The sequence below is a fragment of the Pseudochaenichthys georgianus genome, chromosome 14 (genome assembly GCF_902827115.2).
Source record: "Pseudochaenichthys georgianus chromosome 14, fPseGeo1.2, whole genome shotgun sequence".
Classification (NCBI taxonomy): Eukaryota; Metazoa; Chordata; class Actinopteri; order Perciformes; family Channichthyidae; genus Pseudochaenichthys; species Pseudochaenichthys georgianus.
Genome location: NC_047516.1, coordinates 24514207 through 24584977, shown reverse-complemented (window position 1 = coordinate 24584977; position 70771 = coordinate 24514207). Strand labels below are relative to the sequence as shown.

The following is a 70771-nucleotide window of genomic DNA, read 5'->3' as shown; positions in this document are numbered from 1 at the left end:
GCATGCATTCTCTCTCTTTATATACAGAGTCATATTAAAGAAGTAGAAATACACAAAACGTACCGTAGGCAGATGGCGAGTCGCAGATGTGCTGAAACAGTACACCATCCAGGCGGATCTCTTGGACAAGAACGTGGTATTCCCCCCGTTGCAGACGTTTTCTGAGTATCGGATGTACCCAACAGCGACGCATTATACGTGGCCTCCTGCGAGACATTGAATAAACCAACGCTACCGTTGCTACAAAACCGGCATCCATTTTGGCAATAGTAAAGAAGAGCCGGGCTTTTTTTTGCTTTGTATGCCGGGGGCGGGCGGGAGATTCCTGATTGGTTGTTGCTCGCCTTGGGCGCGAGAAAGCGCCAAGCCTCAGACACGCCCAGCTTCAAGCTTTTCTGACGCCTGTAGTGTGTACGGGCCGTAATGATTGCACCTGTTAATCCCTCTATATATGCTCTCCCCTGTTCTATCAGCTGTCTTCCAGGTGTCAACGCGCAACCAGCAGCAGAGCTTCGTCCCAGCTCCAGGCATTATTCATCAGCTCCGCAGTCTGGCGGATTAAGCTACAGGCGGCGTTCCCCAGTCGGCTAGCGATTCCAGCCGGCCGCCCCGCAAACCCGGACGCGGGAGGAAAAGACAAGGAAATCGGGCTCCACGGAAGTTCCTCCGGCTTAATGGAAACGGGCTACTTCACCCAAACAATTGACGTATGCCTTCAGTCTCTCAAGAGGGTATCACTGGCTTCAGGGCCGCTCAAATGCGGCGCTTCCGGCTTCACGCGAAACGGGTCCTCATCGCATACGAAGCTTTACCCATTCTGGCTTCAAACCACAACCCCTCCTGCAGGCAGGCAGGGCTCAAGCTACATCCCATTGAAGCTACTTCCTCCTGCGCCTCACTCTAAAATAGGCATCAGAGTAGCGCTGGCAAGAGGGGTAAGGTGAGTTCCAGGCAGTGTTGGGTGTAACGCGTTACAGTATGGAGTTTCAGTAACGTATTACTTGCATTACTAATGCAGTCGGGTAATTACTACCCATTACAATGCTCAGTAACTAACGCAGTTTCAAGCTTCAACACAGCGTTACCTGAAATGAATGGCGCCAACTCATTTCTAATATGCAAAAGACAAACAAATGCGTCTATGATGTATTTTCGATCAGACGAGATCTCTCTCCCCGGTCTGCGTGAGAGGGGGCGGGGCAGTTTACACACACGCAGCTGCTACATACAGCGGAGCACTCTGCGGAGGTGGCGGAGAGAACGCGCTCCGAGGTGTGGTTAAACTTTACCCGTCTCGACGTGGAGAATGCTCGTTGCCAAAAGTGCAATAAGAGTTTAGCTTTTGTCTAAACATTTATCAAAGTGCAGCACATTCAGACAGAGGAATGCACCGTTTTCGACTGTCTAGCAGTTCTGTAGCCCCTTCCACGAGTAACATTTCCACGTCAGGTGTCATGTATGCTGGCAGCAACACACAGAGTTCACTAAATTATACAAACATGGGTTAACGATAGAGGTAACTGAGTGTTTTATTTTGTTGGGCCAGAGTCTTTCCCATGCTGTTTTCCGGGAATAATAGTCAAAGCCGTCAGGTGCAGCATAGGCAAGACGAGAAGATTTGTATAACTTTAACGAAAACGTCTGCTACCACCCATATCGTACATTCCTCCACATCTGCAGTCCTGCAAGGACGCTCATCCGAGGTCTGTATGCCCCAGGCGCAACCGCAGTTTGCCAGTACCTCGCGCCAGGAACCACATGGAAAATAATCTTTCAAACCCCCCCCACCCGCATTAACGCCACACATTAGCAGCGGCCGTATCTACTCACTCAGACACTCAATGACGGAGCGTCCACACTACAGCTCCAAAAATAGCTTGGAGCTGGGCGTGTCTGGAGCTTGGGGATTTTATTCAAGCAACACGACCAACAACCAATCACATGAATCTCCCGCCCCCGACATACAAAGCAAAAAACCCCGGGGATTGTATGGGAGCAATATATATATAAACTCCCCAAACAGGCGAAAACCTACCAGTTTCCCCCACTGTCTCTGCCACCTCCCTCCATGCCTGGTTCCTCCGGTTTGTATCCCGGTAGGTGAAGAGGGTCTGGTCATACAAAACCGGGTGATTTGCTACGGCGATAGTTAGTTTCTCCTCCGACTTTTTTTTAAATATAGAAATGAACGGCGGGATATCTCTCCCAGCTTAGACGCGGTTTGATTGGCTACGGCTTCAGCTGTCAGATTTTGGGAAACGGGATTTGATTGGCTGGCGCTGGCTACTCCGGCGTCTCAGGCGACAGAAGTTGAACATTGTTCAACTTCTGTCGCCTGAGACGCCTCGCTCTGCTACCCACAATTCAGTTCGGCGAAAAAGCGCGGCTACGTGACGTCACCCCATTGAAAGTGAATGGGCAGAGTGGAGCAGATTGGAGCTTTCGACGCTGTCGACGCTGTAGTGTAGACGGGCCGTGAGTCTTCGTTTTTATTCACGGATGCTGCCCATCCGTGGGGTTTTTGGGGAGTTTCTTCAGGGAGAAAGAGAAGTTCACGTAAGATGATAGAAGACAGTCTAATCACCCAATCAAGTGCATCTATGTCTCACCGTGGCGTAATTAAACTGCTAATTAAGCTAGTCCCATATCATGGGTCATGTTTCAGTATTTACCTAAGCATACATCATTTTATGCTGCGCATATTGTCTCATTTATATTGGTTCATGCTCACATGGCTTACGATAAGCCAGGGTATAACATTCATGTATCATTGTACTCAAGCTAACAGCTGCATTACATTGTCTACATCTCCCTCTTGCCCCGGACATCGACTCGTGCCGGCAATCCTAGATCTCTCAGTTTACCTTGGTAAACATGCATATAACTGGTGGTGGTGTCTTAATAGCATTTCAGGGCTTCGTCCAGGATAGGTGCAGCAACCCTGCCGCAATCAAGGTAATTATTCCTCATCCCTACAACAACCAGACGGCCATCCAAGATCTCTCTTTCCTGGTATCTATACATTTAGTGGTAGTGTTCATCTGTGCATGTTTAACCCTGCATCGCAGGTCATCGACCATCGTGTCGGCAAGGTTTAGTGGTAGTGTTCACGTAAGCCCGGCGCTGATTCCGGCCGTCGACTTCCGAGTCAGCATCCTATGATGTACAGTAAGCCCGGCAGCGATTCCGGCCGTTGTTTAGTGGTAGTACGTAAGCCCGGCCTGATTCCGGCCGGTGGCTCTCGGGTCAAGCATCTTATGATGTACAGTAAGCCCAGCAGAGAACAGTAAGCCCGGCAGCGATTCCGGCCGTTGTTTAGTGGTAGTGTTCTCGTAAGTCCGGCGCTGATTCCGGCCGTCGACCTTCGGGTCAGCATCTTATGATGTACAGTAAAGCCCGGCAGTGATTCCGGCCGATTGTTTAATCCACATGTTAATCTCTCATTTCATCCATAGATCACCGCAGTCAGCCCACAAGACGTTCCGGAACCTCTGCCCAGGAGCCAGCGCTCAACCCGTCAGGATTCCTCCCCTGCATCTCCTCTCTCTCTCTTAAATAGAAGCCCCCTAGAAAGGCACCTCGAATCAGCAGGTTTATGAGGAAGGGCTTAGCGCGTCCACCCTCAAAACTTATGATTCGCTTGGAGAACGTTTGCGACGTTTTGCTTTTCCGTAGGCATCACACTTAAACCTGTTCTCATCTCCACCGTGTGTGCCTTCATGTGCTACTGCGCCACTGATCGCCACCTCAAACCCCAATACATCCGGGGCCTCTTAGCAGGAGTTCAGTTTAACGTTCGCGTTCCGATCCCGGCTTTCCCAGCCTGTTCGCAAACCAGTCAGTCAAACTCATCCTCAAAGGTCTCATTAAAACTTTCCCCCCGTCTTAGACCGGAGACGCCCTATTACACTCTCCACTTTACGCCTCATGCTCTCCAAACTTAGAAGTGGGTTATTCTCCCCTTATATCGATGCACTACTCGATGCTCTATTTCTCCTAGCTTTTTATGCCTTTCTCAGACCAGGCGAATTTACCACAGCTTCCCTTACTTTCGATTCCAATCGAAACGTCAGCTTTCTGACATATCCTTTCACGCTAGCCACTTTAGTTTATATCTTTAACACTCCAAATGCGGCGGCGCCTGCTCCGTCATCGCCGCCCGCATCAACTCCCAGTTCTGCCCTTATAAGGCCATGATCAAGTTCCTACGGCTTAGACCTACCTCTAATCCTCTCTCACCATTATTCCTTATCTCAGGGAATTTTCCTTTAACGCAACGACAGTTCAATGTCTATTTAAAACAAGTCCTCATTAAATCCGGGTTATCACCTCTTCTATACACGGGGCACTCCTTTAGAATAGGCGCAGCTACTTCCGCTGCTAATCAAGGTGTCTCATCCTCATCCCTGCAACAACTCGGACGGTGGTCCTCCTCCGCTTTCTCATCCTACATTCGCCCCGACCTCAATGCCGTGCTGGCTATCCAAAGGTCTCTCCAAACCTTAACAAATTGGTACGTATGCATATAACTGGTGGTGGTTCTTAGCATGTCAGCACGTATGTCGCCCCGCGGCTCATGTTTATTTCTGCATATCTAAACCTGTATGTCCAGGCTGTAAAACCTTCGGGTCTGTATAACGTGTCCCTGCTAAAGCAGGTTGCCCCGCAAGAGAAAAGGTTCGGGAAGCCTCGCACGTTCCGGGCGCCCCGGGGTGCTGGTCGGGTCGCTCGGTGCGTCCGGGTAGTCCCCGCTCACCCGGGATGCCCCGTATGTCCGGGACGCCCTGTACGTCCAGGATGCCCCGTACGTCCGGGTCGTGAAACCTCCGGTCCGTATAATGTTTCCCTGCTAAAGTCAGGTTACCCCGCACATTCGGGAAGCCTCGCACGTTACGGGTGCCCCGGGGCACTGGTCGGGTCGCTCGGTGCGTCCGGGTAGTCCCCGCTCACCCGGGATGCCCCGTACGTCCGGGACGCCCTGTACGGCCAGGATGCCCCCTCCGGGATGCCCCGTACGTCCGGGACGCCCTGTACGTCCAGGATGCCCCATCCGGGATGCCCCATCCGGGATGCCCCATCCGGGATGCCCCGTACGTCCGGGATGCCCCGTACGTCCGGGAAGCCCTGTACGTCCAGGAAGGATGCCCGGGAGGCATCAGTCGCTTAAATCCTCACATGTATTAACCTCTCCTTTCCATCCATAGATTTCCGCTGCATCCCACAAGGTAAGATTATTCACATTCAGTACTTCATACTTCATTCTTTTGGGGGTTCATCGGAAACGGTTCTTCCCTTCCCGATTGATATCCTACAAAAACCTGGGCCTAATCACCAAAACAACATTTCATTCATTTGTGATGAACTGTCATCATTATGTTTCATTGATATAATGTGACCGATAATAAATATGTATTCCATACATCATGTCTCTCCTGATTGAAATGAAGCTTAGCGCAAGTTCAGACAGGAAGACCTAACACTCCGTATTGCTCGTCATGGCAATACTTGCTCCCTGCATCTAAATGACAGGGAGCGCCACTCCTCAGCTAACCTATCACGCCCCCCCATTTACAAGCCTAATGATCGCACCTGTTAGTCCCTCTATATATGCTCTCCCCTGTTCTATCAGCTGTCTTCCAGGTGTCAACGCGCAACCCTCCTCCACCCCTTCGCCTCCTGCTTTCAACTCCATGCATGCACACACATGCATTTCCAAACATTCGGACTACCTATGTTGCAAATGTATTATCTTTTCAATTTACACACGGCATCTATTGCACGTCTGTCCGTCCCGGGAGAGGGATCCCTCCTCTGTTGCTCTCCCTGAGGTTTCTCCCATTTTTCCCTTTAAACTGGGTTTTCTTCGGAAGTTTTTCCTTGTACGATGTGAGGGTCTAAGGACAGAGGGTGTCGTGTTGTCATACTGATATTCTGTACACACTGTGAAGACCACTGAGACAAATGTAACATTCGTGATATTGGGCTATATGACTAAACATTGATTGATCGATTGATTGAACTCAGGACCAAGCTTAACCTTCTCCCTTCCAACCGGACCTAACCACTTATCACCACCACCAGTGTCTAGACCCAGGGGGGTTCATCGGACACGGTTCTTCCCTTCCCGATTGATATCCTACAAAAACCTGGGCCTAATCGCCAAAACAACATTTCATTCATTTGTGATGAACTGTCATCATTATGTTTCATTGATATAATGTGACCGATAATAAATATGTATTCCATACATCATGTCTCTCCTGATTGAACTGCTCTAGTAGCATCCTTCTTGTTAAAAAAATAAACATAAACAACAAAGAGCTTTGACTGGTTGGTTAACTGACACAGGTGATGTTGTCAAGGCAAAGCTTTCTTATAAAAGGACGTGATGCTAAGTACGATGATTCATTCCAGTTGTTCACAGAACCTTCATTGTTAAATGAAGGTAGATCACAGCAATAACATGTAAGTACTGTGTCTCATGCTTACAAATGATCTATTCATCATGCTGCATAGATTAAATGTGTCTGATGTATTTATTGTCATATGTCAATTGTTTTATTGCTTTGTGGCTTTGTTGCAGGCTTTAAAATTATTATTCAAGTTATTATTTTTCAGGACTTGTTCATACTGTTTATTAAGGATGAGTAAGATTGTGTGCCATGCTTTTACAGACGCTACATGAAGCTGCGGTCATGAATGACACCACAGAAGTCACCCAGCAGATGCAGTTTAATGTGCCTGTTAAAGCTGTGCTCTCAATGCTGCCATGTCTTTTCTTTCTCTACGTAAACGCTGTCATGTTGTTCGCCTTGTTGAGAAAGCCTCTCCTCCGGGAGACCCCCCGTTATATCCTGTTTGGTCATTTACTTTTGTCTGAATCTCTGCAGCTTCTAATGACCATGTTCCTGTACATCTTTGCTGTGACCATGGTCAGAATGATGAGCTACATTTGTATTATTCTCACAATATTTGCAACCTTCACTTTTAAAATATCCCCCCTAAACCTGGCTGTGATGTCTTTGGAGAGATATGTTGCCATTTGTTTTCCACTGAGGCATGCAGATATTGTAACCACCAGGACAACAAGAGTGGCCATCGCTGGGATGTGGACCGTGGCCTCTCTAGACTTGTTCACGCAGCTTTTTCTGTTTGTCAGTGTAGAGAATACAAACTATACTGTGCCGAGGTTTTGCCACAGACACCTCTACCGTCAACAACTTTATACAACTATAAACAATGCCTTCATCATTGTGGTATTTATATTTGTAATTATGGTTATTATCTACACTTTCTTTGCTATCATGATCACTGTGAGGTCAGCCTCTGCCTCTTGTTCTTCTTCGTCTTCTACTGAGAGTAAAGGCAGTAAAGCCTATAAAACAGTGCTGTTGCATCTGCTGCAGGTGTTCCTGTGTCTCACCTCCACTGTGTTTATTACGATAAACTCAGACAGCCTATGGGGACGTAATTTCGCCATCGCCACAAAAGTCCAGTATACTCTCTTTTTATGCCTTATCATTTTCCCTAAGTGTTTGAGCCCACTCATATATGGCCTGAGAGATCAAACCTTCAGACATGTCTTCATATATTATTTCACCTTTGGCTTTAAAACCACTACTAAGACATTTCCTACAGTATGAGTTCTGGTGTTGCTTTTTTTGCTTGCACAATCATGATAAATATAAATGCTGACTTGTATTTGCAGGACTTAAGTTTGTGTCCTTGTGTGATTTACTTTAGAGCATGACAAAATGTATGATAAATTGTATTTAGTCAGATTCATGTCAGAATAGAAAATGTGTTTTTTATCATTATTGTTTTCTTCTTTCTTTTTAAAAAAAACTGTAAACTGCAAAAGTTCTGATAATAACAAGGAAAAGTGTGGAAAATGTTAAATAATTTTTTATATAAAAACATTGTAAATCAATATAAAATAGAATAATGATACTGTGTCAACCCACAGTGTCAATTAGTCTTCAAAATATCAGTTTTAGAGACAATACAGTATATAACTATACCGGACATTTAATGATCCATGTACGGTATGATTGTGAACTTTGTGATTTATTTGATAGCACTATGAAACACAAAACATTAATTTAAAGGTTCAAAATGTTTATTTGGTTGGGCTTTATCAATTTTTCATCTACAATATTTTCCTCAGTTCACAGTGAACATTGTTTTTTTAACACTGTCATCGCAGTTTTAAGATGCACACATCACTATTCGCTTCTCCTTCTTTATAAATAAAATACACATCTATAGGTTCAACAACTGTCTTAATTTTGGAAGCAAAAGAGGCAATAGTTCTTGCTTTGCTCTTAAATATCTGACATTTCTTTGCTTGCATTATATATTTTATTAAAACCTTGAGCATCTTAACTTTTTGTATTCTCAACGTGAATATACAATTAAACCCTAAAATAAATCATTTACTTATGCATACATTATATACTGTATGAAGGGAACTTTATTAAGGAACCTTAAAGAGCCTGTGACACGGTTTTCCCCCATCATCCAAACCCATCAATTTGAGTAAATATTGTCCCCTTGAAAACCGTTACTGAACTGATTTTGGATATTTGTACTTTGATAACCATTAATCTGCCTTCAATGTTGACAATTTTCTGGATCTTCTCGCGGATTCTTCAAGTCCCGCCAAATGATGGGTGACGTCATTGCGGGCACAGCGCTCCAGCTGCACCGTCCAGGATCCCAGCATCTGCATGTAAACCTTTATATATATACAGTCAGATGTAAACGCACGACGGCGCACACAGCAGCAAGCTCAGACAGCTCAGACAGGTTAATGTTGAACGTGTCTGAGAGCTCATATGAGGCTGAAGGATCGGTTTATGTTGTATCTGTTAGAAGTTTAGGAATGAGGTGCGTCAATATGGGCGATCATATGGTCATGTAGCCAGTGGTGGAATGGGACTAAAAATCATCCCGGGACTCTCGACCGGCCCACTTCGGTACCGCTAGTAAATTGTCAACGGGGGGAGCGGGGGATGTCTGTGTCTTTGACATTAGCGCTGCTAGCCACCTGTGCCCTGTACTACGAAGCCAGTTCAACAGACCCTGGATATGTTTGAGTAACAAACAAACTAACAACAACAAACTAACAAACGAGATCTCGCTAAGCGGTCCTACGACGCTGGTTATCAACTCGGTAAATCAAGCCAGGGTTTCTCTCTCCAGCTGAGAGCGCGTTCACGTCTAAGACACGAGTGGATCTGACTTTAATTACATTTGTCTCGAGTGTTTCGTCAACATCATGTGTTAAATAATACTTCTGCATACAGTCTGTGACACTGTGAGTGTTGCACGGCCAGATGAGGCTGGCTCAGCTGACTCAGATAAGGAAATATATGATATATTATGATATTATATGATCGATGATCTGAGTGATGATGTAATATGAATGATAAGTGCGACACTCGGCGTCTTCTCTGCATACGGCGGTTTAAACTGTATGTTCTTTATCCTGTAATATGACTTGAGAGATTTAAACTCCGCACACTGAGTTGATCTCTTTTCTATAGACGCCGGAGGCGTCAGGTAAAATAAGTTATTTAGCCTTCTCAAACCTGAGCCTCACGCGCCGCCTATGGGGGATGTGCTAGTTACTTATCCGACCGGCCCACTTCGGTACCGGCCCATCGGGATTCGTCCCGATGGCCAGTCCACCACTCAGGCCCGGTTCTACGGGGGGTGCATAAGGGTGCATTGCACCCTCAGTTGAGTCGTTATGCACCCTCATTTGAAAAATGTAAAGTAAAAATAAATAAAATTAAAAGTGAAAAAAATTAAAAGTGAAAAATATTACATTTGGCCTACTATTACTAACAATAGTAGTAATAATAATAATAATAATAATAAGAATAAGAAGAAGAAGAATATAGTTGAAATAATATAAATTGTAATTGTGGTTGAATAGCATTGTCTGCTGCATTTATTTGATCAATTTAAACGGTAAGTAACGTTATTATGTCAGGTGCGCGTGACCTGTGCCGCTGCACATTCATCATCTGCAAGGTGCTTACACAGCAGTCAATGATGGATCAGAAAATGGTTAAAACAACCAGCCCTTATCGCCAGCATACACTGCATCTACTGCAGGTAATAACAGTTCAGATCATGGGGACATTACGTTACTGTCGTGGACACTAACGTCCTCCTGCCCGAATTGCCGGCTTTGCCCGCCTCGCCCACAGAGGCGGAGCAGCCACAGCCGTCTTCGTTACCCCAAACACCGCCACCCCTCGGCGACCCGCAAGTGCCAGAGGACCTCTGCAAAACAGAGCCTGCCCAGGTATATTTAAAAAAGTACCCAACTCGCCTGTACAGTGGGGTGAGGCGCTCATTTTGCAGCTCATGGTTTCAAAACAGAGATTGGCTGGAATATTCATGTAAAAAAGATGCCATCTTCTGCTATGCATGTAGACATTTCGGTTCAAGTAAATCAGATGCCTTCACCACAACTGGCTGTAACAACTGGCGCCATGCTCTTATAGGCTACGTGATAAGGGACTGGGAAGGCATAATCAAGCAAAGAGCACATAGATCCATAGATCTCTTAATGTTGCTCTCAAAGTGCACCAGATTGATGGTTTTAACTTCAATATTTAAAAAAAAATCTTCCCGGGGGAGCATGCCCCCGGACCCCCCCCAGAGGAGGTGAGGACCCCCATAGAGGGTGTTAGGTACACTGCCCACTTATAAAAATAGCACTTTACCACTGCACCCTCTCTAATCTCAGATGCACCCTTAGTCATTTTGTTCTGGAACCGGGCCTGCCACCACTGCACCCAGCCCACGTAAATTGTCAACGGGGGGAGCCTCGCTGCGGGGAAACGGTGGACCTAGTGTCCCGATCGGAGTGGGAATAATAATAATAATCCGTGCATTTTATCCATTAATTTCCCCAACATTGTGGTAAAAAAAACACACGTTTAATCCATGTTGTTGGTGTACTACAACTACAAAAAGCATCGGTTTGTTTTCTCATCAGGAAATGCAGACCGGCTCAAACAAACGATTTTTAATCATCATCCTCACTCATCATTTAATGTATCATATGTTCGCCGAATTGACATGAAAGCACTAATAAATGTAGTTTCATCCACTTGAGTTTACAACCACAAAAATAATCGATTTGTTTTTATATCACATCCTACGGGAGGAAATTCAGCAGCTCTCACTCCCGATTTGTAATCCTAATGTAATCATCATCTTCACCACGATCATTTATGTTTATGTCGCCGAATTGACATGAAAGCACTGACAAATATGAATATACTGTAGTCAACTTCATTAAAACGTTATTAACGTGCCTAATCTCAGTAATTCACAATTTCTACGCATGACAACACACTTTGTCCGTGTTTGGCTCTCGAAGCGTTCCCGCATTGACGTCACTTCCGGCTTCCCCCAAAACTTCAAAATGAGTCGAAGGAATTTCCCCGCGATGTTCGAAATTATTGATATTTAACGAAACGGTATCGCTTTTTCTTTTTTAAACTGACGGTTCGAGATTACTAGTAGCCCAATATTTCATTGAACAACAGTTGTTGGGATGGTGTCACAGGCTCTTTAAAGAATGCTGTTCTCCATTGTAAAACTGATTTACACCAAATAAGAGCATTCGAATATAACATTGCAAGTTTCACATCAAATACAAATCAATAGTATTTCATTTAGTAAGGGTGATGAAAAGACCTTACCAAATCATGGATCAAATGTGGTAAGAGAAATCTCCAAAGGTTCACTTGTCCTAAGAAATGTGTTCCATTTAAACTTGAGAATAACCCAGAAGAATCCGCTTAGCATTAGCTGTACTTTGCTTTGGGTTTAGAGTTTAACACTAACATAGCTGCTAAATGTTAAAAGAAAACATTATGTAAACAATGTGAAAATGCAACCTGTGTTTTAACATGTTTACACTTTAGATATATTTTTCAGAGAATTCATGATTTGAGATGTTCTGCATGTCGTGTTCGGAAAACTGTAAAATCTATACAACAAAAGTAATTCATAACAAATGTAAAAGTAATCGTCTTGCATACAAGTTGGGTTTCATATACATATCATTTTCAATTATCTAGATTGGCATCACTTTATGTGTTTTTTGGTGTTGTCTCAGTTTTACAAACACTTTGAAAGTAAGCCTGCAAACATTTGTATTGGAAATGAACATGAACTGTGTTGTTGAAGTTGATATACTGCAGTATTCATGCAATATAATTGTATGAAGGAACTTTAAGTGTACATTTTAGCTCCACAGGTGGTCACTGGGCACACATGTCCATTAAATAATATCCTCATTGAATTTCAATGGATCTTGGCAAACTGTGCCCTCAAAAAATAAATAAAGCAGATACAACATTATTATGTGTCATTAAATAAAGAAAACATTTAAATGTTTGCGCCAGTCGCAGCCACCTTTTCAAACTGTCCTGCAAAGAAAAACAGATAAACAACGCAGAGCTTTGACTGGCTGTTAGACTGACACAGGTGATGCTGTCAAGACAAAGCTTAAAAGGGGGTGTTGAGAAGAAGGGTGAATCATTCCTCAAAGTTGTAGAGGGAACCTTCATTGTTAAATGAAGTCAGATCACAGCGGTGAGATGTAAGTAATGTGTCTCATGCTAACAATTGATCTATTCATCATGCCTTTAACTGCCAATATTATTTGTTTCTGATATATTTATTGTGATGTTTGATTTGTGGCTTTGTTGCAGGCTTTAACATGATTATTTAAGTTATTATTTTTCAGGACTTGTTCATAGTGTTTATTAAGGATGAGTGAGATTGTGTGCCATGCTTTTACAGACGCTACATGAAGCTGCGGTCATGAATGACACCACAGAAGTCACCCAGCAGATGCAGTTTAATGTGCCTGTTAAAGCTGTGCTCTCAATGCTGCCATGTCTTTTCTTTCTCTACGTAAACGCTGTCATGTTGTTCGCCTTGTTGAGCAAGCCTCTCCTCCGGCAGACCCCCCGTTATATCCTGTTTGGTCATTTACTTTTGTCTGAATCTCTGCAGCTTTTAATGACCATGTTGCTGTACATCTTTGCTGTGACCATGGTCAGAATGATGAGCTACATTTGTATTATTCTCACAATATTTGCAACTTTCACTTTTAAAATATCCCCCCTAAACCTGGCTGTGATGTCTTTGGAGAGATATGTTGCCATTTGTTTTCCACTGAGGCATGCAGATATTGTAACCACCAAGATGACAGGAGTGGCCATCGCTGTGATGTGGACCGTGGCCTCTTTAGACTCCTTCACACAGCTTTTTCTGTTTGTCAGTGTAGAGAATACAAACTACACTGTGCCGAGGTTTTGCCACAGACACCTCTACCGTCAACAACTTTATTCGAATACAAACAATGCCTTCATCATTGTGTTATTTACATGTGTAATTATTATCATCATCTGCACTTTTTTTGCTATCATGATCACTGTGAGGTCTGCCTCTGCCTCTTCTTCGTCTTCTACTGAGAGACAAGGCAGTAAAGCCTATAAAACAGTGCTGTTGCATCTGCTGCAGGTGTTCCTGTGTCTCACCTCCACTGTGTTTAATACGATAAACTCAGACAGCCTATGGGGAGGTAATCTCACCCTCGCCACAAATGTCCAGTATGCTCTCTTTTTATGCCTTATCATTTTCCCTAAGTTTTTGAGCCCACTCATATATGGCCTGAGAGATCAAACCTTCAGACATGTCTTTAAATACTATTTCACCTTTGGCTTCAAAATCACCGCTAAGACATTTTCTACGGTATGAGATCAAACACAGTAATCGTGGGTCTGTTTTTGCTTACAATAATGTTGAGTATAAATGCTGACTTGTCTTTGAAGGAAATACTTTTTTTTCTTTGTGTGATTTACTAGTACATGAGAAAATGTAGGATAAATTGTATCTCAGATTTAGGTCAGAATTTAAAATGCTATCAAATGCATGTGATCATAATAAAAAGCTGACAGAAATGACAATAATCCATTGTAAGAAATGATGAGTATCTAGACTGTTTCGCTATACTAAATACACAAATAAACACAACATATAACGCTCTCAATGACATGTATGTGATATAATAACATCTAAATATTGTAACGTTTTTTGTTCTTCTGATATTTCACCTAATAATGATGATTAAATTGTAAATGTAAGATGTCCTCAAGAATTAACTAAGATGCTGATTAACAACATATGAAAAGCATATAAATACAACATTTTGAATTTCACATGAAATAAAATTAATCAACGTTTAGTATTTACTTTAGTAAGGCTGATGAAAAGACCTTATCATGGAGATAATATGGTAATTATTTATGAGCTGCCTAACATATTGTAAAACACAATATTAACCATGCTTAATAATGATCAAACTGAAAGTCAATAATTACAAATAGATACTGTTAAGTTATAAGCTGTTGTTTCAAAGAGGGACACATTTGAAAAGCATGATGCCACATGTAAGTCTGAACGTGGATGTAAAGACTTCATTCTTTCAGCCAGCAGATGTCACTTTTGGTCTGTCAATAATTTACACTCTGGCTGTAACTGCAGACTTTTTTATTTCAGTCTTTAAATCACCTGAGGAAACTTGTGTGAGACTTTGAAAATCAAGGATGTTCAGTAACTTTGACATTAAGATGAAATTCCTGTCTCCTCCTCTTTCTCACAGTCACAATGGAGGTATGTGTGGGAGAAAGAATAGAGACAGAAAACAGAGAGAGACCAATTTATGTGGGTAAACAGGGAGGGAGGTCCTGACCCGCAGAATAAAAGAAGCGTCTGAGCAGGAGGTGGACTAATTTAACCGATCTTTACTCCGGCACAATCCTGAAGCCCTCTCAATACCTCTCTGGCCTTCATGAAAGAGCACTTGAAGGGGTGAAAAACATTCCTGAGAGAGAAGTACCTGGTGACGGAGAGCAGCTTTAGTTTAGAGAGAGCAGAAGCGAACAGAAAAGAAGGGTTGTTATCATGATCACAAAATACTTCACATCATCCACATAGAACATGGATTCTGTGGCTTTGTGTGAACGTCTACTTTCATTAACTCAGTTTTACTTTTTGGTCACACGCAGGTTAAGTCTTTCCTCTGAGTTGTGCATGGTGTTTCCATAGGCTACTGTGCTCACATGGAGTGCATTCAGAAAGACAATTATTTATGAGTCAAATACATGAACAAAGGAAGGTACAGAAACTTAGCTCAGTGTTCCTTGCTAATCAACTGAGATGTTATAAGAAAAGCCCACAGACTTTTAACGTTTAAATTATGATTTAGTGTACTTTTTGGGCCATATGTAATTCAAAAATATATTGTATTTAATTGGAAAACGTTATATCAAGGAAAATCAAATCAGAGAGTAACACATTACAAAGCGAAAGTCTAAGGGTTGTGAAAAAGTCAGAGGGAAAGTTTCCAAATGGCTGTCATTTTAGAAGAAGCCCCTAAATTGAATTATTATTATTATTATTTGTTTAGCCTGCACTACCTTGTCATAAATGAGCTGCCAAAGCAACATATAGCTTTCATGTTGATCCATTGTACTCAAAGCAAAATGTTCTGAATGGATTTAAGAACAATGAGAATATTCAATGCACTCATTTTACCCACTTTAAGATAGATTTAGACAAATAAAATAGAATAAAGCAGGCTTGCGTGGTGCACACAAACGCTTGCTCTATAGAGTTGAGATGAATGGGATAGTGGGTAGTAATTGTATCCCTGGTGGCTCTCCAGAAGACAGCACTGAGACTCAAATGAAAGCACTGACCTGGTTAGCTCTCTGTTAGCAGAAAGGGGTGCTGGCCCCCCAACACCCATCCTATCGCACCCACACACACATCATTCACAACGATTAACTTGTTGACTGACCATATGACTATACATATTTTCATTTGGCAGCCTTATGCAGCCTGACTGACCAGATAATGTTGTAGAATTGTGACACAACTATTGTTTCAAATAGCGAAATTGTGATAATAGGCGTGGTCTCTGTATGACAAAAGCCTGCATGGTTGGGCAATTAAATCTATTGGCCGGACTGCCTCATTTGGGCCAAGCATTCAATACAAATGTTTTTCTACAATTCATAGTTAAAGACTTATACAAGAAAACGTTTCTTTTGAAATGAACACTTGATGGCCTCATTTGCATACAAAATGAATTAGTTCTTCTTTAATTAACCGGCCTAACTAATTTAATTAAAAGTTGTTGAATCATTTCAGGACCTCCTTCTATCTAGCAGTAAGAGAAACAATTAAAACAGACCTAATACATTTGCTTTATGGCAGCGATAAAACCTCGTAGATGTATAGTCATTGAGTAACCCGTAAAAGACAGCGAAGAATAAAGTGATTTGATCAATCAATGTGTGTCGGGTTATCACAGAGATGACGTAATGTGTATACTAATGGATTATTCCTCCAGAGGGATGTTGCTGTAGGATCTCGACAAATGACCGCTTACTTCTATTGTCAGGTGAGCTCGCGGTCTCCCCGCTCCGCGCTTTGCAGATGGTACAGTCCACATGCAGTTCGGAGTTGTTGCTGAGGAGGTTCCACTGTTCAGCACATAGGCTACCGTTAAATTGGCATGCAGCCTACGCTTGGATCCTGTAGCAGGAGACTGCACTGCTTTTGAAAATGTTACCGTCTTATTACCGGAGTTTCCTTGGACAGAGGGGCAGGGTTGCGCTGTTTTACCTTTTGTGCAGTATTACAGGTCAGTAAGGAATCTTGTATAGCAGTTTTGTTTGTTCCACTAACGTTACCCAGAAGTTCCATAGAAGAGCCGCGCATCATGCAGGAATCTCAGCAAACGACCCGGCTAAACTATCAACCTCCGCGTGCTTTAAGCGTGGGTCATTTGCAAGTTGAGCAAGTTGAGCAGGTGTCATTAAATAACCAAATGAAACTTGGTTGCAAGTTCACTGAAACGCTTCGAAGTCGGTAGCTAGCCAGCGCCACCAGTGATGGTGCGACCCGAGGCTGTCATAGAAACAGTCCATGGAAACCGTCGAGGAGCACTGATATTCAGTTATCATTGCTCCCTTATAACGTCACAGAGCATACACTTAGGTCATTTCAGATTCACTGGCATCCATATTAGCTCACGAAGCCTTTGCTACTGAAGTACTATGTTATGTGTCACGACAGCTGAATATTACAAAAATGTTTAGGAACTTGCATTTGAGTCAACAGAAGACGACACTAAATGCCAGCAGCCCTCGGGTCGGGCTGAGGGTCAGCCGCCATGTGCCCGCTGTGGAGCCTAGCTCAGTTTGGTTTAATCAAAGGGTGGGCAATTTGACTAACTCCACCCTGAAGTACGCCAACTTTTTGCCCACTGCTTTGGTGCTGCTGTAAAAAAACCTCATACTATATGCAGCTCCAACTCTGTCTCATACATATCATTATAACTTCTCAATAGTTGTCACTCATTGTGTTAACTAGAAGCTAGTCTGGCTGAATGTGGCATTGCCTGTGAGTTGTATTGCCCACAGCAAGTGTTGTGCATAGAATAAGCTAAATATCCCCTGAACAAAATCCTTTGTTTGAGAAAATGATATTCATGAACTTTGCTGTTCTCAGAGACAATCCATACTTTAGTGTCCTGCACTTGCAGACAATTTAAACAAGACCAGAAGTTACACTTTCTCATTCCACATTTCCTTGCTTTAACTGAAAGTAGTATAATTACTCTTAATATGTTAACACTCATTTATTCTAACTAACAATTGTCCAACTCAGTTGGCTTTATTATAGAAATAACCCTGAAACATGTAATATATTGGATAGCAAAATGGGCTTCATACTTTAAGACATTATCACACCAGAGCAGCATTGTACCTCAGTGTCTCATCAGTAGCTCTATCCATTGCATAGAAAAGAGTGGTTGTATTTCAAAAGCCAGGATACTGAAGTACCCAGCACTATACCACAGCTTCAGGTTGTAGTGGCCACTTTCTGCCACTGGACAATTGCACATTAAAGAAATTACTTGGATAACTAAACAGATTTTTGAAGTTTGCTAAGTTCTGCTGTGTTTTTTTTGCTGCTTCCACTATAATGCTAATAGAATACAAACGATCTTAATCCATAGATAGCCCTACTGGACGGTTTGCCAAGAGGAGAAGCTAGGGGCTACAATACTACGACTGAACCCACCAACGCATGTGTTACTCTTTGGTTCAGTACCTTGATGTAGGATACAATCGGAGTGAGCTTTTACATTATTAATGAACTGCATCCTCAGGATATTAACGTTCATTCCTAAACCGATGGTTTTCTTCACATTTAATTATGTTTAGACTTCAAAGGAGACAAACACACTTTTCTAAACATTTAATGATTCTTATTCCGCGTCAGATTTAATGTGTAAAAACGTGCATGCCTTTTAAAACATAACCAATTAGCTAGAACAGGATGAAACACTGAGTTTATTCTCCAGATAGATACTCTCGGCACTGATCACATTACACAGCCATTCAATTTGATGGTAATGTACAACAAACAACCATATTCAATTAACCTGTTAACTAGTATTTTGATTTATTTTCCATGTATGAAGGTTTTAGACCTTAAGTTTGTCCTTATTTATACTGGCTACCTGGTATGGGTTGCTTGGTGGTTTATTGTGACACTAACGTAAACCAAACGTCTTACATTTCCATGTAGAAGAGAAAGCTATAGTGTTCTTAGAATGTAGTGTTGCTACCCTTGACAGCTAGATAGTTATGCGTGTTGCATCACCCATGTGCACGTGCACATCTGTGCTGCTTAATCAAACCAGTTAGAAAATGTGTATCTGCACGAAGGATGGGTCAAATGCAGAGAAACCGTTTTGTTACTAGTACCTGTACTATGTAATGACAATAAAAGTGGACTTGAAGGCACCGATCATTCAACCCTTCCCTGTCCTGCTCTGCACTTCCACATTACACCTCACCATTTAAGTTCTGAGTTCCACTTTTAACAAGACACGCTGCCCTCTGGCAAGACACACAAATTAATACACTCGCTTCCTCATAAGTGGTGCATGTGAAGGTAATATTGACTAAAGTGAGAACGAGTAGCAGAGTGTCCCCAGGGAGCAATGTGTCCTTGATGCCAGGATATCTATAATCTGTTTTCTACTGAGTGTGGGTGTCGGTGTGGGTGTGTGTCACCTTGTGTTGCTTGAGCAAACTAAACTCAAAAGTGTGTACGGAAGCTGCTCTCTTTTAGGTTCAAAGGATGGCAAGTATTTTCTTTTTTTGTCTCTGAAAGAACAAGAAGAAATAAAACATTCCTATAGCTATGTAAAGAAAGGCTGCGTATAAGATCAGATAGACTTTGCCCTTTATTCTCATCACATTTTTATTCTGAGTTGGAGAAAACGAGGGCACGTTATGTAAGGTTGTCGTCATGTCACCAATAAAAATGTCATGCAGACGCTATACCTCCTTCCATTACATATTCAGTGCAGGGAAAATGCTGCTCTCTCGACTCGTTGCTGTTCTTGCCATCTCGCCTTATCATGACAAATACATAAGTCGTAAAATCGGTTTACTACTTGAGGCAGAGGCTCACTTACAGTATGTTACAGTAGCTGCTGTCTGGGTTATGGCATTTAATACATACTATAAAAACACTATGCAGTATGCTTTAATTCATATAGTGACAATCTTTTGCTGTGTGTCTGTTTCAACTTGTGTTGTTATCTTTGTTTCCTCATTGATGTTTTTTACGAGCGCCTGTTAAGTACCTTGTCATCGACCAGTATATATACAGTATGTGCGTTAATGTACCAGTATATTCAAATCTGATTTACTCCATCACCTGACTTCATTATTTGTATGGTGGATACTCCGTATGGGGGGGGAGCACTAGCAAACGTACACTCGGTACAGTTTCACTCCTCTTTGGGGGGAGTTGTAAACTGGGTGTGATGCAGCATGTGAGATATGGGAATATTCTTTAGAAAGGAAAGCCTCCATATCTTTGGGAATTAAAACAATTGATTTATGATTTAACGTAGACTCGAATGGGTCCCTAAGGTGTAGTCTTAGTTTGGTTTTAGACTTGCTTCAGATGACGGTCAGCACTGCTCCACAAGCAACTTAACAGCAATGATCAACCCCCAGGAATATATCATTTCAAACGATTACTAACTTATGTGAGTTAACCATTGAAGACATGTGATTCTTTTTCTAACGGAATCAGAAATTGCACGTTTTTTTTTAACCCACATTCTTTACTCTGATCATATCTGCTGCATGATTATTAATGTAGGATGCCACAGCTAATCAAGAAGTCTTTACATCAATCTGTTATGTTAAAAAAGTAATTCCTCCTGCATTAAAGACTAACTGTATTGAATTCAACGGTAGAAATGAACGTATTTAATCGTTAAGTGAGCTTGAATAGTTTTTCCTGCTTTTTTTTTTTTGTCTGCCTTAAAACAATACCAAGGCTTATATGTACATTTAACAGTTTTTTGATTGCTTCCTTTAGTGTTTCCAATATTGAGACGTTGTACAACATTCCCAGTTCTTTTTGAGTGCAGAAATCCGTGTATTTGCTTTAGCAGTCTGAGCCAAACCAAGAAGAGTCTTTTAAACACAGAATACCCTCTTCATGTTTCCGCTCTCACACTGTGAAACACAGCAGGGATTTCAGGACTTTGTTACCCACTTTATTTTACTAACTCAGATTGCTGAACTCTTATTATTATATTAGTCTGTGTTAAAGTATGGAATGCATTTTTGCACAGAATGAGGACTGTGGATTTTGCCCCATCACTAGAAAGCAGACGTGCATGTGTTGGTTATTCGATTTGAAAAAAACCTGCAACGCCCTAAATAGCACAAAAAAATATGAATAGTGCTTCTACAGCTGTACATCTCCCTATCTACTGCCCTTTCTTTGTATGAGCAATATGATGACGTAGTATACCTACTCTGCAAAAAAAGTGCTATCTAGATTTGACATTCACTATTTATCATTCGGCTTATATTGTACAGCCCCTAGCATATAGTGTATGGCGCCGTGTGTCGATCATTTGCAACAATATCATTTACTATGTATTCCCCAATTTGATAAATGACTTTTAATTGGTTAAGCTGTCACATTGTTTTTATCATGTATGAAATTATTATATACAAATTTGGAGAGAATTAGAAGTACTGGTGTTTAGGTCTAGTGTTTTCACAATTTCAAACTGTATTGTAATGTCAGAGAAGAAGTCAAAAATAGAATTTTGTGCATCATACTTTAGGGAAATGGAAATCTACAGTACTAATATTTGAGGACATGGACTTTTGAGAGGGAGATTGGCCGGAGACGGAGCTGTTTTTGGCAAAACAACAATAGAATATTTGCAGTCAGTTGCCAAGCAGCGCAGAAGGTTTTGATTTATGATGATGTCTTCCTGCTGGTAGCTTGGCGCAATTAGTGAGCTTTGGCAGTTTAGCAGTGCTATATTGTCTTTTCTAAATCAGTAATGTAATTCCTCTGTGTTTTTGTTTACTGGAATCCTGGTGATGCATTTCCTCTCACTTGTGTTTCATACGTGACTTTGCTCTCGGCTCTTCTCACTCGCAGCCCTCTTTTTCTTCTCTCAGCGATGATGTCATTGTCGTGTTTGCATATCTCTTCCCATTTTTTCTGGCGGGATCAGTGTGTTCTCTATTTATTTCCCTTTGACGTTCTTCAGCACGACGAAAAGCTCTCTGCTTTTCAGACATGCCACACTTCTGTCAGGTGCAGGTGACAGAGTTGGGGTAGTTATATTTGGACAAAGACAGGACATACAGACAGGCTGCTTTCAATTCCTGAATTCAGGTCAGGAGAAGGAGAGCTAAAGAGACAAAACAAATTCTCAGTCAGCTGTGTGTTATTTGATGAAAAACCCAACGCCTGCTGTGACGGTATCAAGCTTTGATTCCAGACTGATGGCAATAGATGAACTTGTTTTAAAGACTAACGTAAGAGGTAACACTGGAAATACTCTTCCCTTACTGGGGCTGTCATGGTGTTCTGGATTGGTTCTTGATTTTCACTCTGATAATCCTTTGTGACATTTTTAAAAGAAAAGGTAACGTCTTCCATGAAGTAGATTAAAGCAATTTCATTCTTGTCAACCAGAAAAGCTAAATTGTCTGTCATATAAGGAATGTTTTGCATATATTTAACGTTAAGTTCTTGAAAAGGTTTGGACACAAGTTCAAGGAGGCCCGATGAGACGTCTTTAAATGTGTTCAGCTCTACTCCATAACCAAAATATTTGCAATTTATAATAATTGAATATAAAATAGTGGGTAAAAAGGTTAGTTGATCAACAGAAAAAGGCGGCGACAATTTCCATAACTTATTGTTTAAATCATTTTTAATCGGAAATTACTGGTGCAATGAGTGAGCTGAATATTTAAGACATATTTATAAATCCTGTGTTTTTTTAATGAAGTTTTCCCATTTTTACTTGATTATACTGTTTGATTTCTGAATTTAAAGGATGGGATCTCAATAAGTATGATTTGAAATAATAAAAAAATGACACTTCTAGTTGAGTTAGAAAGAATATGCCTAAGAAAACTATTAGTGATGCACTTTAAAGAAGCTTTAACAATTAAAGGTGTAGTGTACGATAAGTGCTTTCAACTTCCTGTTTGCAAATGAACATGGTTGTTTCCTGTGTCTCTGGCAGGTGTGTGGGGAAGTCAGGTGATGGTGCCTAAGAGGGTGAACGCTGTGCTGGGGAAGAATGTGACGTTGGAGTGCAAGGTGGAGGCGGGCACCAACCTTACTCTGACTCAGAGTTCATGGGAGCGTCATCTGCCTTCAGGCTCCATCACGGTGGCCGTCTATAACCCACAGTACGGCATCTCCATCCCTCCGGAGTACATCCATCGCTTGTTCTTCCGCTCACCCTCCTCTCATGATGCCACCATCGTCGTGGGAAACGTGGGCTTCTCTGACGTGGGGAAGTACACCTGTAAGGTCGCCACGTTTCCTCTGGGATACACTCAAGCCTCCACCACTGTCAATGTACTTGGTAAGTGTGTATATCTCCACACATGTGTTTTTCTTCTATTCGAAGTACTGTAATGAATGTCAGGAACATCTGAAACAATAAGTTAATTCATTGATTAGATATATTTAGAATATTTATGCTGGTTCCATTAGTGTTTAAGCAGTTTATTAGACATAACAATCAATATTTGATGAGAATATTTTGCAAAATGTTAATGTTTTATAGACCAAATGATTAATTGAGAAAATAGTTGCCAGATTTTTGCCATGGAAATTATTTGGAGCAGCTTCAATGTCAAGTTTGGATATCAACGCAATTACATTTGAGAGGCCTTATAATTCTGTGAGAACATTATCAAGCGCTGGCTTGAAAGTTTTGTTGCCATGAAACAAGTCGCTAAATAGTTGAAATCCACTGACGGTTTGAAATCTTAAACATTTTTTTTTTATAATTTACAATACGCTGCTTGAATTAACTTTTTTGTTTACACTGTTCCGATTAGCAGATAACTTGTGCGTGAAATTGGTCTTAAAAGTGTTTCTGCAACATTTAAAAAAAAAAAATCCACAAACATAATGTGTGTACTCTCTCAAACACTTTTTACAGAACAGATCGCAAGGGTGGCTAGAGCTGCTATTAGTAGGTTGTAGTGGAATGACACTTGAAGAGAATGCAGTCAAAGATAAAATAGAAATGTAATGTACACCTTTTTTAAACTAACCTCTGAAGGCTCTTTTTCCTCCTTTTCACAGTGGAGCCCAAAGTCTACGTGTCTGCAGGTTCAACTGCCCTGATCGATGGGGGCAATGATACTCTTGTGGCGACCTGTATCGCTGAGCGGGCCCGGCCCCCCGCTGACGTTTCCTGGGAGTCCAACCTGTTTGGCCAGTCAGAAGTTCAGCTGTTTGATGAAACCAACGGCACGACCAGCACACAAGTGAGCTACCTCTGGCAGCCCACGCGTCACATCCAGGGCCAAACTCTCACCTGTGTGGTCCGCCACCCGGCTCTCGAGAGTGACTTCAGGATCCCCTACCAGCTCAATGTGCAGTGTGGGTGCCTTACCAGTTACTTTTTAGCTTGATATAAATGGCTCAAATACGGCCTTATAGTAAATATGATGGGTATTGATTGAGTCTGTCCGGCTGTAACGTAACGTCCACACGGCCGCGTTGAAGCTTGCCGGTGGGCGTGTCTCGCGCACAACCAACAACCAATCACATTAATCTCCCGCCCCGACACACAAGCACACGGTTTGATTAGCTAGTGCTTGTACTGGCATATGATTTGATTGGCTGGCGCTTCCGTCGAAGCTTGAAAAGTTTAACTTTTCTCAACTTTCGAAGCGAGCAATGGAGGAAAAGCGGCGCGACGGAACCACAATGCAGTTCGGCAAAGCTTGACGTCACCCCATTCAAAGTGAATGGGAAGTGTCTCCGTTGAAGCACGCGATGGAACCGTGTGGACGTACCGTAAGACTTTCATCAGGTATCCTTAATGCTGGAATACACTTGCGTAACATAATGAGTAGATTAAAGGGTGTCTACCTTCCTTAAAACAATTGAACACTGTATTTAACAGAAAGTACAGACAGACCATCTTAAAAGTAAAGGGACTTGATTTCCAACAGCGGTCAGATGATGATGCTCGGCCTTGTCAGTGTTGACGTTTGATTTATTTGAAGCACTTCACAACAATTCCCTTTGGAAAGCAGCTGAATTGACAGAAGAAATCAAGGACACTCCATGCAGGCTTCTAACATGTATTGTGTTTTCTCGTGTTAAGACAGGCTGTCCTTGGCGTTTTCCTGGATGTTATCTGTTTCAAAATCTGAATTTCTTTAGGTCTCTCATTACATGTCCGTGTGTGCCCTTAAACTGTCAAAAGTGAAAACGTTTTCTGTCAGTAAGCCCCCATAGATGTTAGCACGCATGTCAGCACGCATGTCAGTGCTTTGTGGGGCACAAGTGGATCGCCGCATAGCAACTGTAAATAGACTAGTGAAAGGGGTAAAATTACCTCCTTCAAAATCTTTTGTTAGACGGATGCATCTAGATTTGGTCTTTCTTGCTGTTTTATGACAGATGGCGTCCACAAAAGCTTTTATACTTATTTAAGTTATGGCTCAGCAGCAACAAAACAAAGAATACCAAACAGTTTGATTGTTTGTCAAAAAAAGAAATTCTAACTGTCCTGAGAAGTGGTTCGGAAATAGTGTTTTTGATTTGGCTTTAAATTGTATAAACCAACAGGAGTCATAGCCGTATTGCATCTCTGTACACTGCACTGTGTTTTTGAATGTATACATTATAAAACTCCTTGTATGTGTGGAGGACACAAGCTCATGTCTGGAGGCCAGGACTGACCTCAGACTCCATATAATGCTCCCAAAGAAAACAGAGAAACGGTAATTTTGCATGTGTTTGCTCTAGTGTAAAGCTCAGAGTCTCTCCCAGAACTATATCAATACCAAACAGCAGAAACATTTCCAATACAAGAAAACAAAAGGGCTGCTCTGTCTGTGCAGTGATAACAGTTCTCTCAGGTTGTTTGTTAGCTTTCTGGACAGTTTGCTTTGATATTTCAATGATTTGTTTTTTTCCCGCTCGCCCTGTAGATGCTCCTGATATCTCCGTTGTGGGCTATGATGGAGACTGGTACGTAGGTCGGGAAAATGCACAAATGACGTGCAAAGCCAACGCAAACCCACCTGCTAATCAATTCAGATGGATCAGGTGTGTGTGTGTGTGTGTGTGTGTGTGTGTGTGTGTGTGTGTGTGTGTGTGTGTGTGTGTGTGTACATATGTTTCTGGCCAAAATGATTTGCATAAGTAACTTTGATTGTTAGCTTACAATCCCCCCCAAACACTGACTTGTAGCTCAGTAAATGTAGTAGTTTGAAGACTTCTGCAGGTTAAATCAAAGACTAGAGAGTAACATTTAGTTGCTTTCCAATATTTTACTAATATATTTTACTAATCTAAAACCTTCAGCTTGTCATTTAACTTGTATAGCAAATAAGGTGTGCATGATAACCTAACAGTATATTTGTCAACGGTGTGACTTTGATTGTCTAAATGTTTGCGTCTCTTGTGCACTATAGACTGGACAGCGAAATGCCAGCAGGGATGGAAATAATGAACAGCACTTTGCTCTTCCTGCGTCCCCTCCAGCGCAATGACTCGGGAGTTTACAGGTGCGAGGTTGCCAATGACATCAACCTCCGCAGTCGGGATGTGCGCCTTCTCATACAAGGTGAGCGCCGTATACACACCGGAACACAGCTGACTCCTATTGCCTCAGCTTCCCTTAGAAAGCACTATGCATGCACGCAAGTCATAGAGGGTATCACTGCCTGACATCGTCCTTCAAGCTGAAATGTGACACTGGATCACTCCATTTGGTACATACTGACAGTCCAAGCATTCGCCTATGGTAAAGTGGGTTGGCACTGATAATATTGACCTTTTTTATATTCAGTATTCATTGCATGCTGATTAGCCTTGATTAACATTAGGTCTCCAGATGTTCAAAAGGGGGGTTACTGTGCCAAACAGCTGCAAATATGTAAGTCCTTTAGTCCTCAGTGCATTGCCTCTGCTCGGTCCTCTTGGCTTGGTGTCTAAGTTTGTCTTTTTGTTTTGTATGAGGAGCATGTTCCTCCGGTTGCACTAAATCTGTTTTGCCTGTGGAAGCTCTCTCCCTGAATGAAGTTGTGATTATGATGTGATTTTCTTTCACATCTCTCTCGCTTCTTTTCCGTGTTTCTTTTATTTCTGCATGTGTCATGCGGTAAGAGGGAAAAGCCTGCAGCCCTACTGTGCGATGATGTCCCAGATTCATAAAACATTAACTAGATCTTTTCAACTCTTATTTATTATTTATCCTCCATATTTCATTTTCCTTTGAGAGGAACTGTACGGGCGTGCGCAAGCGTACACATGTTGGTGTTCCCTTCTTTGTATGTGTTGCTGCGTGTGTGCTCACATGTGTCAGTTCACTGCCTCTGCATGGCGTTGTACGATTCATATACTTAGACTACAAACCTTAAGGGTTCAAGTCATCTCTCAGATCAGACTCTTTTCCGTACATCTGGCCTGGCACTGAGTTTAAAGTGGCAGAGCAATTTTGCAGCACCATGAAAGCTTTTATTTAGACTTTCCGTTACTTCACTTCCAACTGATTATGGCTTTTGGCTTTTTCCTTTTTTGTGGGCTTCACCCTAATCCAGCACATTTTAAGCTCTAATGATGGCATGGAGAAATAGCAGCATTGCATCATTATACTTGCAAAATAAGGACCTAAATGCATATCCTCATGCAATTTTTAAGCATTTGGTACACACAATTATTTGGTTATGCACTTTTAAAACTGATGAAACAGACAGTCAGCATAAAGAGGAACATGTCATTTGGTCTTCCTCTCTAAAGTCCCAAGGTTTATAAGTTGCACTTTGCTCTCTTCATATAATCAATAATACTATGATTTAACAGAAACAGTAGGAAATAGTTTACCCTTTTTTATTCAACCCATTGATAATTTTTTGAGGCAATTGTATGTTGTGCTCAGCCTGAAGAATGTTTCAATGAATCATCTTTCCTATGAGTCAACAAAAATGAAAACTGCTGTATCCAATTTTATATATTTTGCTCTACAAAGTTCTCAAACACAAACCAAAATGTCAGTCGTATAACTTTTAACTCATCTGCGTATACTGCGGGATCATGGTCACAAGATTGAGAAACTCTTGTTTCAATCACCAACTATTATTAATGTAATTTAAGTCTGGGTTGTTTACTCTGACACTTGCTAACATCATGGAGTTTAAGGGAGTTAAAGACTTCTCTGCCAGCAAAGCAAGACATTATTTACTCATCTGTAACTAAGCTGCGCTCCACAAGTGTTACAGTAAAACATAGAATTTCAATTGAAACATTTAAAGGATTATTTGTTTTGTGTCTTCCATGTTTCCTGCTGTAATTACACCCACATCCATCCACTGAAGATTTGTATGTTTCTTGTATACAATATACATTGTTCAGTAGTCTTCAATTTCTTCAGTAGCCTTTGGTTTGCCCTTAGCCTCAACATTTCCAAAGATATATTTTACTTCGAAGTGCGTTTGTGGTGAATACAAGCTGAAAATGGTGCTTAAAGGGGACATATCATACAAAAACTCACTTTGTTTTGTTGGCTGCCTTGGTTACAATACCTATTCATTAGTGGTCGAAAGTGACAGGTATATTCAGACAGTATGAGAAATGTAAAGAGTTTTTTTACGTTAAAACATATTGGCAAAACGTACAATACAAAACTGAGCCTGATAATAAGCATAATATGTCCCCTTTACATTTTTTAAACTGTACTAAAATAAGATAAAGGAAAGATGAGAATGTTCTTTTTTTTATGTTTACCAATTATAAAGGGAAACAAGACTGAAGAGTTGGCAAAGCAAACGCTACTGTGATCTCCATAGTTTACTAGTGGTAGTTGATGTTTTGTAAACCTATCCCTACTTAGTGAAATGCTGATGTAGTTGGCATTGACATTCTCTGCTTCTCTGTCTGTTCATACTCCCCTCTCACCCTCCTCCCCTCCATTAGATCCTCCCACCATGCCTTCCACCATTACTGCTCCTGTCCTTACTGGCTCTGCCTCCTCCACCTTAGTCGATGATCAGGGACATGTTCTCTTCAGCTCACCCACACTCGAAGCTCTGCCTGAGAGTAATCTGGGCTCCATAGTGGGCGGAGCTGTGGGCGGGGCCTTGTTCCTGATCCTGCTGCTGTGTCTGGTCGGTGTGTGTTACCTTCAGAAACAGCAAAGCTTTCACGGGAACTACTACACCAAGCAGTACCTGGGCCCCAACGACCTGCAGAAGGCCCCCACGCAGCACGAGCTCCACCCCCCCAAAGCCGGCAGCAGTTCTCACCGCCAGGACCACGACCGAGAGGAGTGGGGCGACCGCCAGCTCAAACAAGAGCGCGACCGCCGTCACCAAGGCAACAGAGAGGAGTATCCCTCTAACGGCTACACACGGGCGATGAGGGAGAGCGGCCACCAGGACCAGCAGCAGAATCAGCATCGTGAACCCACTCAGTTCTCGAGTCCACAGCAGGCCAGAGGTGCCAGACACCCTCGTTCCCCTAAACCTCGGGGAAACGGCTCCCCCTACCTGTCGGACGACTGCTACGACAGCGGGCCGGAGGGGGACTATGTCTCTCACACAGACGGCTCCGTCATCTCGCGCAGGGAGTGGTACGTTTGACAAGCCGCCAGCAGGAGCAGAGATATGGCAGAAATCAGAAGGTTTCATTCATCTCATTATGAAGAAACACGTTTTTTTTCTCTTCTGTACGCGCACGCACACTTCTACTAACCTCAATTCTGTAGTGTCCTTTGATTTGTTTGAGCGTCCTGGTCGACACTTGAGACATTTAGTATCTGTACTTGACGTGGACGGACTGTGGACTGCACGGCCAGTTTGACAGTCAACATCTATATGCCAACAGAAGTCAGCATGTCTCTAGTCTATGTGTGTAGAGACTAAAGATCATGATGTATGTGCTGTCTCTGCCTTACTACATGGACTGCCAATTTATTTAGCATAACTAATGACTTTCAGTTAAGCCGAAGCCTTTGGGGCTAACAGATCACATATGGTTGTCGTATAAGAACCTTTTTTTGTTTGTTTCTACAAAATCAGCCTCCTCAGGCTATGTAACACTTGCTCATTTATATTTGTATGTGTTGGTATTGCTTGCTCGGATTTGTTTAAAAGACATGTGACCTCTGATTATAATAGCTGGAAGTAAATCCATCAAATTCAGAGGGTCGCACGTCCTTTGTCCAAACCCAGTAGGACACAGTAGAGGCAAAGGTTTGTTTAAAAAAAAAAAAAAGAAAAAAAAAAAAGATTTATTACACTAAGAAATCTCCATGACTAAAGACCTCTCGACACTGATTAATGAAACGTATTGCACTGCCTTTTGCAAAACTTTATACTAGACGACCACATTGTTTGTTTTCTACAAAAAAGGTCTTACTGTAACTTACTGTTGTTGGAAACTTGTTAGCTTAAGGAATTGACCACTGATGTCATGTTAATGTCCTTTGAAAGTGATGGCCCAGAGTGGGAACCTTAAGAGCATTTTTACTGTACCTCCTCGGCTCATCTTAAATCCCCAGGAGGGATGCATACATGGAGGGAGGGCAAGCAAGGATGTCTGCATGAATGAGGCACAGTCCGACAGATCAACAGACTGGCTTTATCAAACAGTCAAGCCTTGATATCTTCAAGTTTAGATAAGCTGGGATAATATCATTTAACATTTGTGGGATTTTTGTTTTATTTGTTGTTGTGAGTTGTCCTCTTTATTTAGCAACAAACACATTCTCCAATTGGCGGTTAAGTGTTTGAGTGTTTGCACTCTGGCACCGACCCAGGCCTCCTGGAAATACAAGAGTGCTATCAGCAGGGGCATTGTTGAAGCAGGCTACAGTATGGCAGCCACCATACACTGGCCTCCCAGTCACAAAGTATTTTGTTACATAAAGAAGTGATTCAAGAGCGCAGCTAGTACACCCGACCTCTGCCACTAATTTCACTATCCTCCGAGTAATCTGTAGAAAAATACACAACTGTGTTACAATCACAATCTGACGCATTAATAGGCTTATTGTGTGCAACTGCACTAGTCACGCTCGCCAGTTTTTTGTTTTTAAATTCAGCATTTATTATCACTATCAGTATTGGAATATAAATTATGTAGAGGAATCAGGTCTTCTGTCATGGTTGAGCTGGCAGTGTGGCCCATCAAAGCCACAGCGCTCCCCACATGGGACAGACTACATTCTGTTGCACTAAACATGGAATAGTTCATTCATAGTTATATAGAGTATCTATCCAATAAAACAACCTGTGCTTATTTTTTTTCTAAAAACAAAAAAAGGATCATATCTGGATTTGCAATTCTGCATTAAATTATAAACCAGCCACATGTGATGCTCATCATGAACATAATGTGGCAGGACCAAGTACTGTGATTGAGCTGAGGAGAAAGTGTTTCATTGGGCTATAGAGCCCTAGTAGTTCAGGTGTCAAACTTAGATTAAAGCTTTAGATATAAAGATACATTTCAGTTTGTGTACGTGATCAAAGACACACATCTTTTGGCACATGCACCTATTGAGGAGAGAACATGGAGGAGGTCCAACAATCTCCTTCATGTACACTAGTGTTTGTGAATACATGCCAACTTTAGTAGTATGGTCACCTTTACAATATTTGCTGCCAGATGCCAAATATTTGTTGTATGTATAAATATGATGACAGACTCACATAAGTATTGCTGACTAGCTTACAACTGATTTAGTAGCTTATATAAAAGATTAACGTATCACTGTTGTATACAGGGTCTTGTAGCCTGATGGAAGTTAAAAGATGCTTTAGGCCACTTTAATATTACAGTAACAGTCGTCAACATGGGGAATTTGTTATATTGTTATGAAACCTCACTAATTATTTTTCAGGGTGTACATTTTGTGCAGAGAATATGCTGCGATTCTGATAGCGAGAGATTTGATACTAGAGACGATGACCCCAGTACAAATGTTTTTCAACTGTATCAAATGCTGAGCAGTACACCATTTATTTTCATAGACGGAAGCTTCCCTTTTTATTAATTGCCTTAAGTTTCAGTTGACTCCTATTGCATTAACATAATTCCTCACTTACAGTCTCTGTTGCCTAAAACCTTTTGGATAATCTACCCTTTCTGTATTAGGAGTAGTTCCAATGAAAAACAGTTTACAGTGTGGATTGCCGAAAAAAAACCTTGTTTCTGTAAACATGTTGTTGCTGTAAAGTGTCTTTGATGCAATAACTCAACGTCCACAAAAAAAGAAATCCATCCCCTTTTTATTGATGTCAAACTCTGAGAGACTCTGAAACCCTGGGTAAATCCAAAACGATCTGCTTTCATCTTTACAGCTAAAGTAAGGGAGAATCTGTGTGTCTTTTGTAATTCGGGTGACCCTGACACTGTAATGGTCCGAAATGAAGTGTACAATTGACAATTGAACTAGAAGAAAGGTTTGGGAGGTTATACGTGGTGCTGATTCCTGTTCCTTCTGCTCACTTTCACATCGAAGCGGGGAATAACAGGAAGCACAGCCGCCTAACCCCGGGCCTGGGTTTGCTTCTATGCACTAAAACGGAAATCCCACTAATCGATATACTATTTTTGCTTGGCTCGTCAGTTTGCAGCCCCGCACCTGGTTTAATGAAGTTTGTTTGTACTGTGACATTTTGTATTGAGATGAGTCATCAATATCTTTACCTTGAGAAATGTCCTTCACTTTGGGTTGAGAAATGCAACTAGTGCCTTAGATACGTAGATGAAGAAATGTTTTATTTTTATTGTTTGGATGTAAGAACCTGTTTTATTGCTCTGTGAGATTAATTTGTTGCCTTTTTTGTTTTCTGCATACTGTGTGTTTGGACTCCATAGTGCCATATTACATTTTCCACCAACAGTTATTGACAGAATTTATCTGCAAAACCTAGAGGCATTAAAACACACACATAAAGACGATGCTTGAATTTAAATGTCAAATAGTAAAAGCAGGTATCTGTCAGGGGTTTTGGTTTCTGTAGAGTTGTTTAACAGGGTGAAGAATGAACTTACATTGTCAATGAAAAGCACTTTGTGGGCATGTTTGTTTTTTGTATATACAGAAGAAAAATGTAAAGTTTCTGGAAGGGGGGGGGAAATATTTATGTCGGTGACAACAGTGGAGCATTATTTAGTCAAATCATTTTGACATACTTTAGTTCAATAAAGCACCTTAGCACCTGTGAGTGATTTTCTCTAGAGGATTTTTGAGCTTACCTTTACACACACTGCTCAGTCTCAGCCTCTTTGTGCTTCTATAAATGACATCATCTCTAGCTCCCTAATGCTGCAACTCCCCCCCCCCCCCCCCCCCTTCCAACCCAGTGCGACCATGTGGGACGCTGCACATGATGTAATTCAGAGTCCTCATTACTCCTTAGTATCCCAGTATGCTGTAATAACATTGAGCTGTTCCTCTCCGCTGGTATTTCTTCAGTGAGGGGAGACCCCGCACCTTTTTTTTTCAGGACAGAAAGGCCCTCCACTCCAGCTTTGTAAAATACCCCCCTGCCTGTTCCTGTTGTCTACCAGCTAGTAAAATTAAACGCTGAGTGTTTGTCTGGCCCAAAGTCCCCTCTCACCAGCCCATTGACTGTCCCCATGGCAACCAGCTCATCTGGAGCTGCTGGAGGCTGTCTTCCTACCTGGCCACCAAAAGCTGGGGGGGTGGGTGTGTATTGCTGAGAGTTTAACTGTTCTGCTGTGAAGGCAGAGCTGAAATAGGGTAAATTAGCTTCTTGAATTGAAAATGGCCCATTATGCCCTGCTGCACCACACAGAGGACACATCACACTGACGTGACCTTGACACTGGTGGGCTCCAGGTCCTCGAGACCACCATTTCCCTCTCAAGATTCTTTTTTTTTTGTTATCTTCGGCTGACCTCTCTGCCTTCTACCGATCTCATCATGGTCCCAGCAGTTGTCATCCTGACCTTGAAACAGGGCATGCTCAGTCTGAGAAGACATGCAGGAGCAGCTCGGTAGTAGCAACGATGGATTTGTTTGAGACACTGGGTTTTGATGATCAGTGGGTTTGCGTTGCGCCTACCACACAACAGTTTCCAGGGATACTTTTCACAACACACAAAGGAGTGAGGGAACGTCTCAGGCGGCGCAGAGGGATGCAGCGCTGACGCCTGTGCGAGAGAGACTTTGATATTAACTCCCAGGCAGAGGTGGGAGCACATCGTCAGCATCACAAAGCTGAACATATTGAGATAGATGTCAGAGAGACAAGATGACAGACCCCCTACCGCTCTAACCTCCCCCCACCACCATTCTGCTATTCTACCAGCATCTGCTCCCGGCGGGGTCTTTTGTCTGGCCAAGAGAATGACCCTTGACCCCGCTGTTAAGATGTTCGGATGTGGTGGGGGGGGGGGGGGGGTTGTCTTGTCATCAAACGCTCCCACACATCTCTTCAGGCCACCAAGGTGTGCTGTGTTTAATTCATGATGAGCCCGTCTGCTTCGCTGACCTGGCTGAGTACTTTTTGTGGCTTCACTTAGTGTGTGTGTCGGTGTGTCTGAGGGAGTAGGAGAGACAGAAAGAGCCTTGTACTGACTTGAGCCAGATCCTAGTATGAGGACAGTTGATCCACTACTAATCCAAACCCCCTCCAGAATAAATATTTAAACCAATGACCTAATAGGAGAACAACATCTAAGCAGTTTTGTATATTTCTTCCTGTATGATTAAACCCCCGATGTGCTCCATGCGTGTAGGTTTAAAGCACTTTCATCCCTTGTCACATTATGAATTTCTGCGAGGAACGTCTGTCACCAGGCATTAAAGCATGCAGTTTGATGAACTGCATTTTTAAAGGCTTTTTGATCCACTCAAGAGGCTCTTGTCATAGTTCAGCAGCCATCAAAGGTAATCGAACGGTTGTTAACTGTTAAAGGACAGCATGAAGGGAGATGACAGGGGGAGGGGGAGAGCTCAGAAGTCCCAGCTTGTTCAATCCGCATCAGAATTGAACTGTTATTTAGGATTCTCATCTCAGCACAGTTATTGATTTTGTTCACCCCTCACCTTAGCTTAATCAACTGGTTTTGTCCACCAGTGTCACCTTTTGTCCTCCAGTTCCTTCAGTGTCCCACAATCACAGTTTTACACATTACTGCTGAATGGCCAAAACTCGCTGCTCTCTGAGTTTAATGCATCTTAATCACAATTAATCCTAATCCTCTCAGTGGACAACATGGAGCGTATGCAAGCATATGGTCAAACAAAGCTAATTCTGCAGATTTTACAACTCGAGACACGCAAAAGACATGAAGAAGGACAATGTAAGGACATGCGTAGATGGATGGAGGTGAGGGGAATAGAGCTTAAGGGTGCAGAATCTCCAATTGAACTAAATTCAGCTGCAGACGCCCTATCCCTAGGCCTACTATGCATATTAATTATAGCTGAACATTATCTACTTAGACTTGCTGGTAACGTGTTTAAAATAATAACTTAGTTTGATAAACATTTGACATTTTTTAAATGTACATTTAACAAGAAGCTAGCAAGCAGTTAGCTTAGCAACCACGTTTATAGTTCAAGTATTCTGAGGCTTTCATAGTTCCTTTTAGCATCCGTGAGCCCCCTCCTTTCCTCTTCAAAACGAGGAGGAGGACAGTCCTTGAGGAACAGCAGACACATGATGACAGTCCCCAGAACAAACTGTGCTCTAGTTAACAACTCTCACATGTTGCCGGTTTAAAATGTTTTGTTGCATTTTAAATGTGAAGCCTCAGAAACACACACAACGCAGCTTTAAAGACTGAAAACACTCTTGGCCTGCCCTGTAGGCGATGTGTCAATCTGAAACCATAAGCTTTTACTCTCCTGGCCTGCTGCAGGTTGATACAGCATGCCCTGTCCGTCATCCGCAGGATTGAAACTGATGTTGCTGTCACTCTCGTTGCCTCTGGGGGACAAAGGTTGCACAGAGGGTCTGCAAAATGTTTATACTAGCAGAGCATGCTTCTATAAACAGAGTGCTACAGGGATGATGCTTTCTTTGTAGAAAAACCCGGACGTTAGCATCGCCAAAAAGACAACTTTTTTTATTTTCTCTTTTGGCTTATTGCAGAAAGTGCGTAGCAAAGCGCACGTTTTTAGACCTACGCGTCTGCATGCTATTGCCAGAATACGCTCACACTAAAAGCAATGGCCAGAAGTAAAAAGCTAATGCCAGGCTATAAACAAACTACACAACAGTTGCAGGAATTCAATGTCACAAGTGTCAGTCAAGTCTAGATAGTAACCTTCAGTTTTCAAAAATGTGCAAACAACTTTCACGACACTTGCCACCTGATGACTTCCTACCAACTAACCATTCCAGGTCAATGCCTTTCCGTAACTATAAAAAAACTATTTGAAAATAATGGATGAACCTAAGATTAATAGAAGCTTTCAAAGTTATCGCGTATTTTATGTTGTAAACAATTCTAAATGTATTAAGCTTGTCTTATCCATTGACCTCATTTCAGGCATCTAACCAAAAACCCATAAAAAAAAAAAAAATAGACTCCATTGACTTTGAGAACAGACACCCGGAAGTGCAAAAATGCCTATTTATTATTTAAAAAAACATTATTAGGAGCTACACTTTATTTCCAGTGTTTGTCTCTGTCCCTTGTACATGTTCACATCCCTGTGTTAGTGTTGTACTGAAAGTGTCTCTACTCTACCTCAGACCAGTCCCAGGCAGAGAGGTCAAACTCCATCGTGGTTGCCGGAGCCGTGATGGGCGCAGTCCTGGCTCTCTTCCTCATCGCTGTCTTCCTCATCGTGATCCTCACTTCTCGCAAGGCCCCGCCGCCCGTTTTTGCTGACAAAGTGTAAGTCTGACGAATAATTCATGGTGCAGAACATGGTCGTCTGGTTAATTAATGACATGATACCTTGTGAGGGGGACTGAAGCCCATCAGAGGGTTCAGAGTGGCTCCTTCACTCTGTGGAGAGCAGGGAGCTGGAGGACAAGGTGGAGCGTTGCCACATAATTGCTGTCTTGGCAGAAAGCCCTTGTCCTATTTTGTTCAGTCTGGACCTATAGTGCACCCGCACTCATGTTAATGTTAGGGCCAGGAAGAATAACTTTGATGTTGAATTATTTACAGAAGGAGCCACAGTCTGCCAGAGTCCTCTGACTGACATTAAATGCTGTCAGCGTGCATTCCTTATTTTTCTGTCTCCAGAGTCCATGTTTTGTAAAATTAGATCAACTCTTTACTTTCTGTGTCTTTATACTGTTGATAAGCCTCCTTCCTGTTACATGCAAATCACTGTTATAAACCTGTGGTCCATATCTGCAAGGTCGCAGGTTGATCCCCTCATCCATCCCTGTTAGTGTGTCATTGAGTATGCTCACTAAGGGGAAACACAGTCACACACATCGAGCAAGTCTCTAGGAAGAAGGCTGAATAATTACTACACAGGTTATCTCTGTAGCATTTAATTCAGAGGGCTAAATGCTCCCAAACTACAGATTTCAAGTCAACTGCAAATAAGCCTATGATGATGAATGCAGAAGTGAGTGAGACTGATTGGATATACAAGTTGCATCTTGTAATGGGGAAGTACAAAGAGGGAAAAATGTTCACACATGGATTATTATTGTTTTATCTAAAAGGATTTTGGATTAACTGTTGTATTCTCCTTCTGCAATGTTATATTTTCTCTTATTGTCCTCAATTAAAGTACTAAGAAAGCATTTTTTTTTTCAATACTCCATGCATATTGTTCTTTTGCGACCTAATTTAAGTGACAGCGCATAACTCTGACTGAGTTTCAACCTGACTGATTATGTGTCAGTGATAATAGGCCACCTTCACACTCTGCTGACTGGCAGAAAACACCCTGATCTGAGGGGGAAATACGTTGTGCGCGGGCAGCACACTGACACTACAGGATGGCGTGTTGGTCTGTGGTCAATGACACGACAAACTTAGCATCTTAAGTGTGACCGTGGTTGGAAGTCCCAGTGGGATGCCCGAGGGGGGGTGGGGTGGGGTGTACAGGCCTCGTCCCCCTCCTTCATCACACACAGACGTGAGTGCAGGACAGCATGTCACTGATCTGGACTCTCTACTATCCCAGGCATGAAAGGGAAGGGCTGCATCAAGTGATATACAGTGGGAGAGAATCAATGCCTGTCATGACATCATGTTATGAATGGCCAAGGTCACTTTCTAGGTCATATTTTAGTAGTGGAGGTGGAGTTCTCTAAATGGGAAAACGAGTCTTATTTAAGCGTCTTAATTAAGGAACTCGCACCGTGAGGGATTTCAGAGCAGATGTCAGAAGTCTTCCAATTTAATAGTGGAAGTCCATAATCCTCATAGCCATGTTTCTTAATACCCTCAACCATATTTATTTGATTTTTCTTGCTGTTTTTCCCTTTTTTGTGCTGTTTTTGAAAAATATTTTATTCTGAATATCAGTCAGAGTACTCCTGGTTACATAAAGTTTACATAACATGTTCATAATTAATGTTTGTATGCTACCATTAGTATCACTGAATACCATATCTTAAAGGAGCACTTGTGTTTTAGCATTATACTTCCATAAATAAAGTGAACTTGGAAGATACTTATTTTCAAAATAATGGTCCAAAGGACGACGGGTCAGGCTTTAAAGACTCTTCCTCGAGTTTAATAAATAAGCTTTCTGTTATATATTTGTAACTTCAAATCCCAACCCGAGATGCCGATAACATCATCAGGATGATTATTATTATTATTATTATAAGTCAGAAAGCAGCATTTGAGTAACAAGCAGCTGCTCAAAAACCTTTTTTCAGAAATGTAATTTTCACCCAGCACAAACTAATAATGTTCTTTCTAATAGCACAGCTTGTTCTTTTAGGTTTCTGTCTGTTCTCAAAAAATTAAATGTTTATTGCAATTTCTTTTTCTCCGCTTTAAAGGATTGACCTTCCTCCGACACACAAGCCGCCCCCTCCCTACTCTGAGAGAGCGCCGGCCATCCCCCTGGGGGTCCACGCATCACAAGTGGCCTGGCTCTGTCAGGTAAAGCCCCGCTCCCTTTCATAAGGGCTTTATCATCACGTTGGTGCATCTGAATCATCACATACTTATCATTACACCACCAATATGAACTCTTGGTGAGATGACTGCTGAGTCACAACAGGAAGGAATAACAACCTGAGCCATTCCATTATCTGTTTATCAAGCAGAAGGCCTAATGGCTGTCCTCATTTAATATGTAGCATGGTTTAATTTTTAATTTGTGTGCTCAGCTCACCTCCAGCTATCATAAGCCTGCACTTATTTTAGTCTCACCCACAACTTTTCCTGTTCTCATTCATAACACTCCGTTCGATGTCTCACTATGGGATGCGCCTCATCGCGGAGCAAACAGAAGCATCAATCTCATTACGACAATCCTGATTTGCTGTTGATCTTGATGTCAACGTCAGGGAATCACCCCCTATAAGTAGCTTGCGCTACAACGCATGCGTCATTCAAACACCTCTTCTCGCTTCAGAGCACATCTCTATAGTAGCCGGACAAGCTTAACGGTCCACAGACTGAACCCAAATATAACCATTTCGGTCGACGGGCGCTCGCCGGCTACTCCTTCTGCTTTGCAGGAAGACGGCAATACTAACGCCAGTTAGTATTGAAATCGACCTCGCCGTTCTCTTCCCCGGAAAGTAAGGTAGGTCTGATTTTTTTCAAGCTAGCAACACACCTGTTGCTAGCTCGCTCCCTCACTATCGACACCACGGTAGCGAGGACGTTTTTTCTTTTCTCTCCTCCACGGAGGAGGAAAGGATTAAAGGAGCATACTGTCACACCAGTCAGTATTCTCCGGGAATAAAAGACCCACACCGTCCTTTTCTCCGGATTAAGGACAAGGTGGTAACACCTTTTTCTACCAACTTACCTGTTGAGAGCGGGTCCTCTTCACGCCACGAGGCGAACAAGATGGACGCCTCTCTCCCTCACACCAGAGGAGTCAGGGACTCGGTGGCTCGACTCTGCGGCTGTGGGTTGAAGAACTCGGGCACAGACACACACCAGGTCTGCTCGTCCTCCCTCGGGCTGGAACACGCCCGAGGCGCTATCGACAACCCCGGCTCGTGCGGACATTGTGTCCGCTTCACCGTGAAGAGCCTCCGCCGACGGCTAGCACGCCAAGCTAGCCTGTCGGAGCAGGACCCCCCCATGTCCACTGACCCGCCGGCCAGCAGTCAAGACGCGGGGGCGTCCGCCGCAGAGAGTGAACCCCTCTCCGTGACGGTCTCGGGCTCATTATCTGCGATGGCTGCAGAACCGGAATCCCGCGCCCTGGCAGGCCGGGACCCGGTGACGGCAAGACACGCGGGAACGGGACCCCACGCTTTACCGAGCTGGGGCTCCCGGTTAGACCTCACCATGGTCTCACCCGCGGAGGATGTCCTCGAGCTGGACTACAATGAGGACGCCTCAGTGTTCCTCCTGTCCGAGTCGGATTAACATGAAGAGGATATCTTCGTGTCACCAGCTCAGGCTGCAAAGCCTGGAGCGAGGGCTGCTCTCCCGGGCGATAGCACACCAGCTTCGCCCTGTCTGAGCATGGACCTGCAGGCCGTGTGTTAACGCGCCGCGGCCAGACTCGACATCCCGTGGCCTGAAATGGCCAAGGAGACCTCCAGGTCCCGCTACGAAGGGAAACATTTTCCCCAAGCAGCGCGGACGAAGAGGCAACTCCTTCCGGTCTTCCCGGAAATGTTGGATGAGGTGTCGGTCTCGTGGAGAGACCGGCCCTTCAGCAACAAGGTCCCAATCCAGGGTGCCTCCTCCCTAGACTGTGACGGAATGGAGAAGCTCGGCCTGCTCCGCATACACTCTGGACGAGATGGCAGCGGTCACGGACATTTGTCTCCGTGTCCAACGCTGCGCCGTCCAGGCCACGGGCAAGGCAATGGGGATCATGGTGGTGCAGGAAAGAGCGAGATGGCTCAACCTCACCAACCTCCCAGACCGGGAAAAGGAGGACGTGCTGGATATGCCCATCGTTCCCGAGGGAATTTTCGGCTCCGCTCTCGCCTCCATGCAAAGGAGGTGTGAGTCGAAAAAGAAGGAGGACGAGGCACTCCACCTCTGCCTCCCTCGAAGGGTCCAGCCGCTGCCTTCGCAGCAGCAGTCCTTCGCAGCAGCAGTCCTTCGCAGCAGCAGTCCTTCGCAGCAGCAGTCCTTCGCAGCAGCAGTCCTTCGCCCAAGCTGCCTCGAACCCTGCTCGGTTTAAAACACCGAAGACGCAGAGGTCGCAGCCCGCCCCGAGTCCCCAGCCCAGGCTGGAGACGAGGGCAAGCTGGCCTAGAAATTCTCCGGTTCCGGCTGCAGCTCAGGCGCAGCCAACCCAGAATTTCGGCCAATTTCGAGGAAGAAGAAGCGAGCGGCGTGACAGCTCCTCCTTCTCCCCTCTGTGACAGAGCTTGAAGTCCACGGTTCCCCAGCTCTAAATGTGTTCCCGCCGCCTCGAGAGATGCCTCAACACCATCCTCAAGTCCGCACAAACACATGTTACACATTTATTGATTTTTCTGTCATAAAACATTTGCCGCTGACGCATCCAGGCTTCAGGCCGAGGGCGCAGCTCAAAAAAATGAAAAGAAAAACAATAAAACCAATAAACAGCCCGTCAACTGTTCCCCTTCTGAGAGCAGCTACGGCATCTCCTAAAAGGCGGATTACAGGCGGGTCTGTGAAGGCACCACCGCCACGCGCATGCGCAGTGCCGGCTGGGGCTTGAAAGGCACGGTGGGGATTGTCGAAAAGGGGCACCACTGTGTTCAGACACTAGAGGGCCCCATAACACAACAAATAGAGACTCAGAGGGGAAGAGACGTGACATCTCGACTGGCTCTAAGGAGCATACAGTGGAAGATGCTCACATCATCTGCTTGGGTTTTCAAGACAGTAACACGGGGCTACAGACTCCAATTCGCTGTCACCCCCCCTCGCTTCTCGGGCATTCTGCATTCGCAGGCCCGAGGAGAGTCAGCCCATATTCTGGAGAGAGAGATTCTCTCACTCCTAGAAAAAAGGGCTATATCTATTGTACCCGCCGAGCAGAGTCAGGGCGGCTTCTATTCCAAGTACTTCCTCGTTCCCAAACGGGGAGGGAACGGCATTCGGCCAATACTTGATTTGAGGGCTCTGAACAGATATCTAAAAAGATATAAGTTCAGAATGCTCACTCACACATCTCAGCTGCGGCTCGTGTGACAAGACGACTGGTTTACGTCAGTCGACCTGAAAGATGCGTATTTTCACATCCCAGTATATTACCCACACAGGAAATATCTGAGATTCGCATTTCAGGGGATCTGTTACGAATACAGAGTACTTCCCTTCGGCCTGACTCTCAGTCCAAGAGTGTTTGTACGATGTACGGAAGCCGCGATAGCCCCGTTAAGACAACAGGGTATTCGCCTGGCGACCTACCTAGACGACTGGCTGCTTCTCGCACAGTCGGAGCAGGAGGCTATTACACAGACAAGTGTCCTCGTAAAGCACTTGCTCAACCTGGGTTTCATAATAAACACAGAGAAGAGCATGCTGTGCCCCGCGCAGACTATACTCTTCCTGGGTTTACGCCTGAACTCGGTGCCCTTTACAGCCCGACTGTCAGCGGAAAGAGTGAAAGCTTTCAGCTTTCATCCTGGTCGTACGACTAGGACGCTTACACATGAGGGAGTTTCAGCGCTGGGTAGCCGCCTTAAAACTAAAAGTAATGGTTACTGTGAAATGCGTAATGGCACTGCGCCACTGGCTGCACCCGACTTTTCTAGTACGGGGCGTGCCTATGGGTGCTGTCCTGTCACGGAAGGTGGTCACCACGGACGCATGTCTGACAGGTTGGGGAGGTATTTATGAAGGCCGTCCGGTGAGGGGTCTCTGGAGCAGAGACCTCCAGCGGGCGCACATAAATTACCTGGAGCTTTTAGCGGTGTTCCTCACCCTAAAACGCGTTCTGCCTTTTCTCAGAGGACACCATGTCCCGTGAGGACAGACAATACGACTACAATATCGTATATAAACCGCCAAGGGGGTTTGCGTTCTCTCCAGTTACACATGCTGGCACGCAAACTGATCTTATGGAGTCTCCTCTCTCTGAGAGCGACGCACGTACCGGGTGTGTTGAACCTCGGGGCTGACCTACTGTCCAGAGGTGCACCACTTTATGCAGACTGGACTCTACATCCAAGGATTGTGAGCCAGCTGTGGGTGCGTTATGGTAGAGCCGCGGTGGACCTGTTCGCATCAAAAGAAAATGCTCAATGTCAGCTGTTCTTTTCGATGCGCGACTTAAACGCACCGTTAGGCGTGGACGCACTCGCACAAGTTTGGCCTTCGGGCCTTCTGTACGCGTTCCCACCCCTGGCTCTGATTCCCCAAACTCTGGCCAGAGTGAGGGAACAACGCCACACACTTATCCTGATAGCTCCGCACTGGCCCGCTATGTACTGGCTGGCGGAGATTTATCAGCTGCTGTGCGGGCAGCCATGGCAGCTCCCACTACGCAGGGACATACTGTCTCAGGCCGGGGGGGGGCGATCTTTCACCCACACCCAGAGCGCTTGGCCTTATGGGCCTGGCCCGTGAGTGGTACAATCTGATTACAGTGTGACATGAGGCTGACCCTGGCAGCTGCCAAGCGAGCCAGTGGCACTCATGCATTATCTGTACAGTCTTCATGCACTCGGTTCGCCCCAGGGCAAACAGAGTGTGGTTGAAGCCCAACCCTGCCTTTATCTTAAGGCGGTTGGTTCAGGTACCACATTTGCCATTGAGGCATCCTCCCCGCCACTGTATTTCTCCGGGGAACAGCGGCCGGATTTGCCGTGTCTAGCCCGTGCTTTACGCACGTACAGGGACAGATCAAGGGTGCTTCGTCATAATGACCAACCCCTTGTGTCCTGGGCTAACCCTTATAAGGGCAAGCCTGTTACTAAGCAACGGCTCTCCCACTGGTTTGTGGAGCAATTGCTTTGGGGCTCATACGAGTCAGAGTTCGCAGGCCCCCTCGGGTCCGCGAGCTCTTTCGACTCAGGGTCTGGCTGCATCCTGGGCTCTGTCCAGGATGTCTCCCATCCAAGACATTGGTGCGGCGGCGAGCTGGTCCTCGCCGCTCACTTTTGTCCGCCTCTTAACAGGCTGGACGTTCTGCTCCCAGTGTGACTCAAGCAGTGCTGGGCACCTGGTTGAGTCAGAGCTCTACCTGTTTCGAGATAAGCTCGTCTGACAATACGGGAGCTACAATTTCCCATAGTGAGACATCGAACGGAGTGTTATGAATGAGAACTATAGGTACTTACGTAACCCCAGTCTCAGAGTAACATGAAGTGAGATGTCTCACCAGACGGCCCTCCTTGCTATAGTGAAGCGAGAAGAGGTGCTTATTTTGAATGACGCATGCGTCGTGGCGCAAGCTACTTATAGGGGGTGAATTCCCTGACGCTGACGTCAATATCACCAGCCAATCAGGATTGGCGTAATGAGATTGATGCTTCTGTTTACTCCGCGATGAGGCGCATCCCATAGTGAGACATCTCACTTCATGTTACTCTGAGTACTGGGGTTACGTAAGTAACCTATAGTTTCTTTCAGGTCAATCACAAGAGTATATAAAACTATTTTGTCTCAAGAAAGAGCAGTCACGCTATGTTTTATTATTTTTTTAACCAGCGGAGTCGCAGGCCAGAGCACAGGCACGAGCTGAGTGACAGGCAGCCCCCTCCACCCGCAACAAGGCCGGGACCACCGGCAGCTCAAAGCCCCACCCAGCGGCTGTCCCGCCTGCAGTGGGTGTGTCATCAGAGTGGGACAGACCGGGTCTACATCAACCACCGAGAACACTATGTGTGACTGTCATACAGAGAGTCCAGGCTTCACCCTGAATCACTGAGCCGTCAATCCAGAGGAGGAAACAGCTGGCCGCCTCAGAGAGGGAGTGTTCCTCACACACACTTTCATTACCTTTTATTTCACATCGTTAAATGTTATTTGTCCTAAAGGATGGTTCAACGTTTTGGTAAATTAGTTTATTCGCTTTCTTGTTGAAGCTATAGCCAGGTGACACTTATCTTTGCTTAGTATATGATTTAAAATTACCTGCTACTCTCCGGTGATAAAAAAAAATCTGTCTACCTTTAACGGAGATTAAAGGGAACTCACCTTTTCAGTGCTTCTCCACATTAATTTGAGTATGTGGAGAACCCACTACACTACTATCAGTATTTTATCCAATATCATAATATTCTCATTAGAATACACCACTCCCCATTTGAATGTTTCAACCAATGGTGTGTGGTGCACCACATTTTTTTCACAAGCCAATCAGAGCACTCTTGGGTTTTTCAAGTGGGGCACTTAAAGAGACAGGCCCTTCAACAGAGCGTTTTAGAAACAGGGTGGATACAGGTATATTCAGACAGACAATGCAGAGGAAAATTATGATTTTGTTAACATTTAATCATTTAAATATGTTACGGTAGACAGAAAACAGAATGAACCTACAAATATAGATATGTGACCTTTTAAGCAAACAAGATTTAATGTGGTGATTTTAGAGGTTTGGTATGAGTATTTTGTTTTTCACCTTCAGACAGAGACACACGAGTTGTTTCCAACTGCTTCTAGTCATTCTGCTATGCTAAGCTAACCCCTTTCTAGTTTAAGCTTCATATGTACAGTACATTAAAGACGCAGGAGTGGTATCGATCTATTCAAAGTGAGTAAGTGCACTTCTTAAATGTAGAACTGCTTATTGAATTATTTGTTCTTATTTCAGATGTCCTTAAGACTATTTATTTAGTGTTCGATATCATTGAGGAAACAAGTTATGCTTTAGAAATCACAGTAAAAACTCAGACTATTTGCCCCTCAATCAGCTTGTGCTCTATACTGTACAAGTGTAGAAAGAAAACAGCTGATTTTTAGTTATCCAACAAAATTTGAATACTGTTTTTTATTTTATTTTTATCAGAGAGGCTACCACAGTGCATACATCTGAGACTCTACTCTCAGGCATATCACTAGACCGAACCCCGCAAGATCCAAACAGCTTAGGTCCACTGAGACCAAATGTACTAACTGCAACACAGACCATGAAGGGATTAAATTAGGTATTTCTGTCCCAACTCTGTGATGTGCTGCTGTAATGTTATGACTCAATGCTTTTTGGCAACTGTACAGTAGATTTTTAAATGAGTAAATGTAGCCTCTGTGTCAATGTTATTATGTAGAGTCATAACCTCTTACTAATCAGGGAAACAGTAGTATGAGATGTTTCTGACGTCAGTCCTTTTTATATATACATACTGTAGAAAATATGTAAACTATTATTTTTGTGGCGAGGAGCTGACGACATACTTCATATACTGTTTAATATGTTTGATTACCTGAATGATTGAAGTGCCATAATGATATGTTAGGGGTGTTCCCTCTAAGTTTAGTATGCTGTAGTTTTTTACATTTCTTTATTTTTTACAATATCATCATGAGCCACTTTCTTGTTTGATTTAAGTATTACAATTAACTAATAAATGCATAACATTTGCACCAGTCAGATATGATCTGTTCTTACTTTGTATAATCAGACTGCACTTCAAGACGTTGATGCAAAAGACTTCTGAAACAGTGAGGGGTGGAAGCTCTGAGTCACTTTATGTGGAAACAAAGGAAAAAGTCCTTGAAGATTTTTAAATGACGTGTGGAGGATTTTTGAGGTAAATTTATCTCAAGGTCACAGTCACATTGTGATTCTCACGACAGAGAGAAAAGAGCTGTTTCTAATACCAGGAAACGTGTTGTGTAGATAATGTTTGTATGGAGCCGACATTGCAGTGATGGTATACATGTTTGTCAGGATCCATTTATATCTGGGCATCAGTGACAGTCAGTGATCAGTGGGTTTCTTCTTGCTCTCGTCAAGAGGGTAGCTGACACTCTCCAAGAGCAACACCTAGTGGTCAAACATGGTGGTGCAGCCCCTGATGGTGAGTACTACACTCCCTGACCATATGAAGTAAATATGACCTTTGGCTGCTCTCTGTCCATGAGAGCTTCTTACTGTATTTGATTAACATTTGGTTATGCATTTAGATTATAGGGTAAGTAACTCACGTAGACAAGCCTAATTGATTTTGTATGTTTCTCAGACTAAAGCACAGGCAGTAATGTCAAGTGTAAAAGAAAAAAATCACAATACTTTCTCTGTAGCGTGGATTTAAACAAAACTGTTCATCATAATTGAATATAAAAAATAATAATAATTCGAATGCAGTGTTCAAAGAAGTATTAAGTTAAAGTACTTACCACATCTCAGAAATACTTCACAACAAAAGCCCTGCTTTTAAAGCTATACTAAATTAAAGATATGTAAGTATTATCAGCTAAACATACTTAAAGTATCAAAAGCAGTATTGTGCAGTTCGTTTTGTGTTTTTTTTCCACAAGACTTCGTCATATTAAATAAATGTAACAACAGTAACAGTTGACAAATAAATTAAAGATTAACCAAGCACCCTGCATTTTTACTAAACAACTTTTTATTGGGGAGCAACATAACAATAGGAAATTACAATACAAAATATGAAATACCTATAGAAATAAGTCATTCTACAACAAGAGATCAAAGTGGCAACATTAAAAGAAAAAACGCAGTTCGGTTTAAGCCCTCCTGCAACTCAGTTACAGCTAACACTGCTCACAGCTTTGGAAAATTACATTTTTATAGAAAATGTTGACCCTTTTTTTTCAATAAATACTGAAACTAACACAGACCTATTTTTAGGCTGGGGTTCATATTTTTTAATGACATTAAATAACATCAGTTATTTAAGACATGTTAGTATGACTGCTCTGCGATTTAAGATCTGAAACTCCGACCACTAGAGGGCACTAGTCACCAACATTAATCTGACATGCTAACAGTAGCTAACAGCGTACATTCTACTCTACAGGCTCAGGTTTGGCAGCTAAACCCGTACACTGGGCAGAGTGAGGGATAAATAAAGGAATAGTACACCCCGAATTTAAATTATACTCTTTCTCACATGTCTCACAGTTAAAGTATTTAAAAGTTTTGATGACAAAGTCACAATGAGGGAACATTTATCAATAAGAGTAGGCTATGGAGGAAAAGTCCACACATGTTTAACTGTTCACATAGGCCTACAATGCAGCGCTCACTGAAGAGCCACTATTGGAGATACATTAAAGGCAAATCTCCATCATAAATATATATTGACTAACTGCTACACAATTTAACAATATATATATATTGTTAACTTGTGTAGCAGCTTTCAACGTGTCCTGCAGCACCACTGGTTGAATGACTCATGCAATGACAATGTGAAAATCGCTTTCTCTCTTTAAGGTTTCTTCGACCTTTTTTAATTGTTTTTGTTGTTGTAGTTTTATCTAATTAAATGTCCTCTTAAGGCAGGTTATAGTGCGACTGGTTTACACTATTATGCAACTGAAACAGGGTATCTGGTCATAGCTATTTATAGTTATGTACAATGTAAGACTCATGTAGGCAACTTAACACTAACCAAGGTGATGTACAATTTGAAAAAGTAAAAAAAAAAGATTTTGGCAAGCTTAAAGCAGCTACAATCAATATGTTAACATTAAAAGTTGCTTCCAGTAACAAAGCCATAGAAGTATTTAATTAGCCCTTCAGAGCATTTTACTATCTTTCAGCATATTGTTTTAGCTTACTGACCACAAGTTCATTGTTTCGATTGGGAACAAAGCATAGCTAAAATATTTAAATAAATATTATTTTTCGTGGCAAGAAACCATACTCCAAATTAATGATGCATTGTTTTGTGTCAGCTGGAAGCACCAACAAGTTAGCATTCACAAGTTAATTGATGCAGCTTTTAAAATGTTAATGGGCTTGTTTACTGACATTTTGTGTTTGTCAATAAGGACGTGGTAAAAAGCAGAACCCAGCTGAAATAGTAGTGAATATCTATCCACAGGCCGACACAAAACATGTGTTGGCCTGTTAGTGTTTTAACCAGGAGGTGAAATATGAGAGCAGAAATAAAGTTGTCCTATCTGCAAATTAATTAAAAATGCTTCTGTTATGCTTAAATCAGTCCAATTTTTATTTACCGCTGAGTTTAAATTGCTCTCACTTCTTTTGTTCCTGTACTTTATATCTTTAATAACTAATCTGCCCCATGAGCAGCAGCAGGTCAGTTTTTACCTGATTAAATGCAATTAGCATGAACAGCATATGACATATGTCCTCATTATTTCTCATTAAACTCTTATAAAAGTTGCAAGGTGTTGCTTTTTAAAAAGCTTTTTAAAATATATCTAACTTAGCAAGCAAAAAAAACATTAATGTTAATTAATAGCAGCATGTCAGATGTATTCTACCGAGTTTACAATTTATGGTGCTGCATAGACATAATGAGAGCAGCAATAATGCTTCGGTGGTTCATTATGAATAATTCTGCAGTTCAACAGGAACATGGAGCTCCCTGTAAAAATAGACCTGTTATCAAAGAAAAAACACACAGTGGTGTTCTGCCCCTGCTTAGAGTATGTGAGTGTGAACCGGTTATATTAAACATTGCCGACAAACAGCATCTCAGTAAATGAAATTCTTCTCCTCATACACTTCCACTCTTTCTTTGTGAGTGAAGGGCAGCTTTGTTTCAGCTGTCAGGATCAATTATATCTTGCTTCTATTAATGAACATCATGGTGGAGAAATGGAAATGAGCCGGCTCTCAAAGCGGCCCCACAGATGATGTAACCATTCCAACATTTTCCGAATCCCAAATCATGGGTGCTTTCAAACACTTGACCAACCAGTTACTTTGCCTTGGCTTTCTGTTTGGGAGCCGGTGCAGCTGCAGGGGCAGGTGCAGGTTCAGGAGCAGAAGAGGGTCTCACCTTGTGATACATACTGAGGAAACTGCAACAAAACAGCAGCATCAACAACATAAAGATGGTCATAATTTGTTACCATGAGAACATTTTGCAAATAGAAGGTAACTTACAGGTCTTTGATTTTCTTTACAAAAGCTTTGACCGCTCTAACCATCCTCCTTAAACGCATCTGTCAACAAAATGATACACGGGTAAGAGTTTAAAGCTTTTCTTTAACTTTTGTTTATGTGGTGAGGAGTCTTTTTCACCCTGGACCCGAATATTCAGCCGGCTGGGTATGTATTTAGTTTGCAGATGTCCATCACATGAGAGGTCAATAAAGGTATTCAGAAACACTCTACACAATTTACATGTATAAATTGTGTTACTAGTTTATCACCATTATTATGTTTTGCTGGAGTAGGCCTACTGCAGTTTAGTGAATGATATTGATTATATTAAAAAAAAAAGAAGAAAAAAAGGAACTTACCTTGTTCTTTTTGTACAACAGAGGAACGGAGAAAACAACGATCACGGCTGTTAAACAAAGACAAAAGAGAAACCATTTCAGTTCCAAGGTGTAGGTTAATATGGAAGCACTGAGAGGCAAAGGAGGGAAGAAACATCTGGTGATCCATTTTAATCGTCTAATCTTAGATGATTCATCTACTGAATAAATGACTAGAAGAACAGGAAAAAATAAAGCTTTTGCCAGGATCATCTTACTAAGCTCCCTAAATAAATCATCTGTGAAATAGGTCAGGATGAACGCTTCAAAGGTGGAAGTTCACTATGTTGTGTTTTTCTAATACTCATTTTGGCCACAGGAGGAAAAAGTGCACCACTACCTTATTATCTTAGAATTAAAAGCATGTCTTCTTCTAGGTGTACTACACAAGGCCAATATATTAATATCAATATAAAACATTTTTAGTCAAGACATGACAGATATGTAACATAACTTGCTAACACAATATATTTACTTTGTATGTACCTTAAGGCCTTTCAGAGCTTCCATATCTCATTTAAATGTAGTTCTTATTTGAATTATATGGCACACAACCCTCTCTAAGCAGAGTGGGGTTTTGGATTATGGTATGACACTCTTTGGTGTCTTCGATGTTGAAACAGGACATTTTAAACTTAGTTTTCTCTCTCTTTTCAGAGTTTGATTCTTTAAACTATGTCTATGATCATCCCCAAGTAGTCTTTTCTTTTGCAAAGATCTCACCAAACTGTAATCATGGCGTTGGCAGATCAAAAAACCCTATTGGAATCAAATAACTCACCAGTTATCACCAGAGTCAGGCCACTGGTAAAGACCCCAACATAAGTCAGCAGATACAGGAGCAGGACGAACTGAGAGAGCACCGGAAAGAAATGTTGATAACAAATGAGTCCCTTAGAGTGATTGTGAGAACAAACACCCTTCATTAGCTGTGAAGTTGAGCAACGCTCCCAGACATGCTGACCTGTCATCGTACCACTTTCAGGTTTTATGATCAGTTTGTGTTCATACATTATTATCATTATTTTATCCTCACACTCTGACCTTAATGGAGTCCATCACGCTCTCAATAAAAATCAGCCGTTTAATTTCTGTGAGGGCAAATGCGATCATCAGGACCACCTCCTCCACTAGCATCACTGTCTCCCTGTCTGTCAGAGAGCTGTCATGGTTCAGAGACAACCTGAAGCAGAGACACATACACAAGCCTCAGAAACACACATAATACAAAACTATCAAACAGAGGTGATGTTGGTTTTAGGTTGGATATCGACAGTCATTCAAGCCTTATATATTGTCATGAATATGAATCAGTTTCTTTGAAAAGTATTTTTAAATAGCTTCCATGTCATGTGACCGAGCGACTTCGAATCATTGCAGCATTGTATTACAACACTGGATGCCATGACTCTTTTTATTTGACCCTTGTTCTTTTTTAATTCAAAACTCTAATAAGCTTCCTTTTAATGAGACCGTGTGACTCAAAGTCAATGCAGCATTGTATAACTTTACTTGATGGGTAGGATACACACATTTTCTATTGGGTTTCAATGTTTTTTCAACTTTATATGAATATTGAATACAATTCAGCTCTTTTATTGAAAAGTATCATATTTGTTCAATACACTCCAGGTTCAGGTGTATTCATCTTGTCCAGTGTAAAACAATGCTGCATTGGTTTAGAGAAACCGGGTCACATGATATGGTAGCTATTGAAAAAGAATCGAGACTTTTCAATTAGTAATGCCTTTAACACTACATGAACCATTCTAAAACAGTATGAGAATTAGGTTTGAAGTTAAATGTATCTTGATAAAAGCATATGTGGGAATAAATCAATGTTAACAGACTCACTCGAAGGGGTGAACCCCGGGGTTCCAGCGCAGCAGCTCCAGCAGTTTGTAGTAGAGGCGGAGGGTGAAGGTGACAGCCATGACACCCAGACAGATGTGTGAGATCACGGTGATGGCGCTGAGCTGGAACAGACTGGCCAGACTCATCACCAGACCTGTGAACACCACACCGGTCCTCCTCAACTTCCGCCAATACACCAGATCAACGACTGCAGAAGAGGACGCACATGACAGGAGCAGAAAATGAAATGAATTACTGATGATGCGTGATTGTCAGAGGGAAAAACTGTGACAGAGATGTGAAGTTTGTAGATCATCTATCCTCCATACAAAGTCAGGCCTTGGACCGTTAGATATGGCACATAGTTGTGGCAATCACAACTCACAAATCACATTTGTATTGTATACATATAGATTTATTTGGACACCAATTAGCCACCAATGTGTGATGGCAATCCCTTCCATATTTCCATTCCTCAAAGCATTGCAGTATGTTGATTGCATTTTTCTTTGAACCAGGAAGTAAATAACAACCTGTCGATGCATGTGTAAAAGTTATGGTCATAAAGAGGCTCAGACTTTGTTTTATTTAGCTTCATATCAGTCAAATCAAATGCCTATGAAGCTGACACCATTTGAACCAGCAGTACGTGTATTTGATACCAACTCCATATTTAAAAAAACAAAACAGAATATCTTCTATCTTCCTTTGTTTATTACAAACAGTCTCACGTCTCTCCCTCTGTACCAGAGAAGCTTTACTTATATGGAGGTAAATGAGGGGAAAATGTACACCAGGTCATTTAAATAAATACATTTTGACATTTACCTGCTCCTTTGTGACACGTTGTCTATATGGCTTTAAAAACATATTGTTCTCTATTCAGTAATACCTATTTACATTCAGTACAACATTGGTCATTTCTAAAATGGCGTACAGTTCATGGGACTGTGTTGAGAGTAAATCGTGCCTGTTCAAATACATCCATAGAAGAAGCATCTTGTTATTCACCTCCTTCCTTGCCGGAAAATATATGTTTTTAGGAATAAATGTGCATCTACACAAGTGCATTTCTTTGAATGATGCACTTTACACATGACTTAATGAATTATAAATAAAGCAATAAGCATGCTATGATTCACTGGTTATGAGATCTTCAAACTCTAAGCTGTTGAATGATCCTCCCTGCCTATGATAATCTTAAGGTATAATCAATTTAAAACAAACACTTAAACATGTATACATCAATAACAAGTTGTCTTCATTAAAACAATTTACTAGCAACTGAGTCATGCATTTACACACACACACACACACACACACACACACACACACACACACACACACACACACACACACGCGCACGCACGCACACACACACACACACACACACACACACACACACACACACACACGCGCACGCACACACGCACGCACGCACACACACACACACACACACACACACACACACACACACACACACACACACACACACACACACACACACACACACACACACACACAGCTAAACCAGCAACATATTTTCATAATCAGGCACCATTACTGTCACATCTATTAAGTAATTTTACCAGCATGGCATAACCTGATCCTGATGCCAAAAATAAAATAATACGAAATAAATACCATCTTAAAATAGCGCTGAAAATAAAACACTTATCAATCTTCTATTCTTATGGGACAAACTGGACCTTTAAGAATGAAACTAACAAACAACATTCAATCAGCGACAGGCTCTCATTTAGCTGAGTCCCATCTGTCTGCCGAATGAAAGACATGCAGGACTCAGTATTTGACTGGTCATCCTGTCTGAATTCACACCTGCTCAGCAGAGAAGGGAAACTAAACTTTCTCTCCCTCCTCCGCCGGACAACTGCCCAGCTCCCTGTCTGCTCTGATTCACTCTACTTAAAGCTGTCACTGTTTATTTCCTTACCTTTGGTGGCCATTTCAGCGACGATCCTGCTTGCTTTCCCCTCTTCCTTGAGCTCCCACTGTTGGCTCGCACCCCAGGCTTTTTTTGGCCACCCCAGCTCCGTCAGCAATATAAGGCCTGGCTGGCCTAATTTTATCCTGTATTGGATACCCCCTGTTTGCATTCACACACACACACACACACACATACACACACACACACACACACACACACACACACACACACACACACACACACACACACACACACACACACACATTGGGAACCTGAGACATCAGCATGTACATGTATCCTCAGCTCTCAGAGGCTGTCAGGGTTCCTCTGAGTGCAGTGGTCGACCTGCACTCAGAGGCCTCCACATGCAGCCACGTCAGTGAACACAGCGGCTGCTATCTCCTACAGTACTCGTTAAAAACCCTATGGCTTTATAATGGAGCTTAAATAAGACACACTGCATACTCTAATAGAAAAAGGATAGACATTTTCAACAACATTTTAAATGATTGACAGAACGACTGCAGGGAATTTTTCTCAGCTTGGATCTTTATGTGAGAATTATGTATGTTCAGTTCAGCTCCAGCAATGCAACACTATAACTCACATGTTATTGTTACTAGGATATTGATTCATAATTTAATAGCAATATGCTTTGAATCAGATATCCCAACGTTGCAGGCAGATTGCTATGTCTACTGTATGTCTCAGTCATATAAGACTATGAATCAGCTATGTGCACACAGTACAGAATTGTACTGCAGTAGTTTGCATTGCAGTGCACTTACAACAAAATAGGCAAACACAGCCAGAGACAACAAAGCTGGACAAATTAGTGAAAAATATATAAATATTATACAAATAAATAATATAAGCAACCATTTCCAAAAAGAAACAATGTAATACAATCAGTGGTGACTGGTCATTAGGGGCAGGTGGGGCACAGCCCCACCTAGTGTCAGCCCCCTAGTGTTACCCCCGGACCCCTAGAGCAGTGGTTTTCAAACTGTGGGGCGCGATCAGTAATTGATAAGCTAGTGTGGAATAGGAATGGTAAAGTGATGTGATCGTTTGCAACCTGCAGTAGAAATAGTAGTTAATTAATATATTTTCCTTAAAGAAATTTGAATTTAAAAATCTACTACTCAGGGAAGAAGGCCAACCAGTTTTAATTAGGCCAAATTAATTCACAGTATCTATTACAAGCACTTTTGTTCATGTGTAATCCATAATAAAATATAAAATTATAGTTGGATCTTTGTATCTTCTTATTATTAGCAGAGAAAATGTAATGTTTTTACAACAATATACAATTAATCTTACCAATATAGATGGGAACCGGGTTGGGGGGTCCCGACTGAAAAAGTTTGGGAACCACTGCCCTAGAGGATTTGAGGTCCACCCCCACTTAAAATATGTTCACATGAATAGATTCCTAAATAGATTTTCACATTTTTTTAAATAGTGACCCATGTCCATATGTTTATTATTGGGTAGTAGATTTAAACTATAGGGCTATCACTATGGGCAGCAACGCTGTAAATATTGACAAATAAATCTAGCAAAATGGCACAAAAAAAAACTGGTAGCGGCCTGGCTGGGTGTATAATTCCCGGCCTGATTTATTGTCCCAGTCCGGCCCTGGAAACGCCACTGAATACAATGTATATATAAATGTTCTGTGAGTTTTCAAAATATAATAATAATAATAACACTAATAATAATAATAAATAAATATATTCAGATTATGGTTAAAGCACGATAAATACTGTATGTCACAGATTATAAGGAAGGATATTTGTTAGCACTGTTACAGAGAGTCCCTCCCATTTGTTTGTGAAATTCCTCCAGATTATTCATTTGGCTTCAGTATCATGTGCCTGCTCAAACTCATGCACAGCTGCCAAACCGCAGATGTTGCAGCTGTGAACAAAGATGTCACTCTGCACATTTGAGCCCTTCAAAATAACACATTTTGCAGGTGTGAGACTGTAATCTGTACTGATATCTCCTTGGCACACAACAACTCAGAGGTTTGTTTCTATTGCTGCTTTAAAACCACCATGACAAGTGACATGTGATTTAATGTCTGTAACATTTCCAGCACGACTGGCAGAGTGTCAGTGCATGAATCCAAGTACGTGGAGAATTACAGAGAGCAGCACAGTCATCCTGCATGACTCAATAGATTTAAGCTGTTATTTGGGAAATGGTGCCAAACAAAACAGCTGTTGGTTATGTTGTGATGCACAATCATACAAAATCTAATTTTCTGCTTCTTGAAAATAAATGAAACATGCAGCAATCTGTCCTCCTTTATCTCTATTGAATTATTCTCTGTATAAATACACACTTGTGGCTAATAATATTGTATTCTCTGCCATTTTATTTTAGAATTTAAATTACAACTATTTTACACATCAGCCTATAGCACATTTTGTTTGATGGCGACACTAAATTCCATAGGAAGAAAAAATATCTGCATCAAGTTATCCACAAAATAAGAATAACAAATGAAACAATACAAACATATTTCAAGTTTGGCAGACAAAATGACTTAGGTGTCTACACTAAAAATAATGTATTACATTACCGACATTTTAGATAAAAAACTATGAAAGCAATTTTACTCATAATTAAAGATCTAATGCAGCGCTGACAGGAACTGTACATGCCATGTTTAAAGTGAAATATCAGGGATTATGTGTGTGCATAATGCAAATAACCCTTTCCCCCCGTGAGTAAACACTGTGTGCTAAATAGCCGACCGTCCTGTAATCCACAGCCGTGCCAGCTCATAATCCCAACCGATCAAAGGTAGAGATTACCATTACCCAACATGTGTAAGAGGCAGAGCAGCAGATTGGAGGACGGAGAGGGAGAGGCTGAGCTCCAACGGTACAGCAGAGATACAAGCTAAGCAGGGATTGGAGAACAAAAATAGCCAGCCAATCCTGGCAGACGTAGGGAAAATAACAAGGGGAGCGACAGTGAAGGAGGGAAGAGCTATGAGAAAGAAAGAAAGGAGGTGAAATCACAGCAGCAAGAAGGAGATACCAAAACAAGAAAGAGAGGGAGGATGAGTGGAGGAGAGAGCGCCGATTAGTAAGGTCTCCAGAGAGGAGAGGAAGGAGATGAGCAGGGAGAGGGGGGTGAGTAGAAGCCAGCACTGAGAACATCTATCAGGCAGCCATGCTCTGAGCCCTGGAGCAGCCAGGGCTACGCAGACAGGCCCAGCATCAGGCCCAGCCACAAACACCGAGGCCGGGATAAAAAGAGATTCGACTAACAGCAGCCGTGCAGCAGAGCCATGAGGACATCCAGGAAGGGTAACGTGGAAATGCCTGCTTTTATGAGGCATCTGGTGAAAGAGACGGAGAAGAGGGTCAGCTCTTTCTTCAAAGGGGGTCGTGGAGGAGCAGCAGAGGGAGAACATCCAGGGGAGGGGGAGGGGGAGAGGGAGGAGGTCATCCCCAGCCCCTACCTGGACCGGCCGGTCATGGACAAGCTGACCGAGGAGGGCTGCGCCCGCTGGGGCCTCACCTACGCCCTGGGGAGCATGCAGGGCTGGAGGGCCAGCATGGAGGACTTCCACAACTGTGTGCCACAGCTGGGTGGAGAGCTGGCAGACTGGAGCTTCTTCGCTGTGTTTGATGGTCATGCAGGCAGCACGGTGGCACAGTACTGCTCCCAGCACCTTCTGGGTCAGATCCTCGCCACAGGTGAAAGAGCTGAAACTGAACACGAGGGAATAATATATTTTTTCCTGTAGAAAAGTCTCTTGTTGCAGTTATCCTCTCTCATGAAACTCTCCATATTACTGTCTTATTCAATGCAATAATGTGTTTTTACGGAACACAGAAAACACTAAGTATTCCAACACTGTATTTGTTTGTGCACACAGGTGGGATAGGACCAGAGGACGACCCTGAAAGGGTGAAAGGAGCCATCATTGACGGCTTCCTGCACACAGACAAGCATCTGCACTCTGTGGCCCGTCGAGAAGGCTGGGAGAGGGGTGGCACCACTGTGGTGGCCGCTCTAATCTCACCGTATTACATCTACTTTGCTAACTGTGGCGACTCCAGGGCCATGCTATGTCGGTCTGGCCAGGTATGCTTCTCCACTGAGGACCACAAACCTTACTGCCCTCTGGAGAAAGAGCGCATTGAGAGCGCAGGCGGCACTGTGTCCATCCAAAGGATCAACGGCTCCCTGGCAGTGTCTCGAGCTCTGGGGGACTTCAGCTACAAGGGAGCAGAGAACAGGATGCCCACGGAGCAGATGGTGTCACCAGAGCCGGAGGTGTGCGTGGTGGAGCGCTCGCCAGCCGATGAGTTCCTGGTGCTCGCCTGCGACGGGGTGTGGGATATCATCAGCAACGAGGAGCTGTGCGCCTTCATCCACAACCGGCTGAGTGTCTGCACTGACCTAAGGGACGTCTGCACTCAAGTCATTGACCTCTGTCTATATAAGGTCAGGACCTGCTGCTTAAAACCAGTGTGCATGTAGTCATAGTCCCTTTATTGCATTTCTACATGTCCAGTAGTTTCACTAGCAAATCCTTTTAACCGACCTAAACACAAAACACAATTCCAGGGTGAAGCTATGTTGCATAATTTTTAATGGGCAGTGGATTTTATATAATAACATAATCCCTTGAACTGTGACTGTACTGAGTTTTAGCTTGAGCTGAAAGCTGTTGTGGTCATTCCAGTCATTGAGAAAAAAAAACAGAGCTTTATGAAAATAGCTCATGGACAGTTTCTAAACGATTAATAGTACATATGCCTAACTAACCACTCCCAATCAATCTAAATATATTTCCCTCAGTCCAAGGTGGGAAAACACCTTTCCTTATATCTAACCTTTTCTTCCCAACAGCTTTGATTAGACCAGTACAACATGAGGGAACTTGTGTGTGTAATTGGGACTAACTGTTTTAGTGTGGAGTTCCTCAGGGGTGTATGCTAGATACCCTGTTTTTTGTATATTAAGAATAGTTGGTCTATTCATACAAAAGGCAAAATGCAATTAATTATACATTTGGAGATATGTTTCCAGCCAGCCAAAGAATATAAATCTTACAATATTGATTTAATTGAGCTCTCTTTAAGTCTCCATCAACTATAAGAGAAACACGTAGCTCTGTTGCTAATTCATCCACTTTCTTCACTGGCTAATCGTTAACTTAACAGTCTGCAGTTTGGTTCTGAGCAAGAAGCAGCTAAAAATTACACTTATGAGAGCAGTGACTATGAAACAAAACAGTACATTTGCATGTTAAAAACAAAACAACTAGCTGAAAGACACTAAAATGCATTTTCTCTATGGGTTTAGGAGTGACATTACATTCCATGTCACTTGTTAGATGCTTTTATCCAAAGCGACTTACATACTCGATACTGTGGGCAATCCCCACAGGAGCAATTTGGGGTGAAGTGTCTCAGGGACACTACGACATATTGACTGCAGTGGGGTTTGAACCTGTGACCCCCTGGTCCGAACACCAATGCACAACCCACTGCACCACACGCCTCCCTGACATCAAGCACATAATAGTTATTTAATCTAATGTTTTAAAAGTATTGATCATATTCACATTGAACACGTTCATACCCATATGGAAGGTCTGTAAACTGGATCATTATAAAAACAACAACTTTGTTTTAGTCTCATAAAGGCTGTGGATGCTCTGTAAAACCACATTAAAATAGACCACAGGGGTGTCAGAACAGGTTAGACCGGATTATTCTTGATTTCAATGTGTACAAATTTCAGCCACTCTTACTGAGTGAGTGTCAGATGATCAAAGGTTGATGTACAAGAACATGCAATTGCTCATCGAAGGTGTTTTTAGTAAAGAATAATTTCAGTTCAATGAAGGAACATAATGTAATCATTACATCCAGAATTATTGCTGCTAGAATTGATGGTGTTTATTGAAGGATCATTTTCATTATAGAGTAATTAATCTGTAGCATAACATATTAGCTTGTCAAGAGAAATTACACTTTTCAGAAGAAAACGTTTATTGTGTTTAGTTGTGCCCTTAATTGGATTGACATCATTTAACAGTCAGAGAAACACATGTGCATGTGCACATGCTGATATCCATTTTTGTCCGTCATGCCCATCATGCCAATCTGTTATGTAACTGAGATTCAGCTCGGATGTGCACAATGACCTTAAAATATCACAGCTCCTTCCACACTCCATTGAAATGTTCCTGCTCCACCGCATCTGTTATTTGACTTTGAGTTGAAATGGTCTATCTCAAAAACTATTCACCCATGATGTGATATAATGTTTCATATGTTGACATTTTGTACGGTCAGCCATTATTACTCACCTCTGTTGACTCCACTTTGCTCCACAGGGCAGCTTGGACAACATCAGCATCATCCTGCTGTGCTTCCCTGGAGCCCCCCAGCTGTCAGCAGAGGCTCTGCACCAGGAGGCCGAGCTGGAGGACCTGCTGGAGTCCAAAGTAGCAGGTGTGTGGGTAGAAATGACACAGGGGACGCTAATCCACTGTGACATTAGGCACTTGTTTTGATCATGTTTTAATATGGAAGGTCTGATGCTTTTTTTCTTTATGGGGTATTTGGTTACCACCTGAGATGAAACACTTTCTTTCAATACGTATCTTAATTGATGCTAATCCAAAACAATCAGCACATTTCTTGGACTAGTTATCATTTTTATCCCTTTAAATTACAATATCATGCTAAACAAATGTTTTGTGTGTAGACAGAATCTGATACATATTGTTCCTCTCTGCTATAGAACTCCATTGTTGCCAACTTGAGCTTGTTCCTTCATTACCTAAACATGGGCACTGTAGTATACTGTCCTTATATGGTAATTACTCACTAAAACACCAAATGTGTATTATTCGCAAAAAGTCTCTTACAAATGCTAAATTTACTACTGAGCAATGTAGGTTGTAATCTGCAGTTGGAAGCTGTTTTTGCTTATTACTTAGTATTTCACAAAAATGTAAATATTATTGTGTTTGACCCATTTTATGTTTGCACATTGTTCAGCAAGCACAAATATGTTAATTCAATTATTAGAAGGCAGTGTTGTTCCTTTTATGGTCAACAGTTTTTAACCAATATTAAAGAATATACATCCAAGGCTGTTTTTTTAAGCTGCATGTACAAATTATTTTTCATGTTTTTGTTTAAATATCCAACAGAGATTTACTCTGAGCTGTGCGCCAGAGGGGAAGAACCTGACCTGCTGTCTGTCCTCACACTCCTCGCATCCACAGTCATCCCTGGATTACCACCAGGTGGAGGCATACAGAGCAAGTAAGAGACACAACATGATCGTGTGCGTGTGTCTGTGTGTTTTTGTGTACCCTCTATTGTGAAATTACACTCTATTACTTCTATGTTTTGCAGAAGGAACTGCATTATTTCAGCTTACTATCAACAAAGAGAGCATTACAAGCCCAATGTGAGTACAAACTATACATGTGTCCCTTTCAAGTCATCAACATGTCATTTCCCTTCACTATGCACAGTGTATTCACCATTATGTTCTCCACTACCTGTCTTTCCAGGGCATGATGTGAGACTCCTGAGAAGCCCGGCTCATCGCCATGGGTCCATGGAGAGACTGTAATTAATGTTAAAACTGTTTTTCTTCATGCGTGCACTTTGACAAAAAGGGAGATGATGAACAGACAGAGATGTTTGTTTACATCATAGCAAGCAGCATCGTTTCATAACAAATACAATGCAAGAATAGATCTAATAAAGCCTGATACATTTTATATTTATACAGAAGGACATTTTGTAAAACTTACTCAGAGACACTGATCCAGCAACAAACCTCTGCCTCATTTTCGGTGAACAGAAGATACAGACGGTTTTAAATCAATGTACAACTGAATAACAACCAGCTGCGAAATTGTACATTTCCTTTAGATGGAATAAGGAGTATGTGTTTGTAGAGTTATATTTTGAAGATGATGTTTTAAGAATAGATATAATGAAATATTTTTAAAGAATTTCAGTCTTTCCTCTACAGCCAAAAGCTAGCCTAAAGCTAACATGCATCCATTTGTTTCAATAGGAAATGCTAACAGTGCTAGTGACTGGACAGCTGAAGGGAATGCACACATTTATCGTTATCCTTCATAGTTGAAAACAATATATATTCAATGTTTAATTCTACCAACAAAATGTCACACATACACACTTAGTCAAGAAAACATTTATTTCACACATAAACTAAACTATAACTTACTTTAAACATGTAGAATAAGAACCACTTGGCTGAAGTGATGTTTGGAAGAAGAGTTATTTGTTAAAATAATTAAAAAGTGTATACAGTAGGTTGCCGTTTCAAAAATCTAGACAAAATATCAAAAAATTGGCCAAACACCCTAAAGTCAATCAAAATCAATGTTACATGAACACGTTCTACATGACCAATTTCCTTGCAATTGTTTCTATATATTATCATATCTATCATATTTCTGAACATGTTCTTCTATAAAGTATATGTGAAATGTGTTTTTTCCATAGGTTTGATGATATGTCATGTGCTGCCTTATACATCTTTTATATAGTTGACAAAACAAACAGCATCAGAACAGTTCAGTTTAAGAGTTGTTCATTGTATCTGCATCATATACTGCATTGTGATATTAATTATATGTATTATATGCTGTGAATAGACATTACATTTTAAGAGTCATGACTGTTTGGATGCTAAATAAAGCATATTTAATTGACGACTTGTTTTTGCCCACAATAACTGGCTAAAGAACTGCTTTTGTTATGTTTTAAACAGTGCGGACAATTCATCAAACGTGACCACTAGAGGAAGATGGATGATTTTGTCTCTAAGGAGGGAACTTTTCTGCTCACACTGATATAAACCTTTAGATACAGAAAGACACAGAATGGATTAAAATGTGTTTTCTTGCATAGTAGAGGATCTCCTCCAGCTAGTCGAGGAGATCCTGAATCTTGTTCTCCCTTCTGTTGACTATCCGTACAACACTTGTTGGCATAAGGACGTCCTCTACAGGCCACGTTTGATTAGATGTGCCTTTTTGAAAACCCTGGATATCTGCTGTCTTTCATGATTACTTTGAATTTCAATGACATGCGTTGTCGAAACAAAATGGACAGCTTGTGAGCAATCAACAAATTAAAATGTCTTGGTGCTCATGAGCTCCTGTAGTGCCTATAAGGAGCGCTGTTTAAATACAAATCACAACTTAAATGTTTTATCTATGCAGGTAGTTGAGTAGATATCGTGTTTACGCCTGTATGTTAGCTAATACTGACTACCGCACTACGTTTAGCCGTGTTTATTGAGATGGGCAGGGGACATGTGCAGCACTCTTAAATCAGCAGGCCCCTTTAAGTGCTCCTTGGTAGCTTCTTTCGTCTGATTGCTTTTGAATGAGCCAATCACTTCAGGACATCAGACCCCTCTTCACAGTGATGCTGAATTCTTGAAATCTTGTTTGGCTTATTTTCAGTCTTTCTCTATAGAACAAAATGTAATCAATTATTTGACGTCCAGAATCAATGCTGGAGGTCTGCTTTTACCGGCATAGACTCCCATTGAAATTACTCAGAGAGGTGCTGAACAGACTCTAGTTAGAGGGTGTTATTTTATATTCAGGATTTGGATTTGTCATGGGACAAATGATTGAGTTTCTCTAAATAACTTTGTAATAAAACATGTCTAATTAGGGCTCCAATAGAAGGCAATGCACTAATGCCCTCGCGTTGGGGCTACCTATCCACACTGGTTTCCTGTAGGCGATTATTCATAATGGCCAGGGCGCCCACACCTCCAGAGAATCCATTTTGATGGCCGTAGCTCTGCCGTGGGCCCTGGTGAGCAGTCTCACTCAGCTGCTTCTGCAGCAGAGCCAGTGACACCTTATTGGACACCATTAACTCATTGACAGAGATCATCTCTCCTGACAGACGACGGCCAACATACGCCCCATCAGCCACCGTGCCTGCGTCCGTCTCACTGTCACACACCGTCTCCACCGAGCCGTCCCTGTAGCAGTGTCTTCCTGCAGGGCAGTGGGAAGCCATGGGCTGCACAGTGTTGGGTTTTAAGCGTTTTCTTCTGAGGTGTGCAGGCGGATGCAGGCGGTTGCGATTTTTTTTCTGGAGGCAGGGGCAGCAGAGCCACCGGCAGCCAGATTTGGAGCAGGAGCAGAGCCGATGCCGGCCCGAGCACACCAGCTTCCCCACGATCCAAGTAAGAGTTTGCTTGATGATAATAGAAATTACATTAAAAAGTGAGTAGATGCAACACACCCCCATCAAGATGAACAGACAATTCCCGAGCCGGTAGGCCTCCTGCGACTCATACTGCTGCCTCTGACTGCTCACCAGGTCCCCGAAGCCGATGGTGCTGAAGGCCACAAAGCAGAAGTAGAGGGAGTCCACATAGCTCCAGTTCTCCATAGAGCTGTACAGGGTGGAGGCGCTGCACGCAATCACAACCGATGCCACGCCCAGGATCAGCATCACATAGTAAACCGACGGTTTCCATCCTTCCAGGCTGTCCTCCTCACCAGAAGACTCCTCCCTGCTCGACTCCACCCCGGCACACCTCAGCCGACGCTCATGGCACCAGCGCATGATGTAAGCTAACATCGTGATGATCCTCTCCAGGAATAAGTTGAAGAAGAGGATGGTGGCAGCACAGCCGATAAGACCGTAGAAGATTAGGAATATTTTCCCAGCTATCGTCACCGGTGTGGTCATGCCAAAGCCTGGAGAAGAGCCCAAACAAAAGGTTAAAAGGTCAAAGTCAACCATTGTGGAGTTCGTATCTCATGAAGATAATCTTAGAAAAGCTTCAAGGCTTACCAATAGTGGAGACGACCGTACCCACAAAGTAGAAAGCTCCAGAGAAGTCCCAGCGAGGCCTCAGGGTGTCCACTCTGATCCCAGCTCCGTTCGCCTCCTCGTATTGCCGCAGCAGAGTGTGCAGTGCACCCAGGTTGACCCTGTATCGCTGGGTGAAGTTTTCCAGCTGCTGTTTCCAGAGGCGGCGGGCACGCAGCTCAAAGGGGTGCTCCAGGGCTGAGAAGATGGCAGCACCGCACAGCAAGTAGAGCAGGATGAGGCCGGCCAGCAGGCAGAAACGAGCATTGTCTTCATTCATGGGCGCCCGGGGGCAGCAGCAGCCACCGGCTCTCCTGTGAGCCATGAGCTCAGCAGCAGCAGAGAGACACCAACCTGCACTGTGCATGCATCACCCGGCACACAACATACACACTGCCTAAATAAAGCACTTTTTGTTTATATACGCAGCATTACATTTGGCTGTAAAATTGCTGTTTAGAGTCATTTCTTGGAGGTCAATAGGCTGCTTTAATCATTTATGAGAAGAAGAATAAAAAGCATCTGGGGAAAATAGCCTGTAAGAAAACAAAAAATATATATTTTATTGAAGTATACAATGCAAATATTTGATTACCTTCATCCCCCCTATAATTAAACAATTGCAACACAAATCTGACTCATAGTAACTACAATGTAATTATTTGTTCCCTTTCTTTAATCTTTTGCAAAACTGTTTATACTTTATTTTTCAACTAGAAAAAGCTGACTAGCATCCAATACAATGTAAATATGTAATTACCGTTATTAATACGTAATATTTTCAACCACACAAATCTCACAAAAAATATACATGCCATAGTTAATTAACTTAATTCAGGCTAAATCAGTAACAGTTTATATGTATCCACTCACAGATCAATTTGAAGTTTAAAAGTAAAAAATAAATAAAGATGGTACCTGTTCTCGTAGACAGCAGTGTGCGTTGCCGCTCCGCTGTGATCTGCTGCACAATGACCAGCGAGAAGAAGTCTCTTGAGGCTGTCTGATGTTTCATCTGTCACACACTGACATCACCACTGCCCACCCCTCTGTCTTTGAGCACAGCCTGATTGGGCTCCTCGTCTCTTCATTACTACTTACCTTTTTCTAGCCTTCATCACACCCAATTCAACTTCAGCGCAACAAGTGACCCGAGGTTTGCTTTATATTTGGTCCTATAATCACTGATCCTATAATCACTGATTGTAGGACCTGATTTGAATTCTACCCAAATATTCAGCAGTGGCATAAGCATAAGACAACTGTCATGTGACCAGAAACTCACCACATTTTGAACTGACTGAATTATAAGAGCAGAGCTGGCCTCTCTGTCTTCACCACCACTGAGGTGCCTTTGTGCTTTTTGTTGTTGCTGCAGACTGTGTGGGAGGATTTGTTGGGCATGACTTTCAGTTTCTCTGTCTGCTCATCCCTTTAATCTTGTCTGGCGGCGCGGCCGAGGGCAGGGGTTCCCTCCGCCTGCCGTCTGATGGCTGAACGACAGAGGAGCACAGGTGTGGAGACAGAAACACATCTGCCTTCATCTCTCCACTCAGCACTGCATCAGGTGTTGAACTGCAGGTTGAGTCATGTTCTGTTTATAGTGCTGAAATATATGCCTGTAAAAGGGTATTTTTGTGACAGTTATTACGTCAGTACAAATAAATGAATCCATCAACGTAGTACTAAAAATTGATTTGGCAATAATAAACAAAAAGCTTGGAATCTTTCACTATACAGAATTTGAATATGACATTGTACTCTACACTGAATATATGTAATATAAGTTTCAATAACAAGTATTAGGTTCAACTTAATATTATTGCTTTCAACTAACTAAGTACAATTATGTGTAATTTGATGTGACACATAATACATTTAATTTAAGTTTTTTCAGTCCCTTTCAAGTACTCCAAACCAACATGCAAGTAACAATAATATAAATAGGTTTGACTTAATTTGTTTATTTTAATACAGTTTTGACTAATATTTTTAGCCAAAGGTTAATTTCACATCAATCTGCAATTAATCAAACAGTATTGTTTTGTTTTGACAGATCAACTGTCATGTATGAAGAAATGCACCATCTGCTTGATATTGATGTTTTAGATTATACAAAACAGTACGAACATCAAACGTTATACTTGGAAAGAAGATATCAACAGCAGGTTTGCATTTGTCACCCCTACACTGAAGAGAGAAAGGTGCAAATTCAAACCGTCAAGGTGTGCGCTGCAGGAAGGACACGAGGGGAGTTTTATACCATTTAAAAACTCTGTCTGGAAATGACAACCAACTACTGACAACAAGTCGCTAAAAGGTTATGATAGCATCAACAAGTCACTTGTCTCTAAAAGATTAAAGTATAAATAGTGTGATATTACTCAGTTAGCTGATAAAAAATGTAATGTTAATCTACTAGTGCTTCTTTCCATGCTATCGGCTCTTTGAGGCTGTAGGTAGGAACAATGTGCTTTGAGCTTAATGCTAATGTCATAATGCTAACATTTTACCAGATTACCATGCTAGCATGTATTAAATTGCAGTAAACACTAAAGCGGAGGTGTGAGTTTTGTCAATATTGAGTATTGGGAAAACTACAATTGTGTGTTGTTGATGTCACTACGTCATGACAATCTAGTACGTTTCACTGAAATGTCAACCTTATTGTGCTAAAGTGGAAGTCAAAAAAAGTCATGAGGAATTATCTTATAGGGACCATGAACGTATGTAAATAAAATAGGTACATTTCTTGAATAGTAAATAATGTAAATAATATAAATGCAATGTTAAAAATCGAATTAATAGCCCCATCTTTCACGATGTGCAAAGGTCTGATATTGTTAGAGCACAAGACACACCCTAATTATCATTGGTCTGAACTATTAACATAAACTGCCACATACCTTGATTTGATATCCATTAAAGCAGCAAAGCATAGTGTTTAATTTCTCAATCTAGTGTTTAAAACAAATGATGATAATATGCAAACAAATGAATTAATGAAAAGCAGGAATTAATGCCCACTTTGAACGTTTTAGCACCATTTTCTTGACAAAGTGTGACATTTAAATCTCCAGGCAGAAGGAGCAGTCATTTCTTTGGCCTATAATTGCTTGTGCCATGTTTTTCCTGAAATAATGAGCAGGCTACCTCGAGACATTTGGGTTAGCTGCGCTGAGGCTGGACAGTTGTTCATTGTTAGTGGCAGATCAGTGCAGTCTAGTCTAGTCTATTCAATCAGTGGTCAAACTTTAAGAGGCTCAGGTTGAGATTCCATGGATCACCAATGACCTTTTGACCAATGGCGTGGGCCTAATTTGCAGGAAATAATTTATTTGTGAGCACATTTTGCAAAATGTGTTGGTATCGCAATTAATCCCCCTCATAATGCGTTTTTCAATATAGTTAATCCCATAATTCTGACAAGCCATTTCAGAGTCAAGAAGTCCATCGGCAGTCACTCACTTCCATTGTGAGTCTTAAAGGAAAGATTAAGAGTAAATGTCCACATTTTAAGAGAGGTATTCAGGTCAGTGGCAGCATGTTGGACAGTATATCAATGAGGTTGTCTAGACCCCACAGGTAGCCATCTTCTCTATTGCCCTCCACCCAGGGAGTGCGGTGGTCCAAGGAAAGGTGTGCTGGCAATGCCGCTGTCTTTCCAAAGTCAATCATCCAGACTCCTGTTCTGCCTTTCCAGTCATGAAGGAACAATAAGGAACTGCCCACGACCTGCAGGAATAAAGCTGTTAGGGAAAAGATCCTCCTCTGGACAAGTGTGATTTATTATCAGACAAAGCCTGTTACACCAGTAAATAAAAAGAAGGTCTAATGGCGCGTTTCCACTGCAGGCCTCGCTCGGCCTCGCTCGGTTTGGTTAGGCCTTATTAGGCCCGGCTCACTTTAATGCTGCGCTTCCATTACAGTTTAGGAACTGGGGTAGTTACTATAGTAACGCAGTGTAGGCGGAGCCGTGACGTCATCTTCAATGAGCGCCCCAGAAAAACAACACAGCCGTTAGCTCTTAGCACTCAGAGCTCACAGCTCTTCATATCTGTTCAGAAACTAGACAAACGTTAAACAAGTACAAACCACAGACTGCCTGTGTCATGGTGAATACAGTCGCTGGTTTATTTATGTCTGTATGGGCCGTTGTTGTGAGTGTGGACGGTCGGAGCATATATAACGTTAGCTTAGCCAAGCTCCATTTAGAAAACACGCATTTTAAAAGGTTTTTCGCCTGCCGTCTGTCTGCAGACTTGTCAAAGCATTAATTCATGGTTTTTACTAACCAGTATCAGTATGATGTTACTTCAGCATCATTTTGAAACGTGTATTACAATTAAATCACGGTCAAATATGTTCATCTTGTTGTAGTTGTAGCCCCTTTGCCAGCGATTCTCTCGCTAGTTTAGCATACTCAGCCCGACTCAGCCTGGTTGTTCCTGGCCCTAGAACCACGATTTTATGGGGCCAGAAAAACTGTGAATTAGGACCCGTTAGCCGGTACTAGGCCAAGTGGAAACGCAACCAAAAACGGCACAGCCCCACCTAGTGTCAGCAGAAAGTATTACAAATAATGATTACAACAAAATGCAAAAAATAAATTAAAAAATAAATTAAAAGATATATAAAATATATTTTAAGATCATGTTTAATCATCTGATTCGTCTGTATATTGCTGTTTTAGTCTGTGTTCGTCTAATTAGTGTCTACATTGTGTGCCTATTGAGCTGTTTTAGAGCCATGTGGAACAAAACCCGATCCTGCCCCTCCCTCTTACTGTCTAAGGGGTGTCAAACTCAAGGCCCGGGGGCCAAATCCGGCCCGCGACCTAATTTTATGTGGCCTGCAAGAGCTTGCTAAGAATATAATATACAATACAATTGGTGTAATTGTTGAATATTTGCTTTCAATTATTTGCCCTAGACTTCTGCTTTCAGACGTAGTTATTCAGGAAGATATTACCAGAACTGATAATAAGCCAATGCAGGGCCAACAATGTAATATATAATACATTATTTAATATATATTATATTAAAATGTTAAACCGGCCCTTTGAGTGCCACTATAATGCTGATGTGGCCCGGGATGAAATTGAGTTTGACACCCCTGGTTGAACGGTGACTGTAAAAACTACACTGCGCATGCTCAGAATATTTTCCTATTTAATGTGTGTGGCAAAAAGATAATGACCATAGGGGCATAGAGCTGCCATCCCCACCATACGTCATATCACATCATTCAGAGCTGATTGGCTGTAAGTATGTGTGCCGCGAAAAGTGTGGTGTGTGAAGAGGAGACAAGAGAGCTGCAGTGAGGCGTCCTAAAACCAGGAAGTAAGCTGCGCATGGCTTCCCTCGACAAAAAAGCAATGAGATTTCTCCATAGGATTTTAGAAAATAGCTCCACATAAGATCTGTGGGAAAAAAACCTGTTAGATAAATGCACGTTTTGTTCAGCCGGATAATATCCACATGTCTACCCTACTTTTATAATTTTCGAATCATAAATCTATTGATTAGATTAGATTTATGATAGACTTTTGAAACTACAAGAACATAAGGAGGACTTTTACAAAAAAGTAATAGAGATTTTTGTCCAGAGGGATAGGCAAATGGACTTAATCTTCAAGTCAAGGTAAGACTGCCATTTTATTGAAAATGGGATCTTACTAAGAGAGAACAATTCAATATTTAAATGATAAAATTACATTCTTTGGGTATCCTTTTGTTGAACTGTCTGTTTAAAATTAATTGAAGCATCAGACAAAAAAGCTTTTGAAAATAATATTAGATTTTGATTTAGGTCAAAATATAATATTTGTAAACCTGAAGAGTCAGTGCCAGTGCCTCACCAGCCATGAACCTCACTGCAGAAGCTTATATATAGACATCTAAGTTTTTTGTGCCCCACCACTTTTGTACATATAAAAAAACCC

At 42.2% G+C, this 70771-nt stretch overlaps 7 protein-coding genes across 10 annotated transcripts in view; 4 read left to right on the top strand and 3 right to left on the bottom strand.

The window, feature by feature from the left end:
- The first annotated feature begins 6725 nt into the window (after positions 1-6725).
- LOC117458046 (odorant receptor 131-2-like) lies at positions 6726-7643 on the top strand. Its single transcript, XM_034098285.1, has one exon. It carries the CDS (start codon positions 6726-6728, stop codon positions 7641-7643), a length of 918 nt encoding a protein of 305 aa, XP_033954176.1.
- Positions 7644-12885: 5242 nt separating this feature from the next.
- On the top strand, positions 12886-13800 carry LOC117458045 (odorant receptor 131-2-like). Its single transcript, XM_034098283.2, has one exon. It carries the CDS (start codon positions 12889-12891, stop codon positions 13798-13800), a length of 912 nt encoding a protein of 303 aa, XP_033954174.1. The 5' UTR covers positions 12886-12888.
- Positions 13801-16551: 2751 nt separating this feature from the next.
- Positions 16552-46298, top strand: nectin3b (nectin cell adhesion molecule 3b). 2 transcript variants are annotated; one of them, XM_071205472.1, is made up of 8 exons: positions 16552-16753; positions 22718-23065; positions 23797-24096; positions 25662-25779; positions 26148-26299; positions 36414-36558; positions 38646-38748; positions 44419-46298. In XM_071205472.1, exons 1-8 carry the CDS (start codon positions 16675-16677, stop codon positions 44596-44598), a joined length of 1425 nt encoding a protein of 474 aa, XP_071061573.1. In that variant the 5' UTR covers positions 16552-16674; the 3' UTR covers positions 44599-46298. The 2 variants fall into 2 exon arrangements, with proteins under 2 accessions (XP_071061573.1, XP_033954590.1); XM_034098699.1 differs by lacking the exons at positions 36414-36558; positions 38646-38748; positions 44419-46298 and adding an exon at positions 28648-32904.
- Positions 46299-47262: 964 nt separating this feature from the next.
- Positions 47263-54074, bottom strand: rtn2b (reticulon 2b). The gene is made up of 7 exons (XM_034098716.2): positions 53945-54074; positions 51991-52198; positions 51181-51319; positions 50918-50987; positions 50119-50165; positions 49760-49818; positions 47263-49674 (listed from the first exon to the last, which is right to left on the bottom strand). Exons 1-7 carry the CDS (start codon positions 53955-53957, stop codon positions 49572-49574), a joined length of 639 nt encoding a protein of 212 aa, XP_033954607.1. The 5' UTR covers positions 53958-54074; the 3' UTR covers positions 47263-49571.
- A 2839-nt stretch (positions 54075-56913) lies between these two features.
- Positions 56914-62691, top strand: ppm1nb (protein phosphatase, Mg2+/Mn2+ dependent, 1Nb (putative)). Its single transcript, XM_034098706.1, has 6 exons — positions 56914-57660; positions 57843-58414; positions 60318-60435; positions 61143-61257; positions 61351-61405; positions 61512-62691. The coding sequence occupies exons 1-6, from the start codon at positions 57249-57251 to the stop codon at positions 61521-61523; spliced, it is 1284 nt and encodes a 427-aa protein (XP_033954597.1). The 5' UTR covers positions 56914-57248; the 3' UTR covers positions 61524-62691.
- Positions 62692-62780: 89 nt separating this feature from the next.
- Positions 62781-66701, bottom strand: kcnk12l (potassium channel, subfamily K, member 12 like). Its single transcript, XM_071205520.1, has 2 exons — positions 64810-66701; positions 62781-64712 (listed from the first exon to the last, which is right to left on the bottom strand). The coding sequence occupies exons 1-2, from the start codon at positions 65192-65194 to the stop codon at positions 63709-63711; spliced, it is 1389 nt and encodes a 462-aa protein (XP_071061621.1). The 5' UTR covers positions 65195-66701; the 3' UTR covers positions 62781-63708.
- A 70-nt stretch (positions 66702-66771) lies between these two features.
- The window catches only part of itpkca (inositol-trisphosphate 3-kinase Ca), a 7541-nt gene continuing 3541 nt past the window's right edge, over positions 66772-70771 (bottom strand). For all 3 annotated transcript variants that reach the window (XM_034098712.2, XM_034098711.2, XM_034098713.2), the window contains exon 7: positions 66772-68562. In XM_034098712.2, the coding sequence (XP_033954603.1) occupies positions 68356-68562 (207 nt within the window). In that variant the 3' untranslated portion in view covers positions 66772-68355. The remainder of the gene's footprint in view (positions 68563-70771) is intronic.

What these genes read in the sequence shown, in the direction of transcription:
- LOC117458046 (XM_034098285.1), top strand. Translation starts at nt 6,726, where the DNA reads ATGCAGTTTAATGTGCCTGTTAAAGCTGTGCTCTCAATGCTGCCATGT.
- LOC117458045 (XM_034098283.2), top strand. Translation starts at nt 12,889, where the DNA reads ATGCAGTTTAATGTGCCTGTTAAAGCTGTGCTCTCAATGCTGCCATGT.
- nectin3b (XM_034098699.1), top strand. Translation starts at nt 16,675, where the DNA reads ATGTTACCGTCTTATTACCGGAGTTTCCTTGGACAGAGGGGCAGGGTT. An exon ending in AATCAATTCAGATGGATCAG is followed by an intron (nt 25,780 to 26,147) that starts GTGTGTGTGTGT and finishes TGTGCACTATAG; the next exon opens with ACTGGACAGCGAAATGCCAG. An exon ending in TGTGCGCCTTCTCATACAAG is followed by an intron (nt 26,300 to 28,647) that starts GTGAGCGCCGTA and finishes CCCCTCCATTAG; the next exon opens with ATCCTCCCACCATGCCTTCC.
- rtn2b (XM_034098716.2), bottom strand. An exon ending in CCCGGGGTTCACCCCTTCGA is followed by an intron (nt 51,320 to 51,990) that starts GTGAGTCTGTTA and finishes TCTCTGCTTCAG; the next exon opens with GTTGTCTCTGAACCATGACA. An exon ending in TGTTGTACAAAAAGAACAAG is followed by an intron (nt 49,819 to 50,118) that starts GTAAGTTCCTTT and finishes TTTTGTTGACAG; the next exon opens with ATGCGTTTAAGGAGGATGGT.
- ppm1nb (XM_034098706.1), top strand. Translation starts at nt 57,249, where the DNA reads ATGAGGACATCCAGGAAGGGTAACGTGGAAATGCCTGCTTTTATGAGG. An exon ending in TTGACCTCTGTCTATATAAG is followed by an intron (nt 58,415 to 60,317) that starts GTCAGGACCTGC and finishes TTTGCTCCACAG; the next exon opens with GGCAGCTTGGACAACATCAG. An exon ending in GGTGGAGGCATACAGAGCAA is followed by an intron (nt 61,258 to 61,350) that starts GTAAGAGACACA and finishes TATGTTTTGCAG; the next exon opens with AAGGAACTGCATTATTTCAG.
- kcnk12l (XM_071205520.1), bottom strand. Translation starts at nt 65,194, where the DNA reads ATGCACAGTGCAGGTTGGTGTCTCTCTGCTGCTGCTGAGCTCATGGCT. An exon ending in TACGGTCGTCTCCACTATTG is followed by an intron (nt 64,713 to 64,809) that starts GTAAGCCTTGAA and finishes GCTCTTCTCCAG; the next exon opens with GCTTTGGCATGACCACACCG.